The 72,089-nt window shown below is 33.7% G+C and overlaps 4 protein-coding genes across 6 annotated transcripts; 3 read left to right on the plus strand and 1 right to left on the minus strand.

The window, feature by feature from the left end:
* Nucleotides 1–2,490: 2,490 nt before the first annotated feature.
* Nucleotides 2,491–8,525, minus strand: LOC128156943 (uncharacterized). 2 transcript variants are annotated; one of them, XM_052819284.1, is made up of 6 exons: nucleotides 8,429–8,525; nucleotides 5,966–6,214; nucleotides 5,707–5,787; nucleotides 4,579–4,701; nucleotides 4,381–4,499; nucleotides 2,491–4,296 (listed from the first exon to the last, which is right to left on the minus strand). In XM_052819284.1, exons 2-6 carry the CDS (start codon nucleotides 6,212–6,214, stop codon nucleotides 3,477–3,479), a joined length of 1,392 nt encoding a protein of 463 aa, XP_052675244.1. In that variant the 5' UTR covers nucleotides 8,429–8,525; the 3' UTR covers nucleotides 2,491–3,476. The 2 variants fall into 2 exon arrangements, with proteins under 2 accessions (XP_052675244.1, XP_052675243.1); XM_052819283.1 differs by lacking the exon at nucleotides 8,429–8,525 and adding an exon at nucleotides 7,069–7,209.
* Nucleotides 8,526–12,729: 4,204 nt separating this feature from the next.
* Nucleotides 12,730–31,165, plus strand: LOC128156946 (uncharacterized). Of its 2 annotated transcripts, XM_052819285.1 has the most exons (7): nucleotides 12,770–12,834; nucleotides 13,287–13,333; nucleotides 27,154–27,405; nucleotides 27,651–27,731; nucleotides 29,509–29,631; nucleotides 29,785–29,906; nucleotides 30,112–31,165. In XM_052819285.1, exons 3-7 carry the CDS (start codon nucleotides 27,157–27,159, stop codon nucleotides 30,905–30,907), a joined length of 1,371 nt encoding a protein of 456 aa, XP_052675245.1. In that variant the 5' UTR covers nucleotides 12,770–12,834; nucleotides 13,287–13,333; nucleotides 27,154–27,156; the 3' UTR covers nucleotides 30,908–31,165. The 2 variants fall into 2 exon arrangements, with proteins under 2 accessions (XP_052675246.1, XP_052675245.1); XM_052819286.1 differs by lacking the exon at nucleotides 13,287–13,333 and having other exon boundaries at nucleotides 12,730–12,834.
* A 24,385-nt stretch (nucleotides 31,166–55,550) lies between these two features.
* Nucleotides 55,551–62,304, plus strand: LOC128156947 (coadhesin-like). Its single transcript, XM_052819287.1, has 12 exons — nucleotides 55,551–55,633; nucleotides 56,267–56,340; nucleotides 57,063–57,296; nucleotides 57,593–57,772; nucleotides 57,958–58,134; nucleotides 58,264–58,434; nucleotides 58,587–58,757; nucleotides 59,009–59,179; nucleotides 59,295–59,465; nucleotides 59,562–59,758; nucleotides 60,424–60,586; nucleotides 61,844–62,304. Exons 2-12 carry the CDS (start codon nucleotides 56,274–56,276, stop codon nucleotides 61,906–61,908), a joined length of 1,767 nt encoding a protein of 588 aa, XP_052675247.1. The 5' UTR covers nucleotides 55,551–55,633; nucleotides 56,267–56,273; the 3' UTR covers nucleotides 61,909–62,304.
* Nucleotides 62,305–62,326: 22 nt separating this feature from the next.
* LOC128191285 (uncharacterized) lies at nucleotides 62,327–68,539 on the plus strand. Its single transcript, XM_052863369.1, has 4 exons — nucleotides 62,327–62,335; nucleotides 67,068–67,238; nucleotides 67,367–67,537; nucleotides 68,174–68,539. Exons 1-4 carry the CDS (start codon nucleotides 62,327–62,329, stop codon nucleotides 68,354–68,356), a joined length of 534 nt encoding a protein of 177 aa, XP_052719329.1. The 3' UTR covers nucleotides 68,357–68,539.
* Nucleotides 68,540–72,089: the final 3,550 nt, after the last annotated feature.

Below are 72,089 nucleotides of genomic sequence, written 5' to 3' on the forward strand. Positions count from 1 at the left end.
CTTAATTATGACGAGAAACTTGTTAGAATAAAATATATAGTAGAACAATGGAGCAAACGACACTTACAATTGGAAGGTTAACACTGGTTAAGTCTTTTTCAATTTCTCAATTAAACCATTTATCTGTAGCTCTACCAAACCCTAAGAGTAATGCATTAAAAGCAATAAACAATATTCTATTTGATTTTGTTTTCAATTTAAAATGTGATAAAATTAAAAGATAAGTATGTACTCAAAAGTATGAACATGGTTGGTCAAGGATGGTTGATATAAATTCCTATATTATAGGATTAAAGTCTACTTGGATTAGGGGATTAATTAAGGATAGTAATTCAAAATGGAAAACACTGCTGGAGAATACTATTAATATAGAAAAACCATAAATACAAGTTCAGATTATATTTTGCAAATGCAAGAATTTTTAAGAAATGATTTTTAGAAGGAAGTTACCATAGCTTTTACAGAAATCAAAGATAACTCGAAAGTAAAATTTTGGCAGGATTAATGTTGCCAGCCATGTTGGAACAATAATAAATTTAAGATGGGAAATCAGTCCTTTTTTAAAAATAAATCTTGATATGTTAAAGGAAAAAGATGTGTAATTGACTTGTTTGATGAAAATGAAAACCTTTTAGATTTTGAAATGTTAAAAAGAAAATTTGATATTCAAATGAATAATATAACATATTTGGGAGAAAGAAAAGCTGTAGTCTCAGATTTAAGAAAATACAACTTCATTAAAAAAATAAAGTTTTCAAACCTTTTATACCATTTGATATTAAAACGTTTGTATGAAAGCTGACATGAATTCATAAATACGCATTATTTCCCTTTTATCCCCGACCAGCGCCATATTAGTTGTCGATTTCTATTGTTCTGCTCATCGCTACACACCCCCTATATAAGGCCGGATGCACTATTCATGCTTCACCGCATTCGGGTATTTCATTCACCCGAACACGTTACCTTGGACGAAAAGACTTGTGGAAATGCGTTTTGAACAAAATAATATGACAACCCCTGCACTGGCAAGGAATATCCAATGAACGACGAAACAAGACAAACAGAAATACAGGCACAAATACTTAAAAAATCCTCGATAATTGTAGACCATTTTCCGGTGTTGTTATAACATTGCACATGCGCAACCACACACTGTGGCAGATCGAGCAATGTCAATGATCGATGGATTTTTTTGTAGAAACCGATGGAAACGATGTTACCATGTTACTTTCTTGGATTAACTAACATTTATTTACTGTGTTGGATGTAGTGCCGCCGGAATTTTCAAGAAGATGCATACATTATGCTCTTTTGTATTTTATTGATTGCTGTTTCCTTTATTTTTTACTACAAATATTTTACTATAAAATATAGTTCATGCATTTTGAAGTCCGTGTAACCTGAATGCCTCGATCGGAAAGCAACCGACCGTAACCTTTTCGACCGGTATATATACCCCAGTGTCAGTAGAGGAGCGATCAAAACTGATATGGCGACCAAACGCTTTTATGAGTTCATGTCAGCTTTAACAAAGATGTTCAAAACCAAAGTATTTTCTGTTAAATGAGACAAATGTAACACCAGCGGGAAAGGAAAAAAGGAGTAAACATTTTGTTATTACCAAGGGTACAACATTTACTAGCATAATTTGTTAGAGTTTGCAAATGTAAAGGAACTAGAATAGACTTTAATAATAAAGCTTTTTTGTGACTTAGATGATGTGACGTCAGAAGTGTTCAATATTGTACTCATCATGATTAAAAAAATATACACATACAGGATTAGATGTCGGAAAAAGCCATTAACAGTTAATGCCCATGTGAATGATTTAAAACAGTTATATAAAGTATTCTAATTCTGTGCAAAAGAAAGAAGTGAGATGGATAAGTTCAATGCAGACTGGGAAATTTGGACCTCTGTTATTAACTCACTCTAGAGTGCTCTCTCTCTCTCTCTCTCTCTCTCTCTCTCTCAATAAAAAATGTGCTCTTATATGCTATTTGATTTTTTTCTTAGTAAATGTTCATTATCATACAGTTGTTGATTGTGGTAGAGGGCAACAGTTGGTCTGTAGGACCGGCTCGCAAACTGTTTCCCAAGGCCAAGGGCCGCGGACAACAGTTTGCGAGCCGGTCCGACAGATCAACTGTTTCCCTCTACCCCAATCAACAACTGTTTTGTTATACCCCTTCTAATCAATAACACGTTTTTGCGGAATGTGACCTCACCGGTCATCAATCTTTTTTAACAGTCGATTTTAACAGTTCCAATCTAACAGTTCCAGTCCAACAGTCAAAATGCTGGACATTTTTCGTATAGAGTTATATAGTAACTGTTTTACAGGTGTATAACAAATACGCAATGTTGATGCAAACTGTTAAACATGCTTTGCATCCTTGAAAATGTGTGATGTATGCAGAAGCAGTTGGCTGATTCATATGTTTGTATCATAAAATTTGAATAATAATGAAAAAAAAATAATTATAATAAATAAAGAAACGAATTGACTTATTTTATTTATACAACATTTGTCATATCTTAACTTCTATGTATTCTCTAAATAGGCTCATAGTAAATATATTCAATCTTTACGTAATCATTCAATATTATTTCATTGCATGTATATATTTTAATGCAAACTATCTCAAACTTGGATCCGCCAAAGCGCGTCCGCCACCTTACTCTCACTTTTGCTATTTTGGACTTGTTAATCGAAAATGAAAGTAGGTTTTTTATTAATTTCACAATAATAACTTATCAGCTAAAATTCAATTATACCTTACAGACATGATAACGCATGTGATGAAATACCAAAGGTGTAAGCAAGTACTCTGGTGCAGGCATTTTGTAGTTTATTTGAAAATGTCTTAATTTATAAGTAAAGATATGAAATACTATTTGACAGGGTTTTCTGTCCGACTAGTTTAATCAAAAAGCCTAATAGGATTTTATGTGGGATAAATAACCGAATATTAAATCCCTTTTGGATGGAACTATTTAGATCAAATTTCAAATCAAAAACTATCTAAAATGTTCATTTTTCTTTTCAAAAACCACACAGTTTTGTAGTAAACTTATAATGCTTCCTTGTTTGGAAAAAGGTACGCAACCCCAGAAAAAATGTCCATTTTTGAGTTGTCGGTCCCTCTGTTCAAACACAATGTTTGAAAATGGTATTGTACTTTAGAATTCTGCAGTGCACTCGTCAATATACTTGGCAACAACGGAAATCCATTTTGAATACTCCAAACTATTTCTGAAGCGCGTCAAAAGTATTTCGAACATTTAAATTAATCTCAATAGCTGTTATGTCTACATGTTATCTTATATTAAAAGTATTTAATCCCTCCATATTCTCAAAAATCTATCATATTTGCTTTGTGCCAGTGGTGATGTATAAAGCGGTAAAGCATGCATGCCTTTATTTATATATACATTGGAAACACACAATCATCCAATCATTAAACTTGGATTCAATCAATTAAACAAATTTTTCTAACTAAGGTAGGAGGAACAACATCTCGTCCAAATGTTTCATCAAGCTTTCTCTTAAATCTCCAGACGCTTTGTTTAAAGGATACTGGTACATGTGCTCCACTTCGCAAGTAAGACATTGTTTTAACGTAAAACCACTCTCCACCATATAATTGGAACCCATTTCCCATTTCTATTAACTTCTTACAGTTTTTGTTTATATCATCTTCCCTTAAAAGCCAATACAATCTAACAACGTGTTTTGGAAACCGCTGATTATTGGTACCGTTTAGATTCAAAGACCTTAGAACATCCTTCTCGCACTTTGTTAAGTGTTTTAAATTAGCTTCAATGGTGTATTTGTCATAAATTTCTTGTAGAACAACATTTTTGAACTTTTGTTTGACATCATTTGCCAGTTTTGATACCGTTTTATTTGGATGGTCAATGATACTGGAAAGTAACGAAAATGGGATCCATTTAACATCGTAATCTTTTTCATCTCTTGAAAGTTTATCATCAAGTTCTTTCAAATCAGAAACGATGCTATCCGTTTTAAGCCGATCTATAAATGGTGACTTTATACATGCCTCTCTATAATCAATCCTTTTTAAAGCCTCATATTCATCGCTGTCCTCTGGAAAGTCTGAACAAACTGTATGTGTATCCCATTTTTCGTTTATGGAATCAATAATTTGATTCACTATAATGAACTTTCGTTTAAATTTATGTTTTCTGACTTCATCGTCGATGTAATACTTGATTGTTTCTGATACCCGTTCTTGAAATTTTCCATGTAGTCCACTTTTCCAGATGAATCTGAAAACATTGCAAAACATTTCTTTACAGTAAATGTTTGTCAAGTCTGTTATCAAAATATGTTTTTGAACCTTCTTTACTTACTGTTTTTGTTTCTCAAAGACCGGTATCAGAGCTTTGACGTCACCTTCTGCAACAGACTTCATTTCGTCTGTTAAAGGACGTTTTGCCCAAAACTCACCGTCTGTTTTACTGTACTGTATCTACAAGAAAAAATGTATTATATATTAGAAACGCGTTTCAACAAATATTGGTTTATTGTTACCATAAGAAATTATAAACCTTGAGCTGTTCTTTGTAATCTGACACTTTTTTGCTAGACGAATATTTTTGGCAGAGTCCAAGTAAATCCAATGATGAAACAAGCAAGCGTCCGTTATGCTCTTCTAAGACAGTATCAGCAACCTATGTAGAAAACAAAAAAAACTGAGTATATATAGTATAAAATATTTTGCATGGTTTTCACCAAGGAATGTTTTGAAATGAATGGTTCCCAAACCCTTTAGCAATGTTTTGCATATAGAATGGATGAACGCAATACCAATTATCTTGTGTGGCATGTTTTCGTCTGCTTTTGTACATAATATTAAATTAACGACATGAATAAAGATTCATTCGTATGTTTTACAAAATGACATTTGTAGCACAGTTATAATTAGTTTAAACATACGTTCTCAGTTTTATACTCCTTGGTTGATCGCGATATCATCATAGCATTTAAAATATGATATACAATGAAGCGCATTGAAGTGGTAAAAATGTTTGTTTAAAGGGAGTATTCTAAACTTTGTATCGAACGTCAATTGTTACATAAGACACACCCATTTCTTTTGAAACGAGGAAAACAGTATTCGGCACAATGCTTTCGGAACCGACCCTCTTCTAAACAACACAAGCAGGAATTTTACAAAGGCCCATTATACACAAAAACAAAAACTTTCTTTCTTTTCTTTTTCTCTTTCTTTCCAACTATGTTCAGAAACAGTGCTATTGTTCAAAATAAGAATATTTTTAGTAACTTTGTGTTTTGAACTGTTGTTGTTGAGGAGAATGGAATATGCGCGGGGCATGGAAAACATATACGGAGAAAATATAATTATAAATAATTATATAATAAATGGACGTGTCCTATGTAACAATTGACGTTCGATACAAAGTTTAGAATATTCCATTCAAACGAACATTTTTACCACTTCAATGCACTTCATTGTAGTAAACATCTTTGTGAATGTATTGTCAATCTTTGAAACCAGTGGATCATAATTACTCGCATTTCAAATATGAATCATTTTCCTAAAAATGAAGTAACTGGCCCGATAGCAAAGATTGCCATTTGTCCGAGCTATATTTTAATAAAATTTGATTTATTTTAATCAACTGTCATGGAGTTTTTTCGTTATATACTGGTACCTGTGTGTCAAAAACGTTCTGGAGAGTTACTCCGAACTGGTGATATAAAGCAGCGCTGTCGTAGGAGCATGCATGTATCACCTACCAGTGAATAATGAGAAAAACTGATCATAAAAATCATAAAACAAAAAGAAACATCATTTGCTTTAATATGACTATAGAAATGTAACAACAACATAGTTAATAAATCTGAAGTAAATATATTTTCTCTACAAACAATTATATTGATTCCATATTTTAAAAATGTACAATTACCTACCTTTAAAATTTCATTGGATTCCAGCACTATTTTTAGGTGCCCTTCAGAAAACAGTTCTCGGTTTTCTTGTACATCAAACAGGTACACGTCACCGCTGTAGGTACAAATTTGTAGGAGAGTCATTGGACCTTCGACCCCAAGGGCAATCCCTTCACAATCTACCGCCAAGACTGACTCACTTGACAAGATGGAGACAACATGGCGACATCGACTTGTTTCAACGATAATTTCAACCGCTTGATTTGCCATCTTCATGTACCAAAAATATATTGATAGATAATTCAAACTAAATGAAAATCGTATGCATTGTATTTATTAAACATGATGATAATGGGTTTTTTTTCTAAAGATGATCCCGATATGAAGTCCCTGTAGATTTTACCTAATGTCATAATGAAGATTGCATGTATTGAAAGTATTTGGATTTCATAAAATAAAACATTCTGAGATAATTATTTATGTAATTAAATCCAATCAAAGCAAATTTGAATTGGTAAAGCAATATTTTACGCTTGTATCTGTCTCATAAAATTCATTTAGGCAGCAATATTTTTGGTAAAAAAGAGAAATGTTTAGAAGGTTACAATATCTTGCAATTTGGAACAATGGACAAAATAACCGTGTAATTTGCAAAAAAATTACTATAATTATTTACTTTAACTATAACTTTCGCTTTCACTTTAGTTTCGAGGTAAAAAAAGAACTTTCGTTTTGTAATTGTACGTTTTGTTTAACATTATGAAGCGAACCTACAATCTGAATGATAATAATGAGTAATGATAATAATAATAATAATATATCACATATAATAATGCAAATAACGATAATACGAAATATTTTTCATCAAACAATGGTTGGAACTAAAATATTTTAACATTTTACAAGTTTGGGTGAAATAAAAAGTACATGTTATTAATTATAATCCATATATAATTCAAGATTTAAATATCAAAAATTTTTAATTATAATTTGAATTGTATTTTTAAGATACGTAAACTGAATAATTTTGTAAATATTAATGTTCATGTTTGAAAATTACAACACCCCACTTCTTTTTTTAAAAAATAAGGAAAACTTCAAAAAAGAAGAATAAAAAAACTTACAACTTGATTCATTTAATGCGAATATCCATGTATCTAGACTTACTGACACTTGAGATAGAGTTGATTAAAAAAAGAGATAAGAAATAGCATTATCATTTTATTTATATATAACCCAGATCTAGTGATCATTGCTATAATGCATCAAATATCTACGTCGCGTGCTAGCATATGGATAAAGTCCACTAATAATCTGTTACTCATGTACTCATGTAAGGGCACATGCCATACTGCTTGAAAAAAACCCAGCTTGCGTTATATTGGTTTCCAAATATAATTACCTGATTTCGTTTCATTACCATTGTATTCTTTCTTAACTTGTTATATCTTAAGATACAGTGAATCCCTGGGACTAACATGGCGTTAAAAAACTACTTTTATCTATAATTGATTTCCGTATGAAGTGGCTATAACTTATGTAGTTTACTTGACGTATGGCCATCACCTCCATCTTTCGATACATAATACAATGTATGTAAACAAAACAAGTCATGGTATATGTTGCTACCAGCGTGACTTTAATTGTTACATAACACTGTAACATATTGCGTAAAATTATGTAAAATAACGTTACGTAATACTACAATTAAAATTTAATTGAATTATGTCACAATTCTGCATTTGATCTTAATATGATGTAATTATAATTAATCTTTGAATATACAACTATGAATTTTATTGATTGGCTGTATTGAGAAACGGAAATTGAAAATTGGTTACGTAATATCGTTAAACAAATTTCTTGTGGTCTGAAAACGCCATGTACATCTACAATAAAATACATGCATGAAAAAAAAAGAAAAAGAAAAATGAAAAAAAAAAACCCATTCAACACTGGAAAGGTGGGTGGGAAGTGGTGGATTTTTAAAGAAATAATCAGAAGGAACAGAATCAGTATACAAAGGTGTTACCCGTGCGGCGTCCTGAAAGAAAGTGAATTAGCGTCGCTAGAATTCCCGCGTTTAATTTCATTGGTCAAATGATGACACTAACATAGAGCACTCTCTACTTTTTGATAATATACATTAAAAAGTGCGATAACTCGTAAGGCGAAAAATTGTAAAATCAATATATATAAAGTTTTTAAGTAAACTTAAAATTCCTTTATTTTACTGAAGTGTAAAGGAAAGAAATACTTGTGATAGTAATACCATGTGTTCCGGCCAAAAATATAAACAACTACATTTGTTAGCTTTCTGAACATTGCAAGGAATTGGTTATTCAATCTATCAAATCATAAAATAAATAATAAATAAATTGTTAGCATTATATGTTGCTTAAAGCCCTTTTCACAATTGACGCACGTGCACTTTAGAATACTTTGCATTCGGAATTCTTTGGCTTCGCACGAGCAATCACTTACGTTGCACGAGCTCTCACATTCGTTGCATGCGCTTTTGTGGTCCCATCAAGTCTCCTTTAAGCCCCTTTCACAATTGGTGCACGAGCAGAAGCGACCAAATATTCGTGCGACCGAAAAAATGAGATATGAATTCTTAATTCTTGCCAAAATAAAGTATAAATAATATAAATATAAATAAAGTATTCGTACGAATTTTGCACGATCTAAGCGAGCGTTGTGCGATGTAAACGCATTGAATCTTGCGATATATCTTGCGTCTGTATTCGACTGTTTTCAAATGAAGGCAACTGTTGAAAGATAATAAGATAGGAACGCGCGAGGGACTAGGTGATCGGACGATTGAACGTGCGCAAATGTGATTGGACGTTCGATTATGCGTTCCATGGTACGAATGATCGTGCGAGTCAGAGGGGGTATATACACCGCCCATATTCAGTAGACATAGTTGAAAGCGAGAAAAATACAGATTTGCAGCAGCATTTATTATTAGGCCCTATCCCTCAATATGATTATTCTATTATATCTGATTGGTCTAGAAAGTCACGTGACAGGGCAATGTCATAAGAATGAACAAGCCGATATGAGCATAAGGTGTACACAAATATATCAATAAATCAAAAATATTTAATCATTATGATTCTCTTTATATCTCAGAACCAACTTAACTATCTATGATTTGTGAAAGAAAAAATAGACAGTAATTACACAGAAAATCAAACAATCACGACGTTAATGTTGCGACTGTTGAAAAGTCAAACATTATTAGAAATCAACGTATTTTGTGTATTCATACGTTGCTTTGTATAATAATACGTTTGTTGCATTAATGTTCAGGGAATATGAAGATTTATTCACCAGAAAAAACAAATTTTTTATCGGGCAAAGCCCTCCGGAAATATGATTTTTCTTGAGAAAATAAATCGTCATACATGTATTTCCCTCACCATCATGGAATAAATGTATATTGTAAATTCTGTTCTTAAACAGAGAATATATGAAACAGGGTATATATATTAGTAGCAAAGCATGGCATATTGAGGCTGATAATTCGTGCAATGATAGCAAAACGTTGCAAGATAACATGAGACACTTTGAGCAACAGTCTCACGGTCGCAAAACAGACGAATAAACACCAGCGATTTATCTTACGATCTTTATAAATCGTGTAACACTCTTACGAGTACACAAAACGTTGTAAAACGATCGTACTAATGTTCGTGCGTTGCACCGCAATGGTTTGTATCGTAGATATGAATCGTAAACTGTTGCCAAAATAATCGCATTTGAAAAAAGTATTCGATTGAACGATTGAACGTGCGCCAATGCGGTTGGACGTGCTATTAGGCGTTCCATGGCACGAATGTTCGTGCAAGTCAGAGGGGGTCATATATATACCGCCCATTTCCGATATTCTTCAGTAGACATAGTTGAAAGCGAGAGAACATGCTGCCTAAGAAGAAACAGAGATGCAGCAGCATTTATTATTATACCTCAATATGTTTATTCTATTTTATTTGATTGGTCTAGAAAGTCACATGGCAGGGAGATTTCATAGGGATGAACAAGCCGATATGAGCATATGATGTAGACAAGTATGGTTAAATCAAAAATATTTAATCATTATGATTCTCTATATATCACAAAACCAACTTAACTATCAATGAAATCAGGAATAAAATGTGAGACAGTAACAGAGGAAATCAAACAATCAAACAATTTTAAGAAATCAACGTATTTTGTATAATCATATGTTGTTCGTTTATTGCATTAACCTAATGTTCAGGGAATATCAAGTTAAATTACCCCCGAAAAAATAAATTTCCCTAGGGCGATGCCCTGGGGGAAATATGATTTTTCTTAAGAAAATAAATTTTCATATTTCCCTCACCATCATGCAATAAACGTATGTTGTTGAATAGTGGTCTGAAACAGAGATGCTTATACAGGGTATATATATACTAGTGGCAAAGCATGGCATATTACTGATAAGTCGTGCAATGATAGTAAAACGTTGCAAGATAACATGAGACATGTTAGCAACAGTCTCATGGTCGCACCTACACGCATTAAAATCTGCGATTCATATAACGACCTTTAAAAATCGTGCATCACTCTTACACAAAACGTTGTAAAACGTTCGTACTAATGATTATGCGTTGCACTGCGATGATTTGGATCGCATTTGGTTGCGTCTGAATAGTGTGCATGTCCACTATTTTGAGGAGACTTGACGCGACCACTAAAACGCATGCAACGTATGCGAGAGCTCTAGCAACGTATGAGAGAGATCGTGCGAATCTAAAAAATTCCGGTCGCAAAGTGTTGTAAAGTGCTCGTGCGCCAATTGTAAAAGGGGCTTAAGGCCCCTTTTACAAATGGTATACGGACAGAAGCGAAAAAGAATTCGTGCAACCGAAAAAATCAAATATGGTGTGGAGACTTTTGCCAAATAATCGCATTTGAAAAAGTACTCGAAGCGACCGTTGTGCGATGTAAATGCATTAAATCTTGCGATATATCTTGCGTCTATATGCAACTGTTGTACAATAAAAGCGAGTGTTGTAAGATAATGCGATAGGATCGCACGAAAGATCAGATGATCTGACGATTGCAATTGGACGAGCGGCGCTCGTCCGGTCATGCGTTTCATAGTACTAATGCTCGTACGAGTCAAATGAGGTATATACGCCGCTCTTTTTTTAACGCTAAAGAATCACTAGAAATAGTTGAATGCACGAGAAGATACAGCCCAAGAAGATGACAAAAGCAACAGCTAAAATCAAGGTCATTTTTGGCATGAAACAGATATACTCATACAATGTATACATTAGAAAGTATTTGCTCTTGTTTTATTTTCGCCCATTTTTGTCAACAGATAAAGACATGGAGAATTTTAATGTCTTATATTATTTTTTTTAACCACAACACTGTTGGGGCAATTTCAAAACGATGCAAAACTGAAAGTAGAAGAGTAAATAACACGGGGCGAAAATAACACTATATCCAGTGAATACAAGTGGCAAAGAATGGAAACTAAAACCGATAAATCTTGCAATGATAGTAAAACGATATATAGATTATAAAGATTGCATGAGGTATGTTGAGCAACAGTCTCATGGTCGCACAACACACGCAAAACAGCTGCAATTTATCTTACGATCTTTAAAAATCGCGCATCGCTCTTGCGAGTACACGAAACATTATGAAACATCTATACTAATGTTTGTGCATTGCATCGCAAGATTTTGGATGCGTGTCTGAACAGTGTGCATGTCCACAATTTTTAGGAGACTTGATGAGTCAACAGAAGCGCATGCAATGAGTGCGAGAGCTCCAGCGACGTATTCGATAGCTCGTCCGAAGCTAAGAAATTTCGATCTCAAAGTGTTGTAAAGTGTTTGTGCGCCAATCGTAACGGGGCCTAAAATGAAAGAAATGCATTCTATTTAGATGCGACTGATCCACATTCTATAATACTGAACTGTTTTGGACAAAGATACAAAATAGAAGGCCCTACATCGCTACGACATTCCCTATCTCTACTCTCAAGCAATGTCATCCATACAAACATTTCCCAGTTGTACTGCTTTTTATGTTTTAAATTACTGCCATACTTACACACATAAAATAAATCAATATGACAAAAAATAGAAAAATCAATCCAATATTGAGATTTATATGAATGAAATAAATAGAATGCTATTGAATTGTGAAGTGGATCTTGATGCTGGAAAATGTTGGTACATTTATATCATAATTAAAATAAGATTAAGATTGACTCATTATTCACTGTAAATTGTATACACAAACATAAGGCACATAGGCCAATCACCGCAGTTTTTTTCAGCCTTTATTAAGATAAAAAAAATCATAAAATAAAATAAAACCAACATGTACCCCAATCTTCCATTCTTTAGGAAATTTTAAGTTTTGCTGAGTGGGTTTCGTTAACAGTACATTTATGGTACATTGCATGTCTGTCCCTTTGAAAACGATGATATGTGCCTATGCACAGAAACTTAGCATCAACGGAACTGAATCTCCCATGGATGTCGGTCGGGTGTTGGTAAAATGCGAAACGGACTGGAAAATCCTAATAAAACAAATACTTTACAAATATTTCAAAAACGATTTAACATGCCTGGACGCATCTGCGTACGGTTTTTTAACTTTTCAAATATTATTCTATTCATATTGCTCAGCATTCATTTGCACATACGCTTTTCCCTGTTGTATTAATTAAACATCACCTCCCTTAGAACTCTGTGAGTACACGAGTCCATTTAATGCAATTGATTTTTCAAAAATTGGATTCTTGGTAATACCTAATCTATAAATAAGTTATAAGAACCTGTTTTCTGGAATTGCGCATTGGCAAGGATATCAAGATTCGTTAGTTTTACTAAGTGAGTTTTGTTAATTTCATATCTATGGAATGTCTGCTTCTTTGATAACGTTGTTATGTGCCAATATATATACAAACTTAGCACCAGAAGACCTGCATCTCTTTTGGGTGTAGGTCAGGTGTTAGTAAAATGCAGAGGGGAGTGGAAAAACTGATTGAACAATATTAAACAAAATATTTTTAAAAATATAATGTATATGTATGATAACATATCTGAACACACTTACGTACTAGCATTTAACTTGCAAAACATTATCCTTTACAAATTCCTTGGCATTTATTTACATATACGCTTTTCCCTGCAGTCTTAATACAATTTGATGTCTTTTGGAACTCCGTTTGTTCACAATTCCACTAACTGTATTCGATTTTCGAAAATTGGATTCTCGGAAATACCTTTTCGATATATATGTTATAAAAACATTCTTCGGAATTGCGCATTTAATTTTGTAGGATATCTGTATTCGTTAAGATATGAGGTTCAGGTTAAAGTGATTAAGGTAAGTGTGTACATGTAGGACCTGAATTCAAATCTAATATTCTTGCGCTGTTTAGACAAGCAATTCTCAGTACATAAAAAAAATGTGGGTCTTTTTAAAAAACAAGTTCGTTTTCTTTCTATGTAGGCAAGTATTCCAAGATATATCAACAGGGATTGTGTTGTGTTATCATTTACATGTCCTTATCAATTTATTTCGATAATAAACATTTGTGTAAATGTACGGCTGACATATTACAAATTTTCTTGAAACTAAATTAATTTCAGGCGTCCCGCTACGCTCACCATGTTTTAAAGAAAATTATGTACAAAGGGACGATTTTAGGTTGTTGTTTCTTTTTTTTTCAAGTCTAATTTAAATAATGTCTTAAAACGAAGATCTTTTGTGCCCCCACCGCCTCACGGTTCACTAATGTGTATTTAAGCATCTAAGCATATTTAAAAAAACAACAAAAAAACATCAATTTGAATAAATTGATTGTGAATATTATTTGAAAGAAGTATGTACGTGTCCATGTATTAAATAATTATTATTACTTATTAGGTTAGTTACTGACTCACTACGGAAATATATTGGGTTGATCAATCTCATAGATGGCGAGGCGAAGCCGAGCCTTCTATGAGATTGATCAACCCAATATATTTCCGTAGTGAGTCAGTAACTAACCTAATAAGTGTTTTGTTTTCTCGAGGACTATCAAGCGACATATTTATTCACAAATAGCGATGATCTACGCAAAGCCATGTACAAGATGCCTTACATCTCGTCCAACTTAACTCATTTTATTTAAACTCTTCAAAATTTTCAATCTCACCTTTCAAATACTCTTTCAAAATCTTTGCTTCACCCATGTTTACTAACAATGTTTTGTTGCTATTCAATTTTAAATGTTTTCTTCCTTTCCTCTGCAGAGATTTGAACAAATTTCGACGCTGCTATTTTGTTCGGCTCCAGACAAAACAATGTGACGTCAATATTCTAAGGGCAACTACTCTAATTTTAAAGAATTTCAAAGGGCAACTACTCCAAATACTTTAAGAACTTACGGCATGCAGTTTATGTATAAAATACTATGAAATGTCGAAATGAGTAAGCGAAGCGTCGACCAATGACGGCCATATTGCCTAATATTATTTCTCACAGAACAAATATAGAGATATATGAGGCAATCACGTGCTATGTTTAAACCAATGAAAATGTGACATTTCAGTCCAAGGGAAAACAAATAAAGATATGGTATCTAATAACCCCTTCACGGTAACTGCGGTACTGCTCTTTTGCAGGGCAAAATGACATGGTTTGGTGAAATATGACGTAACGTCAATTGTTTCATTTACGTCATTTAATTATCTACCTACTGAAATTTCGGCAAAGTATATCATTTTGCCCTGCAAGAGAGCAGTGCCGCAGTTATCGTGAAGGGGTCTAAATGTTTTATCAAACAGGTAGCTAAAGAACCGAAATTTTCTCAGGTTTTAAAAGTTCACTGCTTCAAAACGTTGGCTAGCATTTGAGGTTTTTTGACTGAACTTAAAAATGTCGACTGTAACAAATGTTAATTTCTCGTTTGTAAACATGCCGAAATAAAAAAGACAGAGGAGTTCCGCAAGGGTTGTGATACGGATCCATATCAGCTCTTAAGGGCTGATAACCTGTTTCAGCCCTTGAGGCCGATACGAGTTTTGTGATATCATCTGTATCACATATGCAAAAAAAACTGCATTAATTACTTAGTATGTACTAATTATCAATATATATATTACATTACTTGTGTACATGCATACATGTATTTGTGCAAATTGTTCATAATACTGTTGGATTTTGAAGTTAATCTTTGTAATAATTATACCCGCACTTTCTAAAGAAAGTTCGGGTATATTGTTGTTACCCTGTTCCGTCCGTCCGTCCGTCCGTCCGTCCGTCCGTCCGTCTGTCACGTTTTACTTTCTCAAACTGCTCTTACATCTTATAAACCAGCAAACTGAACTCTTGGAGTTTGATTTGGGGTATCATGTTGTTTTGTAAAAAAGTTTCAAAAATTCTCTGTTAGTCCTGGGGGTCAAATAATTGGTAAAAAATGACGTTTTTTCACAAAAAACCTTCTTCCTCGAACTCCTCCTACATTTTCAAAAGTACACAAATCATCTTTTGGAATATGTTTTAGGGTATCCTATAGATGCGCAATAAGGTTTCGGAATTTTCAATTTTGTCCTGGGGGTCATTTAATGGCTAAAAAATGACGTTTTTTTTACCAAAAAAAACTGGTTTAAAAACCGTCATTTTTTTTAAGCAGTAGCCAAATGATCTTCTAGAATATGATTGGGGGTGTCATATTGAGGCATGATCAGGTTCCAGAATTTTTTTTTAATTAAGGGGATCAGTGGGCAACAAAAAATGACGTTTTTTGGCAAAAAAAATATGGTTCCCAGAACTCCTCTTACAACTTTTGGAGTAGCTACATCATCTCTTGGGATATAATTGGGGCTGTCCTATAGATGTGCAATAAGGTTTTAAAAATTTAAATTTCATCCTGGGAGTCAAATAGTAGCAGAAAATTGACGTTTATCACTAAAAAATCAAACATTGATCCAAGAGCTCCTCTTATGATTTAATGGATAGACAATCATATCTTGGGATATGATAGGGACTGTTCTATAGATGTGCAGTAAGGTTTTCAAAATTTAAATTTCATCCAGGGAGTCAAAATGTAGCAGAAAAATTGACGTTTATCACTTAAAAAAAAACATAGATCCTAGAACTCCTTTTATGATTTAATGGATAGACACATCATATCTTGGGATATGAAAGGAACTGTTCCATAGATGTGCATTACGGTTTTGAAAAATTAAATTTAACCCTGAGGCCCATTACCTACCGGTACATACCTTTTGATGCCCTTTAAGGATCAAGAATATATATGGTTAAGGGGTGGGGATCTCAACCGTTTTCGAGATATTCGTGCACTTCCTGTTCAAGGGGGGTCATGACAACCCCCGGGGCCCATGACCTACATACCGTTTGATGCCCCTTGACACAAGGTACAAGAATATATATGGTTTAAGGGTGGGGATCTCAACTGTTTTGAAGATATTAAGGGACTTGCTGTTTGAGGGCATCAGGACAACCCACAGGGCCCATGACCTACATAACATTTGATGCCCCTTGACATCAGAAACATGAATATATATGGTTTAGGGGTCATGATTATAACAGTTTCTGAGATATATGGTAATTTCAAATTCCTGGGGAGTGGGGATGACCCCAGGGATCAGATCTAATAAACCCTATATATTGCCAGTAACAGCCAATATATGATTATGAAAACCCTATATTATTATCTTTGTCCGTTTTCAAGTTACCATTTACAATAGAGTCTATGATTCTTTCTACAAGGTTCAATGTTAGACCCCACACCCTTTTGACAATCATCTGTTTTGTAATACTTCCTATGTATATATACATGTACATGTATTAGTTTGTGTTTTGTTCTATACTATTCATGTTCATGACTGTAGTATGGCTTAGTCTTATTTTAAATTACATTAAAAAATTGTCAAATATATGACTTGGAACCCCCACTCCCAAACAAACTCAAATATAAACTGTTGTCTCTCTCCCCCCCCCCCCCCTTCCTTGTCGAATAATCTATTAAAATCAAAATATAATTTGGGTGTCTAAAAACTTTTATAAACTGGTAAAAAATGTTATTCTTAAAAAAAATTACATTACACCTTGCATAATTGACAAATGATCTATTGAGATACGATCATACGAGGTCATATTTCTACCTTGGGATCAATAAGTAGTATTCATTGACAAGTTAAAATTAATTAATAACAATAAATGATTCAAATTATAAACGTTTATACTCCACATTCATCCCCCCCCCAATCTAACCTGCTTATAAAGATTCAGTCTTCTTAATACATTCTTACATGTGTACAGTAGCAAATTTTAAATCATTTCTTGATTGCTTTTTCTCTCGTGATTCACATTAACATTTTGGAAATTGCTTAATTCAATTTTTAAGATTTATAAACAAAATGTTATATGCATCACTGCCATGTGTATTCACCTATTTGGGGCAATTGTAAAGTCTCCTAAACAAAGCAGTGACATCATTAGGCTAGGAATTACCCACATGGATCAAACACTACTGTATAACATATGAATAAGATAAAATACATTATTATTTCTAGTTCTAAAATGTCAGGGTGTCTCCAAGGGGGCATAATCTTACAATACAATTTTACGCGCAATGACACAAAGAGCAAAAATAAACTAGAGCCGAGCTCGTTGCAAAGCAACGAGTAGGTCTTCCGTCGCAACTTCGTGTCGCGAAAGGATTGTCAATCAGTCTGATTAAAACACCTCCTTCTCCGGACACTTGTTAGAGCCTGACAGACCCTGTATTGATAAAATGTCATCTTTACACGACCAATTCTTCTTACCAATTAGAGCTTTAGAAAATTAATTGGAACTCTTCAAATGGAGACAAAAAATTAATTCATGCCTGTTTTTTATGTAACCTCTAGATTGAGTATTGCACCACTCATTAAACAGATAAAGGCATATCTTTGCTAAGTAGGTGTTTATTTAGATTGTATGCAAATGTGGAGGTCAAGTGGAGATCTGTTATTGATACAAGTCTATCAGAACCTGGCGAGTGTAAGGAGAAGGGAAATGGTTTTTAATGATACTGGATTATCAATATGATAATAGTAAGTTCAAGAAATCGAGACGAGACTCGATTTCAAAGTATTATTTTCATACCAGGCAAGTTCTTCGTTTAACTTACTTCAAGTTTAGGATAACTTTAAAAAGTACATCATTCATGTACATTGATATAATATTAATTTAATTATAATAAAAGAGTGGATGTGGCGGTGGGGAAAATGACCCAAAAATCAATTTTCTAAGCGTTAACTTAAGGGAAATTTTGGTTGAGAGAAAGGGGGGCATTGCTCCCACTGGACCATCTAAAAGGTACTGTTAGCAAGCTCACAAATGATATCCCCGCTAAGAAAGAAGTCTTTTACTCACGTATTTCTCTATTAGAGAATAATGGATGGTTCTTTTTCTTTAGTGAGTCAGACAAGGCAGGGTATATTTACAGGTCACAAGTAATCTTTATGTCAAACTCTAGCTTTTACTCATTTCCATTAATACAAGATATGACACATGTTTCATATGACTTTGAACTTGCGCAACTGACCCTGGGTCAAGTTCATGACACATCATCGGTCATCAGGAATCTTTACATGAAAAAGAAACTCCCAATGTTTCTCCTTAAATGACTTAGGGACAAATCATTACACACCCTCAGGTCATAAGCAATCTTTGTGTGAAGTAAGAAATTCCAAAGTGGACCGGAAACAAATTTTGCACTTTTCCTGCCAGTGACCTTTACTTTGTCCAAATGACCTTGGGTTTAGGTCATGACGCTTCGTCAGGTAATGAGTAATATTTGTATGAAGTAAGAACACTTCCAATGTTTCTCAATCAGAAAGAAAATGACCGGACACGACGTACGGACGGACAAGGTGATTTGTATTTACCCCCCCCCCCCCAATTTATTTTCGTGGGGTATAAAAATCCTTTTCGCCCGTTTTGTGCGGCACAAAAAAGACCTTCATTTTTCAATTATTTCTATCATATCACATAACATATAAATATACATGTAAATGTTTGATTTGTATGCACATTTGAGTTCTTCTCATCATCGTCGGAAAGGATAAGAAATCCTTGGGGTCCAATAATGTCTTTTCATGGGCATTTGTCAATTTGCATCACTAAATGATTTCCAAGCGGTAAGCTATCAAAGCTTTTGAGATGTTACATGTAGATATTGAATTTCTATAGATTTAAATTTAAGGTTAGGAAAAACAACACTTTTTGATACAGTAAAACAAAAATCTAAAATAGCTTTATGTACTCGTACACATAAATAAGAAGATGTAGCGAAAGCTATAAAGACTTTATTTCTTCTGTTCTAGACTTTTTCAGAGTTAACAAGCTACAAAATAACAATCTTCCATTTTGACAAGCTAGATTAAAAATAAAATATTCAGCTGAGTTTTAGGTCACTTAATTTGCATCACAACCTCATTCTACACAACTTCAATGATTTTTTTTATCAATGTGCATATAACAATAAGTAAACTCCCCAAGAACAAATATCTATCGCAATTAAATGCATACATTTTTGGGAGGCAGAAAAGTCGCTATATTATAGTCTGCAAGTCAATTGAACTACTACAATTATTTCAAAGAAAAAAGAAACTGTCGACACTTGCAGTACTCTGATGATTTAATGACGATCGACCGGATTTATTGCTTAATGTAGTCGTATATCATTCCTTCTAACCCTGAGAACAAATTTTATTTAATCTTTGACTTAAAACTTAACTTATAAAACCAGAGACATAAATAACTTATTAAGTTATTTATGTCTTTGATAATATATATTTTATTCTGTTTATAACTATAGAAGTTTAGCGTGTTCAACAGGTTAATTATTTAGCCACATTCTCAGTTTACGATATCGCACCTTTAATGTGAGGTTGATTGACATCGAATATTTAGACACTTATTGTTTAACAATTGACCGCTGCAGTGAAAGCATCCTTCCAAATGTTACTCAATTATTTATCAATTGCTGATCTGCAGCCCGGGGGCAATATTCTGAGCTATGTGCGCTGACGCGACACGAGATTTTCGGTCGCACGTAGAGCGGATTGACTTCGCATAGACTGACCGAATAAACACACGGGTGGGAAAGTGACATACATTGAGGAGAAAAATGTACACATGTTAAGTAGTCGCCAAAAATAGGTCTTCGCCACATTTTGAAAAAAAATAAAGCCCTTGCACTGTGATCATGAAACCGATAAAATCTAAACAAATCTTGTTTAAAAACTCATGTGAACATTCTAAAAATAATCACTAAATCCCTCAATTCTGGGCAATTCTTTTATCGTGTCAGCCTCTACCGCCAATCGCAACTTCTCGGGCCTTTCCGGCAAGCTCGGAAAAAACACTTCGAATATATTACCTAGGCGTCCATGACAACCCCCCCTTTTTATAAAACTTGATATAATTACAACACATTTTATTATCTGTTGAAGTGTGAGCTATACTTCATTAAAGGTATCAATATACACTAAAATATAACACAGAAACGACATACAAGACTTCTTGCCGATACTTATTTTAATGGGAAGCGACTCCATTTTGTATAAAATTCTAACATCCGGTGATGTTAATACATTCGAGGTGTTTTTCCAAACTTGCCGGAATGGCCAGAGAAGTTGCAATTGCCTCTACCGCATGTGTTAATTTGATATTTGATTTTTTTTATCCTGCCTTGAACGCTTGGAGACTGTTTCATTTTCTAAATTCGGCTAAATAATGCTTCCAATTTTGAGCGCTCTCTCTCTCTCTTTCTCTCTCTCTCATTTTATGTGCAACCTTATGAAGACGTCAACTACTTTCTACGATATCTGTAAAACCTCTCAGCAGTATTAGCGGAAATATTCGTGGGTAAATAAAAAAATCTTAAATTGAAACACAAGTCAATCTTACATGTGCCGGTCAAAATCTCGAATAAACAAATAGTTGGAGTCGTACAAAATATCAATAAACATGCACGTGTGATAAAGTACATGTAGAAGAACACGAAGCTACCGCGGATCACTTGTCCACTCGTGCGGGATCTCCTTGGCTACATGTATGTTCTAGGGGTGATCATCATTTTAAGGTGTAATCGTTGTGGTTTTTCGTTGTCTATCTATAACATTATTAGTACATGTATAGTTTTTAGAACATTTTAGAATTACAAATTCACTATTGATTTATGTTTGATGATGTTTCTGGTTTGGAATAATATCGCTTTTATCCATTCAATTCTTGTGTATTAGATAACCGCTGACCGCTAGGTAGTCCAGCCTCGACCTTGGCGATCGATTTTCTCGGCCTCGGGCGAGATGGGTTATGTAATGACGCACACAACTAAGAATTTAGGTCGATTTGAAATGCTTGCAGTAAAATGACTCAAATCTATTTCATGGAAGTTATTTTTTTTTTTTAATCTAGTTTATGTATTTCACTAGATAAGAAAAAGAACGTTTATATTTTCTCGTTTTTGTTTTTCTTAACGGTTGTCCACTAAAGGACCTAAACAGAGGTGACTCCAAAAAAAGGTTGTAAGAAAAACATGTTCACGTATACTTTTTAGACACTTTTTCAAATGAATCAAAGCATCCCGTATATGCTGGTACACTTTCAGCTGTTTATTTATGTACGTTATGCGCACGAAGACGATTTGCTTACTTGCCAAATGAATACAGATACATGTTAACAAGACAAGCTTTTTACACTCATATTACGCATTACCGGTACAAAATAATTTTGTAACGACATTGATAACACAATAATGAACAACTTTTCTATCGACAGCTATAGCGAAATATTAACCATTTTTAAGTTATAAAGCGAAGACTTTTAAGGGCTCTAGACCCCTTATTTAAGGAGCCAGCCCTTTTTCAATGGTGTCAAGTGCAAGCCCTTAATATTTTGCACATATTTTGTTCTATATGTGTTTAGAGAAAATTTTAAACTAAAGAGCTATATAACAAAAACACAACCAAAAATCAGCATTTTTTGAAACACAAATTCAAATTAATTTTTTGAAACTTTAAAGGAGGAAAATTGTAAAAACAAAACTCGGAGGACAACGTTCAAACTCTCTATTTTTAAGATTTGTGACTTTGTAACACATGCTGTGAGCGGTTTCAGAGCCTTTGCGTGCACAAGAATGCCTATATTTTTGGGGAAAAGGGGAATAACTCGGTACCGGAAGTGTTGATTTCAACGATTTTCCTTAGATATTGAGAAATAGTAACTACCAATAAGCTCTGAAAATTTGAACTTTATAGGACAACAAACAAGCAAGATATTTGAGTTTTAAAAAACGTCTAGAAGAAAAAAAAGAATAAAAAGAATTACCAACAGAATCAGTACAAGGTCTTCCGTTGAAAACGGAAGACCTTAATTAAACGGTTTAGGGATGAGGATCTCAGATCTCAGAAGTTAACAAAATATACAGTGTATCATATAATTTCCTATTTCATAAAGGGGGGGGGGGGTTAAAGACAACACCTGGGGGTCATTAATGTACTTTACACCAGTTGATGCATCATAATGACTTTAGAAGATATTTTGTATTTTCCTGTTTCGTGGGGTCAGAACAGTCCCATAAGGTCATGACCTACATTGTATTTGATGCATTATAATACATTAAGAAAGAAATACTCCTTCCTTCCTATTATTACTCATATAAAAAATATAAGTGTCTACACTTACTTACATATGAAATACACAAATTTAATAAGAAATTGTTTATACAGGGTCAATATGGGGTCAACTCAACAGTGCATGCAGTCTGACAAATGAAAAAAATAACTTTTGCAACTAAAATGACAGAAATTTTACAAATGCGATAGGATAGGTAACGATGATAAGCTTATTTAAATATTAAAAGATGATGATACAGTATGCTGTCAAAGGGAGATTACATTTAGAAAGTGAAAGTAGAACTTATATACATGTGTATGTATGCTGGCAGGAATCCCATGCTGGCATCTTATTATATTGTGCTACTGCTACTACATGTATTATGCTTACCTAAATTGGTCAACATCATAATGATAATCCAATTAAAACACAATAATGAATTCCTTTAGCTGATCTTAACTACCGTAATCCTTTTCTGCATACGGAAAACACAGACATGTATGTATGGGTGTTGCTAAAACGCGGAACGGAAAACGGAACGGAATGGAAAATATCATCACGTTTATCCCTTAAAAAGGGTATAGACTGGCCAGAAACGATTTACTTTGTATCTTTTATTTATATCTAATGAATGATTATCAACATGTTGCTATCTTATTAATATTCATATGAATGTCTATCAATTATAGCATTGTATTCATTCGGCTTTAGTTGAGTACGAAACGGAAAAATCAAATGTATTCGAATTGTGAAACATTAACATGATTAAACGAGCAAATTAGCTATAACTTTTTACTTATTTCTCTCATATGGTATTGCTGGCATATTAGCGTAACGTACGCAGTTAGTGAAAGCGTTTTATGCGTGTTTTGAGTATTTTTATATTATTTTCAAATATGATGTACATGTATATACTTACATCAAAATTGAATTTTCGGTGTTCTAGACGATCTTTTATCATACAGACAATACAGTATCATTGAGATGGAAGAAAAAAACTGTAGGACTGACGACATTAAAAAATTAAAATACAGTAAACATTAAAATACCCGGTATTTTGTGAAACTAGTACCCGGTAATTTGTGAAACTAGTATTTTTAGCAATGCAATTTTGTTTACGTTTGCATTACAAAGCATGCAGTTGTTTATTCCAGCAGCTATATACATATGATCCGAATAGAGAGCTCTAGACGTTGCCTGGTTTGATTTTCCGATTATATATTGGGACTATAGTCTGTCGATCCCAAAATATTCATGCAGCACATTTGGACGATTTATAATGGAAAATGTTGACATCTTTTCTCCATTTGGAAGTCACTCAGAAGACCTTGCACAATTTTTCAACACCATCATCCGGGTCTGTTAAAATGCAAAACCCCGTAGACTTCTTTATTTTTAGCCGTGTATTTATACCAGCTGATAAGCTAGAGAGGACGTTTTAAAGAAAGAATAATGAGAATGTTTAATGCTTCTAAAAGAGAATCGCTTGAACCCTGAGGTATATATAAATATACAGCAAAAAGTGAATCGAGGATATTTTGGGACAGAATATAGTGGTCAATGCATGTACTGTTAATTTTGAGGAAATAAATATTCTTGAATAAATAATCTAATATTGCTAATCTTTCAAAAAAAATTAAAAAGGTACATAAAGTATATCGTTTTAGCATACTTAACAAATCTATGAGGTAAATAACATTAGATAAGATTTTCCGTTTTCCTTCCGTTCCGTTTTCCGTTCCGCGTTTTAGCAACACCCATGTATGTATACACGTGAACCCATCTAATCGAAGAGCTGGGTAAAACTAGTACCCTCTAATGAGACTTGCAAACCTGTGTTGTGTACGTAACTTCAGACAAAGATCAGTCATTTGTAACATGCATGTATTTTTATGACCTATTCTTCAAATCCACTTGCACTATTTTATTAGGTAAATAACAGCTTTAAGGTGGTGCAGGACACCTGCATATTGTGATGTACATGTATACTTCCTATTGAGATAAACAATAAAGTATGTTGACTATTGATTAAATATTTACCCCCCCCCCCCCAAATAATGTTACCTAACATTGAAGCGCAATGGGTTAGAGCGTTTACATGTCTGTAAGAGCATTGGGGTCCAAGGTGTATTTTTGGTAATTTACGAATTTTCATGGGGAGGGGGGGGGGGTCTTGACCCCTCACTCCCACCCCTTCTCTAAATCTGTGCATACGATGATGTTCATGTAGGCACACAGAAGCAAATCTAAAACCGGCAACCGCCACAGGGAGGGGGCATAATTTAATTTTTAATTTTGTTTGTAATAATTATATAGACCATTATACTTCCTATGACATAAAATGTTAAGATTATTGATTAACTGAAAATTCACTGCAAACAGTTCTACCCCAAATTGCACATAAAGTGCTGCTCATGTCACGATGTGTATTATCATATGGGCAGGGATCTCATCCTTCAGTTATGAAAATTATAATTTTTAAATGTATTACCGGAGTTTGCATGTAGCCTTCATTTTTAATTAAACTGGTATAAAACAGTGTTATTTAGGGGCAAACACATGGTGCGGGTATTACTGTCTAATGACAGCATCTAGTTTTGTTTTAAAATCACAATGTGTTGTGTTTCTTTCTTTTCATTTTTTGGTTGTTGATTTATTTTTGCTTTGAAAGAGAATTTTGTTTCTGACATTTGGTTTTTAAAATAACCTTAATTTCGATAACCTTACTCATGCCTTTTGCCGAGAAGATGTTGCATATACAAATCCCCATGATCCCCACGGGAAATCAAACGTTTGATGTCTTCAAACACATGCAAATTCAGACCTTTTTATATCATGGCCCTCAGTCGTTAATATTTTAGTTAACTAGTTAACAATTAAATGCATTTAAAAGGGGAATACGCTTTAGATGTCGATAGAGTTTTTTTTAAATAGGCTAGATTCCTTGATCCGTTCTAGTAGATTTCCCATTCAGTCAGAGATCAGCTGGAGATGATCAAAACCTTGTTTTTAATATTCGATAGTTTATCGATCATTTCTAGTGACATTAAAATTAAGAAAATATGTAAAAGTATTGATTTAAGTAAAGACAGTCTATACATGAAACATAACTATACACAAGAGATTACCATAAATATTTTTCAATTGAGTTATAATAATTAATAACTAGGTTTTTTTTTTGGTTTTTTTTTTTTTTAGATTTTTAGTAGAAATTGATTCTACTAGAATCCGGGATTCCATTATGAAATATTTGTTACCGAAAAAAGTTAACTTATTTTTACTTCATTTTTAACACCCACACAGTGCAGCTTTATCTTAGTTTTCATAATGTGAATGCTTAGGCGATCACTATGTTAAAACAAGATACAATGTATACCTGTGCGTTGTCTCTTACCAGCATTTTCATTGTTGTTGACTTTTTATGTTATCATCTGCCTGGCACTTAAGAGCTACTGATCAATTTTCTGCTAAACTTGCTACAGTGCATTCTTGTTTGGTACTACATGTAGCTGCAGATCTGTAGCTCCCGGTCTGAAAAATTTGGATGAACGACCTGGGAGCTACATGTACAGTGCCTCCCATAGTAAAAAAAACCCCTGAAATTTACAGCGCACAAAACAATTGCGCTTGTTTTGGACTGATTTACCTTATTTTCAAACTTATTTTGTGAAAACAATTAACACCATTAAATTCCTTGTTCAATTTACTACTGATATGGGTACTTTACTTGCCTCAACTTTCTCTTAAACACGCTTACCGATCTCGGAAATTGAAGTATGTTAAATTCACGCCAAGCTCGAGAGTCGCCATTTTTAAATGTAAACAAACTGCACCACTTTACTTTACAGGGCTGGTGATGGAGTTTAAAAGAATATCAGAGGCAAGTAAAGTGATGATGTCTGTAGTAAAATGTCCTAGGAATTTTTTGAAAATTTAATACTTGTATAGAATATGTTCGGAAATTAGGTTAATCAGTCCAAAACCAGCGAATTTTTTGTGCACCGTATATTGCAGTTTTTTACTATGGGAAGCACTGTAGCTCCCAGGTCGTCCATCCGAATTTTTTCAGACCGGGAACTACAGACCTGCAGCTAGTTTGGTACACAACAATAGTTTGTTTTAGGAAAGGAAAAAGAGAAAAAAGGTGGATTGCTTAAAATATCTCATTTTCATAACGTTTTTGAAACGTTTGGTGTTATGTGTAGTTTTCAAATAAACTGTGTATGGTGGATTTGCACTGAAAACAAGACTAGATAACAAATATGTAAATAAGAAAATAAAAGATGTATTTTTTAAACAAAAATCACACAAATCGGTGTTCCTTTGTTTTTTGCAGAGAACGGGGAGCGGATTGTACCGAAAACAATGGCAGTGATAAGAATACGATGAAATACTATGACTAAAGCAATAATACAGAGCAATAAATCAAAAATGATTTAAATGTTTTAATTGTTCACATTATTTATGACTTATAAAAAGATTCTACGGTACATGTACACCTGGTTTAATCTCTCTCTTTCTTAAAGGCCATGGCATGCAAGTTACCAGAAGTTATTGAAAATACTGCTCGATGCAGACAGGTTGTGGGAATCCTGGAAGGTGAGCAGGTTTTGGCCGTAGACTGTGAGGGGGTCTCACTTGGAGTAGATGGCCCCTTGACTTTGGTACAGGTCGGCAATTATTCAGGAGAGGTTTATTTGTTCGACATACTTAAAAACAAAGACCTGCTAGGCCGGGGGAGACTTGGAACTCTTTTAGAGTCAGGCAATATCGTCAAAGTAAGAATCATATTTGTTACACAATGGCTGTAGATTTTCAATTGCAAAAATGCGATAGATAAAGTTTTCAACTATTTATAACATATATGTAGCTTTAATGTATACGTTTTCTGCATGTTTACTGTAAACTAAGGTGTTCATCAAGCACATTTAGTTTTCTTTAATCATTTTCTTTGTTTCATTTTACCAAAAGGTGGATCGTTTATCATGTTCTTGCACATTTGTGATGATATTTCATATTTTAGGTAATGCAGTCTTGCTCCAACGACAGTGCTGCATTTTATCATCAATTTAATTTGACTCTCAAGAATGTTTTTGATACACAGGTAGAGTATTTAAAGATAATGAACTTTAGAGCTATGATATGTCACAAGATAATATTTTCGTCATTTCAACGTTTCAAATAAAAATTAACATTTCTGTCTACAAAGTACAAAATTGATGATCGGAACAAATATCCAAGATTATGCATCACCTGTTATTAACCCGAGAAACTCGGGAAGGAAAAAAATCATACAAAGACTTATGATAAGAATTCTAACATCTTTTCTTCATTTGAAAGAACTGCGAACGGTAGTGTTGTCCAGCCGCCTAACTAAAAGTCATATTTTGATTATTGTCTAAATAAATTTTTTTTTATTAATAATGTAAACATTTATGTATATTTTCATCAAATATATGTTTAAGTCAAACAAAGAGAGATGACTTTGCATATGGGGTGAAATTAGCTCATTTCATAAAAGAAACTAACGGAAAAACGGAATTTAAAAGATATTCTTTCTCCCAGTGAAACAAAAATCCTTTTTGAGTGTTTTATGTATGGTTATTTAGCATATTCATACCAAAGGGCTTCTTGTTTCATGGAGAGGAGGGGGCATATGTCTAAAGATCAAAATATTATCTAAAAAAGCATTTTGCTTTGTAACGATTATAAAATAATAATAATAAAAACCTTAAGATAAGTTAATAGAAAAATTTACTTTAATATCTAACGTAAACATGTGACTATTGGTTTATTTTGCACATCGGACGATAATTAATATTTCCTTACCCATAGAGACCGATTTCAAAGAGAAATATTTTAACCCCCCTCCCCCCGTAAGCAAACGTTCGTTTAAAAAATGATTATTTGACTACAAATTAAATTAGATTTTGATATAAACGAATTAGAAAAAGATTATACTTCGATCAAATATAAAAATATAATTTGTTAACCTTGCTTGCCTCCCAACAATACATTATTTGAATTTATTGGATAAACATTAGAATAATCGATTTGTAGTGATGTTATAGACAAAGACACCGGAAATGTACATTTTGTAAATATTTTCTTTTTCACAGCCACAGATAACAACGTAGATATTAGTTAAAGAGATTATTGATTCATTTTACGTCATTTAATTCAGCTTTTTTTATATAGTTTTGTTGTCTTTCTAATTGGTGGAATACTTCATTGCTTCAAAATTGTACTTTGTATTTGTCCTTAAAGTTACTTTAATCTGGTCCAAGACATGAAAGGTGCACATTGCCTTGGTTTTTCTTTTTGCTTCATATATACCTCATGATACCAAAAGTATGAAAATATTCCAATATTTCTACTTTGAAACACTCCATCTTAATTGCCAGGTTTACATGGCCAAAATGAAAACTCTATAGGAATTTTTCATTGCAAACGAAAAAAAAGAACCCCGGATAAAACGTTGGTGAAATTTGCAAGGTGTGGCCAAGTAAGAACTGCGAACGCTAACGCCCGTTTCCCTCTTACTTTTACATCCAAATATTTCGGAATTACTGTCAGATATTCAAAACAAAGTTCGTACATTTGCTTAAAATTACAGAAACGTTAATAAGTAATTGGGAATCATTCTGTAAAAATTATGAGATGATTATTTCGGCTGCTATGTAAACAAAATATTATAAAGGTTTTCGGGCTTTATTGAATTTGATCACACCCCAACCAAAATTATCACCTCATATATGTAATATTCAGATCCTCATTCCTTAAAATAATGAAGTTTACAGATGAGTTGAAAAGCAAACAGCAGTTCATTTGCCTTATAAATCCATATAAAATCTTATTTTATCATCTTTCACATTTGCTAGTGTGCAAATCTTCTGATTCAAGAGCACAAAGGACGTAGATTAGCACCCCCTCTCAAACTTGCTGTCATTTGTGAAGAATACGGAGGAAAGAGGTTTTCAACTGAACTCAAGGATGGCATAAAGGTACGCGAAGAAGTTAAGATATCTAAATTACTGTATGCACTTTTCGATCCTATTATATTTGCAATTTAATGACCTACATGTATATGTTTGACTTGAAAACATTTTGCTGAAAGATTGCATATACATATATCTTTGATTTTCACCATTTGACAGACCGAATGGATGAAAGTGACTGGCGATATTTGGGCCAAACGGCCAATGACGGAAGAAATGATATCATATGCGGCGGGTGACGTCACAGCCATTGTACCGGAAGTTTATGAAAACCAGAAAAGGTATTGATCGGGTAATGATCAAAGATAACTTATTATATGATTAACAAGTACTATTTTTTCCACCTCATTCCTCATTGATACTTATATATGAATAATCAATAAATTCATTGTCAAGATTGTTTAGTGCGTTACGCTGATTAACGACATTATTAACCATTTATCAAGAATGTAAATTGTGAAGAAAAAAATAATTCTGTATTTGAAGGTATCTCGAGGATAACAATTTATTGGCAAAGTTTGAAGAGAGAGTTGAAGAAGAAATCTTTTACTATATTGACCATAGCTTCAAACAAAAAAGGAGAGACAGAGTCGATGCCAATGTTAAAGATAGTATAAGAAATATAGATGCTACGTACTCAAGCAACGCCAGCATAATTGATTTCAATGAAGATGGCGACGAATACCGCGCTCTGAAGCGAATACACTTCAGGGAAGCCGCTGATGTGTCAGTTCTTATTGATCGTTTGAAAACCGAGCTTGTCAAGAAAGACTTAACTGATCTTTTGGAAAAGCTTGAACAAGAGGGTGAAGACTTCGTTCTAATGAGATCAAAAGTCCATCTCTTCGACTACGAAAAGCATCCAGATAAGCTTATTGCAGACACCGCAAAGATTGTCAATAGAAAATTAAATGACATCGCCTTAAAGGATGTGCGTACCAAGTATGATATGCAATCCAAGCTTGTTATCTTGAGTCAAATTGAGAAGGAAGCCCTTCGCTCGATGAGACCAAGTGGATTCGATGATCCAGATTTTCCACAGGTTACTCTTCGTCTTTACTGGTTGCTAATGGAGGAAGATTTGCAAAAGAAATTTGACGAATTTAAAGAAACTCAAAGAAGTTTTAAGATGGGAGAAGGTTACTACAAGAAAATGAAGTTTTATATTGCAAGAAGAACAAGAGTACCCGAAAGCCTAAAACGAAAGGCACGGATGTTCAAAAATGAATTAGATCGGACATTTGGACGTGATGTTGTTCCGTCTGGAAATGCTGGTGTCTAAACAAATGCATGTCTTTTCTTTAATGATGGATCACATTTAATATTTTCTTTTTTGGTTTATTTAACAATTCTTTACACCTTTCCCCCTTTTAAAACTGTTATATTTTATATGCTTTGGATTGTAAATACTAGACTTAGTATACCCCTAGAGCGTTTCTCATCGCGTTTTTTTTATTTGTGAAACTCAAAATTTACTAATTTTTATTTGTGGTGGATCTGATAGTTGTAATTTCATTACAATTAATTAAAGCTATCAATCTTTCAACATTTTCGTTGTCTTTTCCAAGACCCTGACAAAGGGTGACTGCAGAGCAGTTATTTTGAAGAAACATTCTGGTTGACTGGTCGTATCGCTAAAATTTCTTAAACGCATGTTTATTACACACACACACACACACACACACACACACACACACACACACACACACACACACACACACACACACACATATATATATATATATATATATATATATATATATATATATATATATATATATATAAACACCTAAGAAATAAGGCCTACCTTTACATCTATGTCTCACTTCCTACCAAATCGGATATATTTTACGTCTGTTTTGTTTTTGACATTTACTTATAATTTCATCTTTCTCTTGATATCTTTCCTGAAAACATCCGACTAATACTACATGTAATTTAAAAAAATGTACGAGTATTGGTATAATTGTAGCGGCACTAAAGGTGACCATATAAGTCGTAGATTGTTAACATTCAACTCTTAAAGTATCGTAATATAATTATAATTTAATTTGGGTAAAAAAGCGCAATCCAGCTTCAGCTCCTTTGATTTTGTTAATCTTAAAACTTAAGGTCTGCACTGAACCTCTATGGTTTGTAACTGCGTTCACTGTTCTGTATTGTGTCCAGTAGTACACCTCTTATGAAATTATTTCATACTGAAAAAAGGTAAATTATGCACTTAATTTTTTGGTATAGTCGTACTTCGAAAAATTATGCGCAAAATTTGGTCTAATCTAGTGGTTATTGTTACACTCAAGGTCCTCCTTTAAAGCTTGAATTTGAAATGGAACTACGCAATAATATTTTTTGAAAACCATGTTGATAGCCATTAAGCGAATTTAGATTCAGCCAAATATGACAGTCAGCGTAGATAGTTTAAAGCTGAACACTACGCGTAAATAGGCACTGTCTGCCATTTTTCTTTTTTATCACCGCTATCCCAACCTCTATATAAGCATCATACTTTTGAACGGTTTAAAAAAATTCGCTGCAGACGTCTCACCAGTGTGGACGTAAATCATCTCAGTGTTAATCGGTCGCAATAAAATCATAGTCTGTCCTTAGATATTTAGTGCACATTTGGGTAACCACATTTACATATTTGCTTCTTAGTTAACGTGGTGACTTATTGCTTAGATTGAAGATAATACATAGATTATAGTAACGTATATTACATCATCAAGGAAATCAGAATAAACTGGAAAAACAACTGACTAATTTTTAATATCTTTGCCAACATATAAAACATTCTAATCTCCTCAAGTAAAATATTTAAAAAGTATTGCAATGATATGGCAATTGATATTTATCATATTACACGTCAAAATTCAATTGCATATTTGATCAACCCTGTAAGCTCGTTAACTTACAATCATAGTAACGATAGTATTATCGAAGTTCTGTGGTGACACCCGCAAGGGTTGGAATCAGAGTTGTTAACCAAAGAACACTGTACCTATGAGTTTATTACCAAATAAGAATGAAAGGATGCTAAAGCCTTGATTTCATTTAATATCACCTGAACATTAATTATAGCACACTATTTTCTACATTTGCATCAAAACAAAAATAACAACAAAAATGTTTCAAAACTTCTTTCTAAATTGTTACTGAAGTTCCAGTTTGATCCACCTGTACGAATGCATATAGCTAAAACACAATAACTTTTCCTTCAGGTCATATCTTATAGAGTGTTGCTTAAATGGCAAGACAGTTACCAGAGGTAATTGAAGATGTTGGCCGATGTAAACAGGTGGTTGGTGTGTTGGAACGGGAGCGGGTTTTGGCCGTAGACTGTGAGGGGGTCTCACTTGGAGTAGATGGTCCCTTGACTTTGGTACAGGTCGGCAATTACTCAAGAGAGGTTTATTTGTTCGGCATACTTCGAAACAAAGACTTGTTAAGCCAGGGGAGACTTGGAACCCTTTTGGAGTCACCCAATATCATAAAAGTAAGAACTCTTTTAGCTTTTTTCTCTCAAAATTTAATCAGTAATATTAACATACACTTTACTGATTACCTTTGGTCTACTTCATTCGTATTCAAATGGGGTGACCTCCTCATTAAATGTCAAAGCTTTAACAAATTAGACACTGGTGGGCCAATGTTCACTAGTGATATCCCCGTTCTGATGTGCAAATAGATACCTCCATTGACAGGCAGACACTCATACAGACACACAAGGGTAAAACATTATACCCCAATAGCCTTAGAGCGAGGGTATCTATAAAGACTTTACTTATCAACTTAATTAGCATTTATTTAGCGAGTTTGGTATAAGTATAAAAAAATGATTTAAGATATCTTTCACAAACAAACCAAAATTGTCCTGCATGACAGTACACACGTGGATACTATTTTTCAGCGAGTTTGTCTCTTCGCTTAAATTTGTTCTGTGTGGAAACATGTTATAACTGTTATTGTTTAGTATTTATTTTTGTATTTAAGTAAAACAGTCGTGTTCCAACGACAGTGCTGCACTGTACCACCAATTCAAAGTAACGCTTAAGAATGTCTTTGACACACAGGTATTTTTTTTTTCAAATTGATATAACTGTTGACTACCCATCCTGTAGAAAAAAAATTTGGAAAAACAAGTATTTATTGCTTTTGACTTTAGGCGAAAATTATACTATACTATTGATTTTTTTGGCATGCCTTGCCTTCAAAAATAGTGTGTATGCTATTTGTCAATGATGAGTAGTCAACAAAACTATTTAAGAGTAGCATGCTGTTACGTTTCAGTAATCGTTTTGTTAGCTCACCTGAGCTGAAAGCTCAAGTGAGCTATTCGGATCACATTTTGTCCGTCATCTGTCTGTCCGTCCGTCTGTCTGTCTGTCCGTCTGTAAACTTTTTACATTTAGAACTTCTTCTCTAAAACCGCTATGCTAATTTCAATTTCAATTTGGCACAAAGCATCCTTATGGTAAGGCGAATATAAATTGCAGAAATGAAAGACCTATCCTAATTCAAAGCGGAAAAAACCTCAGAACTGTAGAAAAAGGGGGGTGCATTTTTAAAAATCTTCTTCTTAAGAACTACTGAGTCAAATTCAACGTAGTTTAGCATAAATTATCCTAATGGGAAGGACAATATAAATTGCAAAAATTAAGGGCTAATTCTGTTTCAAATTTGAGTAATTTACGAAAATAATAATTAGACAGAGAGAATGGGGGTCAATCAGTTTAACTTCGGGTTCGGTATTCCATATCTCAAAAACCTCTTTGAAGCGTATGAGAAATGGGTCAATCTGACAAAGATGAATTTGGTTGTTGTGGAACAGTTTGCTTGCGTAAGGAATATTTGAAACATGCAAGATACATTAATGCCGATTTTGTGAAGTAAATTGAGATTAAATATTCCAATGCGTTGACATTCTCACCTTTGACGGTGGTTTTAGTTTGTTTTGATTTTCGTTTCGTTTTCATGAGTTACGGTTTGTAACTTAGGGGAACTATCGCCTGTACTTTTTAATTTTTACGTATCAATCAAATATAGACATCGGAAAATAAGACAGCTGACTGTTACTTGCGAAAAATAAGATACATTAACAGGTACGGTACTTTAGCAACTAAGATACAAATTCTAATGGTAATACGGTATGGTCTTTGCTTGATAGTTGATTACTGCAATGTGTTTTAGGCTAGATGTCAGTGTTTTCTCTAGTCCATTCAGTCTAAACGGAGATTAATTTTGCTGATGGAAATACTAAGTGTGTGTACATGTAGCAGAGACATAAATAATTGTTAGCTCACTTGAGGTGAAATATACAGAGAAATATCTTTCAAAATATTCTATTCAAAAATCAATTGGCCAGAAAAGCTGTAACTTGTGTGGAAGCATCCTCAAGTAGTGTAGATTCAAGCTTGTCCAAAACCAAGATCCCCAGGGGGTACGGTGGGGCCCCAATTTTAAATACAAATGTATAGAGAAAAATCATTAAAAATCTTCTTCTCAAAAACCAGTTAACCAGAAAAGCTGTAACTTGTGTGGAAGCATCTTCAGGTAGTGTAGATTCAAATTTTTTCAAATCATGATCCCCGGGGGTAAGGTGGGGCCACAATGGGGGGGGGGTCGAAATTTTTACATAAGAATACATAGAGGAAAATCTTCTCAACGAAAACCAGTAGGCCAGAAAAGCTATAACTTGTTTGGAAGCATCCTCAGGTAGTGTAGATTCAAATTTTTTCAAACCATGACTCCGGGGGTAGGGTGCGGCCACAGTGGGTGGGTCGAATTTTACATAGAAATACATAGCGAAAAATCTTTTAAAAATTTTCCTTTCAAATACCAATTGGCCAGAAAAGCTGTAACTTGTGTGGATGCATCTTCAGGTAGTGTTGATTCATTCTAGTTTGTTCAACTATGTTTTCAGGGGGTAGGGTGGGGCCACCATGGGGAGGGGGGGGGTCAAATTATGTTTGTGTGTGTAATTTAGTACGATCTCTACATAGTGGTTGATTAATGCAACATGTTCTATTAAGATGCTCAGCAATTTCAATCTAAACGGAGATTATTCTCGCTGCTAGAAATATATAACAAAAGTATATATGTGATGAAAAATAAATTGAGTTTTTTCTTTGTTTTAGTGCAGTTTTCTCTTGTTTTAATGTTTACAGATTCCTATAATTTTACGAACCTGAGAGTCAAGCTTCGAGTTATAAGCAAAATACAGAGCTTTGCGCACAATGCTACTATATGTTTGTACACAAAGCTGAGGTCATGCTTTAGTTTGATTATATTTTAAATGCAGCTATGCTGAATAGGAGATACCAAATTGAAAAATCTTAAGTTGAATGTAATAAACTCATGTGAACAAAAACATGACTCGAACCAAGCTATATACATGTATATTGCTTATAATTCTACGATTGACGCTGAAATTTTGGTTGATCTATAGAAATGTATTGCTAAAAGGATGATATGCTGTAACTACTTTCCGGTGCCCCTTCTTCAACGATGAATTGCCTAAAATCTACACAAATTTTTGATAGTTTTTCAAACACTAGTAAATGAAAACGACGCCTTTTAAACAGTTTCCATAGTCCTGACACATTATTGTTATTATGAGAATAAAAGCATTATCAGTGTTCTAAAAAAAATTTTTGCAACGGAAAATCATCTTTGTTTGTACACATTTGTTGTTTTTTTTAAATAAAGATAAAAATAATGGATGGGCCTTGGTACACTAGTCTAAGAGCGACATGCCTGCAAATACATTAATTTGAATTATAGCTCTTTAACATATGTGACAACATTTTTCAGTTAAGTTTATTCTTCAATCAAGTGAGTAAGGATATGAAACGTCATACGAAATGAATTCATGCCTAGAGGCCCATTGGGCCTCTTGTGTTAGAATTATGACAACATTAATGATTCAGTATTTAAAAATAAGTTAAAATCGTTAATGATACTGATTTTTTTTCTTCGAGAAATCGTGTCTCTCGTGTAACGAGCAGGTTGGTTGATATGTCGACATTAACACACCTTTATGCATAATATCAATATACTAAATAAATATATGAAAGTGACAATTGTTGTAAAAGGACATCTTGACTTGATTTGATTTGGATTGTTTGCGTGGCGCTTGATCGAATCTAGGTCCCCGAAAAGCTTTTAGAGCTGTTTAGAGTTGTTTGGGGGTTTCTTTTTAGAAAGGTAGGCGGGGGAAGGTTTGAACAACCCATATTATTCCTACTCGTCTTCTTCTTACTTCTAGGAAAAGGTGAAAATAATGGAGGCGGTTAAAGCTTCGAAAAAAAAAAGTAATTTAATAATTAATCTGTAAAAATCGCACGAAATAGCTCATTTTAATTAAATCCAATAATGCTATACATCAGGTGGGGAAAAAAGGACAACGATTTAGGCACATTTAAAAACTTCACAAAGGATAAACCATTTCGATGAATGCTGTCAAATGTGTGTAATTATGTATTGTTACATTACGTGTATTAATTATGTTATTTATTACATGTAATGAAGTTTAAACAACAGCCTTTGATTTCTTAAATAATGCCCATATCTGTTATGTGTTCTAGGTGATCAAGGTTTCAGGTTTTCGTCTTTCTGAATTGTTATAATACGAATATTCATGTTGCAGCCTCTAATGATACCATCCCCTCTTTATGGAGATGATTTGTAAAGTTGAACATAATGAAACAATATATTTTAAAATTCTTTGATAGTAGTAACACTGGTTTTCATTAATCTTTTGATTACTATTACTAAGTAAAGAATACAAGATATTAAATGCTTCGCATTTTGATGGGGAAATCTGATAATTTGGTTGATTGCATTTTGGTTTGTTAGTTTTGTTTTTTCGTTGAAGGGACTGGTCAAAAGCATACGAGGGTTGTTCGGAAATTATTGAGACATTTACTCTTATTTTACTTAGGGAAAAAGATAAATCCTTGAAATTTCACCAAAACGTACACCAGGATAGAGTTTATTAATGTAAAAATATTATTGTCCATAGCATGATTGGATCATTCCTGGTAAGCTGACCAAATTGCCATCGCCCAGTGACCTGGCGCAACTGCAAACTTATCGCAACGTCATTTTGACGCTTCTTATTGATCCTATGTTTTAAAAACCTAACAAACAAAGGGAAATTAGAATTAATTCTTGATTTCTCATCTTTTCTTTACATTTCAAGATGTCAGCATTCGCATATTCCTTCCATTTTTGATTTTGTGAAGAAAAAAAAATCGGGTCATTTCTAATTGAAAGTCAAATTACTGTGAAATGTCTCCTACAGTGATTCTGTGTACATATTTTAGAACTGTTTACATCAGTTAGTATGTAAAAAGTTCTTGATATTTGGTCACTTTGTCTGAATTCTAACTAAACAATTAGTGAAAAAAGACGATAAACTGAAGTTCTTTATCCCTTGCCATCGTATAGTTTTTGTTAAAGCAGTTAGGTGGTATTAAAAGTTCTTTTTCCGAAATTTCCATTAATTTGATGTATATTCGCTGCGCCGCCTTGACGTCAAATACTGTCGTTTTCAAATGCCTATTGCTTGGTAAATATATCTGTACCATATCCGTATTTCAACTCAAACACTCGTGAAACTTGATAAAAAGTTAGTCACAATAAATTGCAAAATGAACAAATATATTCTGATTTCTTTTAGTATAAGCTGTAAGTTTGCGGACACTAAGATAGACGATGTTTTAGTTTTCTTATTATCCGAGTTTATGCTTGCGCCGGGTACCCCACCACCACCGATTTGTTAATCTACCGTTGTAAACAAAATATTAAACATTTTTTAAATATTACTTTTTTTTAATTATTTGTTAAGGTTTCTTCAACGTTCATACCAATTTTCACCATAATACGTCACTTAGAAATGGAAATATCCGTGTTGTCTCAATAATTTCCGAACAACCCTCGTATAATCTGGAGGAAGGTGGTGAACTATGGAGGGTAATCGTGTTCAAAAATCCAGACATCCGAATATGCAATCGTGTTGATGTGTGAGCCTGAGTATGAATGAGTGTAATTTTGATCGTATAACCTAAAAAAAAACTCGGGCATAAACACGTGTAAGATTTGACTCAAAATGCTGTTTGTTATTTACATGTAACCTGCTACTATAATACACACTTTCCATCTGTAATCCCTGCATTTGTACTTCCGTTTTCTGAAATATCACGGCTGACATGTTACAAATTGACAAATGTAAAGTCTGCAAGTTAATCTTTTAAAAAAGATTGGTGAGCTAGCGCTGTAGCAATCATAAAACACAGAAGCAGATTTCTAAAACATTGGTTTAAATTTCTGAATCGATTTATTAACAATAGGAAGGCACAGTGGTGTACTGGAATTGTACTGGAGTGGGGTCTCAATTTGAAATTGTGAATCTAGAGTGGGCTACACATCGGCAATGACTAAGTTATTGTCTGTGCCTTAATCATAATGTATCTCCTGTAATTTCAATTTCGAGTTGAATTTTGTTTAGGAACCATTTGTACTGTTTTGTAGCAATCGTATCTTCTCGGGCCTTTCCGGCAAGCACGGAAAACATATCCGAAGTTGTCTTCCGAACTTGAAGGAATTTAAGATAAAGCTAGCTACATGTTATTTATTATAATATCAATATTGAAAAGAATTTTGCATTATAAGACCGAAGCTACTGTTACTTTTTGACATTAACGATAAAACACAAAACTTCACGTGAAGATGATAAAACGAAACTAAAATGGTACAGTTTATCTACAGTAGTACAGTATTCCCAGCGCTCGAGAGCGCTAGCAGCAAGTTTAGCTTTTTTTAAAAAGCTTACCGTCTTTAAAACAAACCCTAAACAGCACTTAGTTATCAAAGACAGTTTAACTCTTTTTTATATAAATGTCACCTTCCTCTACATAGCATGGCGAGTGGATTTATCCAAACATTTTTGTGTCACGTGTCTTTTAAGCCTGCGTGTCTAAAATCGAGAGCTGCGTACCCGAGCTTGTAAGTTGAGATCGACTATAGGGTGAAAGAGATCATAGGTAGGGTCGTAGACTCGTATTATTTTGATAAAATCAAAGTTATACCACTGCATTTATCTATCTAAGGTGCAAATAACTTTACCGATATTAGGCATACCGCATCAATTTTTTTCTTACATTTTTGTATAGATATTTGAATAAACAATTCTAAAAGAAAAACAAATAATTTCAATAGATATTATAGAATGTTACTTTCAACTAGTTGGACCTGAAAACCAAAGGCTGAATTTCATTCATAGCAATGTGTATCGCTTTTTCGTTATCTCACTTTTTAAGATTTGAAATCTACGAAATTTGTTAAGTCGTACGTGAAAAAGATCATCAGAAAATTATCTCCCTTGCGCCGAACAGTATTTCAACCAATGAAATAAATGTAAATGTTTACATCATGTATTTTCAACCAATCACAAAGGAAAGGAAGTGCACAACCCGGATACTGTAAATTATTTCAACTCTTTTTACCGTCTTCCAAGGAAGACGGTAACAAGTTTGTCGAATTTTGACATGACCATATATGGAAACAGTGACGTCACTGATAGAAAAAGGCTAGCTGCAGGTAAAGGCATGCCGTAATCGCCGGAATAGAGACGGATCAAATAAAAAAATATTAGGTAGGCCTATAATCATATTATCTCTTGATAACAACATTTCTTAGAAAGTATTATTTTTCGGAAAATTAAATTATGAGATTGGTGTACATTTTATCAAGAGAAGGTATAAAAGATGCAAGTGAAGAATTCGATCGGCTTCAGATATCTTCTTAGAACTGAAAAAAATTCATTTCATGACTTTGTTTGAATACACATGTATAAAGATATATACGCATTTTTATTAGAGTACATGCTCAAATTTGTTCAAGTATAAGCCTCGGCTGAATTAAGAAAATATCTCCAAAAGCATCCCTATCGCTATCACAAAGTTGGGACAACATTTTTCCGCGAAAATTACCAAATCTTTGCAGTTCGTTTATTCTAACTAATTAAAAAAAGAACAAAGTTAAGCTGTCAATGTGACAGCAAACCGGTTTTCTTTTGTGTGAACAGTATCCATAATTCATTTGTCAATCATGAATTGATAAACACTACCTATCCAAAGAAATGGGTTACTCTATATGCAATGTTTTTGTCCAAAAATAACTAAATTTATCAGCTGATATTTTTTCATAAATTATCAGAAATCAAAATCCTAGCAGTTTGCATACCTCTGATATATGTATAATTGATCTGCAAAAGAACAACTTCCTATCTTGAAAACTGTTCGAGAAGTATCGGTACAATAAGGGTACCTTTTTGACAGCCTCTCGCCCGCCCGCCCTTTTTACTACTTCAATAACCGGAAACCCGGTTTAAAATTCTCTCTCAAAATTCTTAGAATTCAGAAGCAATATAGTTACATGGGACCTCAAGGCGGTCTTCGAACCCCATGCCGCTCAAAATATAGAAAATTTCTTGATCCGTCTCATTTCTAGAAAAGAGTTCGCATTAACTTATATTCCAGTTTAAATTACATGTCAAATTTTTTAGAGAAATAAGATATTAGGCATTTCCTTTTATAATACTAAGAGAATTATATTACGGAAATTAGCGCATTCGTCACATCGGCAACGATTTTTTTTTATAAATAAACCTCTTCTTGTTTGGTCACGTTTCAATCATACCTCAAATTCTTTTCTAAAAACAATACCGGTATTTCGGTTGAAAAGGTGTCTTTCATTAAAAGCTTATTGCAACAGTTTAGCTAAATATTATGTTTATTTTTCGTCTATTTCGGCGATTACGGCATGCCTTTTCCTGCAACAAGGCAGTTGCCATATAATTTAAGGTCATGTCAAAATTCGACAAACTTGTAGACTTTACATTCATGTCAGATGCAGGCACGTAGCATCAAGGGGGGGGGGGGGGGCTGCCCCCCCCCCCACTTTTTCTCGCAGCAACTAATTTTTTTTAAATTTACACATAAAAAATAGAATTATCATGGAGTTGCCCCCCCCCCCCCCCACTGTTTTGGGAGCATGTAAAAAAAATGATATGAAAATAAGGAAATTTGGATTGACATTGAAGGTATATACTCCGCCAGTGGGATAAGGCAGTCGTTGAATATCAAATAGGTTTGATAACCTTATGCACAGGTTTAGGGAAGTCGTAAAATAGAACGAATACAGCTAGCGCGTCTGCTTTCATTGATAAATGAGAAGATGATGTAAAAGGGGTAAGACCACCGGCGTCTGTAATCGTCTTCTTTTATAGTATAGAATATTCATGAGTCCTGTTTATCCCATAAAAGCAAAAATATGATTTATCACGTTTCCTGCAAGAATATTAGATAATCGAGCAACAATTATGAAAGGAACAAAATTCAAAATCTATCAATACTTTCATCCGGCCAAGGCCATTCTAACATACATATCTAATATCGGATCCTCATTTTTTACACAGGATGTGACTAGTTCTATTACAGCCCAATTCATTTTTATGGGTCATGGTCACAATTCGAAGGTTCTTTACGTCAAATTTTACTATCATTTTTATCACTGTCCTAAATTTTATTTCTTTATTATTTATTTCTTTTTGTTTGGGGGGGGGGGGGGGGTTGTTATTGTGTACAATGCTCAAGTAAGGCATTTTTAATATTTATTCAAAATTTGAGTGTCAGTAGTCGGGTTGTAAGCGAGATACAGAGCTAACAATATTTGATTTTGTAAACAAACTTTAGTAAATTTGAATGTTGAAAAAATTCAGGTTTACACCTTAAATAATTGTGTCAAATGCTGTCAGATCAGTTTTTTTATGTTCAAAACGAATTAGCAGCTAACAAAAACATGACACGAGTCTTTTAAATATAACAAAGAATAAGGAGCTGGAATCTTGCGTATAACTCCACGACTGACACTCAAAAGGATATAGCACCTTTTCCTATTATTTCACCTACAACTGTTTAAAAGAAAAGTACACTGTACCTATTACTAAACTAGATAACAGATACTTGTCGCAATAACTAGGTACTGGTTTTATAATGGTGTCTGTATCCACTGAATTGTCATAAATTCATGAAACCTGCATTACGAATATTTAGTGCAGCGTGTATATTTTGAACCGGGTTAACTTCCAGCAAAATAGAATGAATATAAGTATAAATACAGTTATATACTGTTATTGAAAACATCTTAATCTGCTTACATTGTGTATGATCATAATTAGAATCAAACAAGAGAATTTGAAAAAATATCCAACAGATTAGATACTTGTTATTTAAATTTGCTACTTTCTCATGCTTAGAGTGAAAATTGATAAAATACTACTTACTCTGTCACGTGATGGGTTAGAATCTAATGTCGATATCAAGGCTTCATAAAGAGGTAAATCGTTTTTAAAAGCAAGTTTAAAACGACATGAATAATTATTAATATCAGTTTATATTTTATAAATTGTTAGACAGAACAAAAATCAATTTCATCCAAATTTAAGGTACAGATTTTTACGTGTATATGTGTTTGATTTTAGTTCATTTTTACACAATATAATTTTGTTATTAATTCAACTTGCTTTTAGATTTTAATTGATTTAAAGGAGAATTATTTTTAACGACAAAGACGATTCGTTGAAATGTTTATTACAGATGTACCTATAAAGTATGCAATTAAAAGAGAGTTATTGTTCTTTTTCCTTTCGTTTGAATTGTGCATCGCATTTATAAAATTTTAATTAACATGTAAATTAAATGTATTATTCAGAGGATCCTAATAATCTAATCAGAATTGTTCACAATCTGTAAACTGCTTATGGTTCCGATTAGAATTTAATTATGGTTTGACAGAAAGTCGCACGTTCACATTCAACTTAATTTTTACATTTTCTTTGCATTTAATACCAAATATTCGGTTATTTTTTGTTTAGCCAAATCTTATACCATATTTGTTATATACTTCGAAGCAGTTTTCCTTAAATGATGCTTCTTTAAGCTGAGAGTCGTAAATTGAAATAGTAGAGAGTTAGAAGAAAAATACTAAGCACGTACATGTTGCCTGTTTTGAAATTCAGACTTAAAGGTGATGAAAGATATTAGCGATGACATCAGGAACTCCGTCATTGATTTAAAGGCGCGCTCTATGAGAGACAACCTAGTGTTTACTGAGATTCAGGAAGATGACAGGGATGATACAGAGGAGGTCCTACAAGCATTCCTCAAGAGAAAGTTTAAACTAGACTATGAAGTCCAATTTGAACGTGTCCATCGAGTTGGCAAGTACAATGAATTCAGTGAGTACCCCCGAAATATAGTGGCGAAGTTCACTTACTTTAAAGACCGGGAATTTATTCGAACCAGCGCCCCAAAAAAACTACGAGGAACACGTTTCTATGTGAACGAACAATTTCCACCCGAAATCGAACAAAAAAGAAAGAAATTGTACCCTGTTATGAGGCAGGCGAAGAAAGAAAACAAACGGACAAAGCCTGTGAGGGATGTTCTATACATCAATGGAGAGATGTACATCCCACCCACAGAGTCCACCCTAAAACCGCGCGGAGCTTGGGGACAGAATCCAACCGTAACCCCCACCGTAGAAAGACAGACAAACCCTTTGAAGAGGCAACGGCAGGGTTCAACACCCGATCGCGGATAGGAGTACGTGGAGGCTCGGACCGATTCCGAACTGCGAGTGTTATCATTAAACGTTTGTGGTGTTAAAAACAAACTCAATTACGATGAATTTGCAAATTTGATTAATAAACATGATATCGTGGGACTGACCGAAACGAAAACTGACGACACCAACAAAATAGAGATACCCGGATTTGTCACATTTATGAAAAACAGGAAGAAACTAACGAAAACCCGCTCCGGTGGCATTATGCTAGTTGTTAAAGATGATTTTGTTAAATATGTAAAAATCATAAATACAGATTGTAAATATGTTCTTTGGTTTAAGTTAAGCAAAGTGTTATTGAATACTAAAGATGATTTACTATTTGATGTTATTTATATTCCACCGGAGGGCAGCAAATATTCCTCCTTAGACTGTTTTTCTGATATTGAACAAGAGCTGTTGTCCATTACAAAGGATAAAGAAAATATTTGTTTGTTTGGTGATTTTAATGCTAGAGTTGGTCATTAACCCGATTTTTATACACCCGATAATTATTTAATGCATGTAAATGACTGTGAAGATATTTTTCTATCTGATATTGCTACTCGGTCTCTGGTATTTGAAAAATGCAGTGTAGCATTAGAAAGAACTGCACAGGATCATACTGTCAACAATTACGGTTACAAGTTGATTGAACTTTGTAAAAACAATGATATGTATATAGTAAATGGTCGTATGTATAATGATAAGAACATTGGTAGATTAACATGCAAAAACAGTAGTACCGTTGATTATGTCCTAGCTAGTACATATACATTTGAATTTATACGAGAGTTTGCTGTCCTTGATTTCTGTAATTTGTACTCTGATGTTCACAACCCAATATCGTTTTCATTTTCTCTTTGTAAAAACTTGTCAACAAACGAGTGTATAGGTGAAAACCAACCAACTGTAAAATTATGGTCAGCAGACAAAGCACAAGATTTCTGTTAGAATATTGATACTTCAGCGGTAGACGCTATTCAGTTAGACTTTGAAGAAATGTCTGTTTGTGTTAATAATGTATGTAAAACAAATGTTACTACTATAACTACAAAAATTTGTAATGTTTTCCACAAAGCAGCAAGCGATACATTCGGAAATTACAATATGGGATGCAACAAATTTTCAGGAAAAAAAGTCGAATAATAAACCATGGTTCAACAAAGAATGTAGAAAAGCAAGGAAAAATTTTCATTTGGCAAAGAAAAATCATAATAACTGCAAGTCCGAGGAAAATTTAAGTCATCTTAAGTCTCAAAGCAAAAACTATAAGCGGGTTATGGACGAGTGTATAAAAAATTACAGGAAAAGCATCACCGAAAAAATAAAGAATGTGCGTACTACAAATACCAAAGAGTACTGGAAAATTTTAAATTCAACATGTAAAGACAAAAAGTGTGCTGTTGATATTAATGATTATTTAAATTTTATAAAGGGTATTAGTGAAACTGAAGATGAGTCGCTTGCTGTAGAAAATGATGACTACTTTTTAAATGTCGCTTATGAAAATGTTGATGATTTTCTTAACTGTGAAATAGATGACGGTGAAATACTGGCTGCGGTTAAAAATTTAAAAAACAACAAAGCAGCAGGTTTTGACAGAGTGTTGAACGAACATATTTGTTCTACTATTGCTGTTTTTTTTACCAGTGTACAAAAAATTATTTAATGTTATTTTTGATAGTGGTATTGTTCCAGACGAGTGGTTAATTGGAATTGTAAAGCCTATTTATAAAAACAAAGGGGACCCTACGAAACCTGAAAATTATCGTCCTATAACTTTATTAAGTTGTCTTGGTAAACTTTTTACATCTATTTTAAGCACACGGCTGGAAGCATATGCAAATGAGATTAATATAATAAGTGAGAGCCAAACTGGTTTCCGAAAAGGCTATTCTACCCTAGATCATGCGTTAACTTTGCAGTTTTTATCAGAAACTCTTATGAAACAGAAAAAGAAATTATTTTGTGCCTTCATCGATTTTAAACAAGCATTTGACACTATTTGGAGAAGTGGATTATGGTACAAAATGTCAAAAAATGGTAATAGTGGAAAATGTTATGTTTATATTAAAAATATGTACCAGGGTATTAAATCTCTTATTAGTATGGATGGTACCACATCTGATTTTATAAACTGTAATGTTGGAGTTCGCCAAGGCGAAAACCTATCACCATTTTTGTTTTCATTGTATATCAGTGATTTGGAGAATTTCTTATTAGACAAAAACATTGAAGGTCTCAAGAGTATTTCTGATGCTATAGAAAATGAATTATTTATGTATATGAAACTGTTTATCCTTTTTTATGCTGATGATACTGTAATTATGACTGAGACTGCCGAAGACCTCCAAAATGCACTGAATGAATTTTATGTATATTGTAGTCAATGGAAGTTACAAGTCAATACTGACAAAACAAAAATTTTGATTTTTTCAAAAGGCCCTCTACCGAAAAATGTGTTTTATTACAATAAGGTTGCTATAGAAAATGTCAAAGATTTTAAATACCAGGGTATAATCTTTTCCAGAACAGGATCATTTGCTAAAGCTAAAAAACATTTGTGTGAACAGGCACAGAAAGCAATGTACAGTGTTATTAGAAAAATAAGACAATTTAATTTACCTGTCGATTGTCAGTTTGACTTATTTGATAAAATTGTAGTCCCAGTGTTATTGTATGGGTGCGAAATTTGGGGTTACGAAAATATAGAAGTTATTGAACGTGTACATTTAAAATTTTTAAAATATGTTTTTAACTTAAAAAGTAGTACACCATCCTATATGGTTTATGGAGAAACAGGTCGTTTCCCTTTATGTATCAATGTATATACCAGAATGATTTCCTACTGGTCAAAGTTATTTACAAACTCTGAAAGCAAAATTGTATCTGTTTTATATAAGTTTTTGGTCTTGCAATATCAAAGGGGAAATATGTCAAACTCTTCGATTGTAGGTGTTAAAAATATTTTAGATATGTGTGGTTTTTCAAATATTTGGTATGAACAAAATATTGTAAATGTAAAGTGGATTTCTACAATTGTAAAACAAAGGTTACAAGACCAATATATCCAAAAATGGTCTAGTGACATTAATGACTCGTCAAAAGGGCAAATTTACAAGATTTTTAAGAAAAATTTTAATTATGAAAATTACATTAATATATTGCCACCTAGGCTCAGAAAGGTTTTTATGAAATTTAGAACCCAAAATCACCATCTCCCAGTGGAGACTGGGAGATGGTACAATACTCATTTAAACCAAAGAGTGTGTAAACTGTGTAATTCTGGTCAATTTGCCGACGAATTTCATTATATTCGGGAATGTAAAGAACTATTGACATTTAGACGTAAATACCTTGATGATAAATACTGGTCAGCGCCAAATACTATTAAGTTTTGTGAACTTATGTCTTGTTCAAATGCTACAAACCTGAAAAAATTATGTTATTTTATTATCAAAATATACGGTCTGATATAATAGTCTGTCCTCCATTATTATACTTTTTCCTATCTTCATTGTATATATTGTATATTTATGCTTATTTATTATTTATTTACTACTTATCTATTCATTTATACAATGTACCTCTGACTTTTAAACTGTATATAATGATTGACCTCATGTACCATTTCATGGTGTGAGCGAAATAAACTGAATTGAACTGAATTGAATTGAATGTCTTGACATAGAAAAAAAACCCAAACCAAAAACACAATCGCCAGAGCCACATTACCGGTCTTCAAAAAATTGATTGGGGGGGGGGGGGTGGATATCGCTTTAAATTTTGAAGTACATGTTACAATTCACTGTGGTTTAAACACTGTTGTCTTTTACTAATCAACAATTTTTTTATTGTCAATGAGTCCATGACACATGCCATCGGATTAAAGAAGAATTTGATAGCTTAACTTACATGTTATTAAATCAATATATTCAAAAATATAATTTTAGTTAATTTGAAAACAAGTTTCCTTCACGACACTGTTACAAAGCGGGATGGACATTCTTGTTAATATGCATTCTTCAAATGCAAAGGCATGTCAGAAGAAAAAAATGTTTGATTCCAAAATAGGAAGGGGATTTCCTAATGATTTCTTCCAGAATACAGTGCCGGTGGAATTAGGTCAGTTATAATAAATCAACATTTGACATTTTTAAAAAAAGATTATCTCATACTGAACATCTTTCAACCAATCAAAAAGTATTGTTCTCTTTTTATATGTATTTAGACCTCTAACATTAAGAGAATAAAGTTTCAAAGCAGAGTTGTCCATGAACTGTTAGGTACTGAGGGATGCTTACTTACTTATCCGGCACCGCTTTTGTCGTTTTTCTTGCGGCCTTTTTTCAGATCTTTCAGGAAGTCCTCAATATTGGACTGACCCTCATTTGTTGCTCCTCTACGCGGGAGGGAAGAACTTCGGAGTTTTCTGGTAAGTTTGGAAGCAATTCGTTGGTAGATCTTCCCAAGTTTGTTTTCGCCGGGCCACATTTTATGGTCAGTGTGCAAAGTAGCGTCGACATCCAATCCAGTGCCCCACTGCATGTCGAATGTCCCTTCAGCGGAGAGGGTACTGCTGTTAGAGTTCTCCAATTTGGCTCTCACTTTTTGGATTTAATCAACCTTCGCACTTACGATTTCCTCCATACCCGTCTCCTTCTCCTTGTGCCATCCCTGCGGATCCTTTACAGTGTGTCCTATCCTCTTGGCGTCCAAGGCTGTGTCTGCCTCTCTCACCTTCTTGGCCGCTTCAAGGTCACCGGCGCGAATTGCTTTGGTCATTTGATACACATGCTCTGCAGATTTGTGCTTCTCGCCAAACACGTTGAGATGACATGGATAGAAGTTGGATAGCGGATGAGACTTTCCTTGAAAAGCTATCACATCGCCAGAGTTGGTGGGATCGACATAGTGTTTACACTCGGATGATCCTGGAGCATGTCCCGTTTCTCTGCAGACTCTACATTTCCTGTCATTCTTACACTGATGTTTACGATGTCCAGTCTCCCAGCAGTTGAAGCACTGCATTGCTGTATCATTCAATGCCTGAATTTGATGATATATTCGGCATTTCAGTTTAGCACACACCGCATTTCGTGGAAGGGATTTTCCATTGAGAAGCGGAGCAATATATAGAAATCTATATCCATTCAGGACATTGGTCATACGATGTGTGATGGGATGTCTTATGTTTTCATATTTCATTTCACTTTTTCTGTTGATTTCAAATTTGTCTAGCATTTCAAACACAGCGCTGTCGTCTACGGACAGTGGCAATCCACATATTGTCACTTTGAGCACTTTGTCTCCCGGACCAGTAGCTCAAGTTGAATAGGGGTTCGAATCATAAACCTGAACGGAATGATATGTTTCTAAATACAAACCCCTCTACTACAAGCAATAATCTGGATTCTCTGGTTTTCAAGTAAACTTTCCATAAATCCCGCTCCAGTTGGATACAGTGTATATTGTCCCCAACCTTTAGATGCAGGGATTCATACATTTCAAAATCATTCATTTTGTTCGATCTATCCAGTTGAATTTCCGAATGTTTTATATACACAGGTTTTATCATTGCATGTTGCACACCAGTGCCTTCATTGTTTTTCATTGTTCCCATTTCTACCGTTACAGAAACGTGAACACAGATCACCTTAGATTAAGCCCACAGTATATATACACAGTATATAACATTTGACAATTTTGATAATTGTTTGATAAATAAAAAATAAACTTTTAGGCTTTTCCCTTCTTAAAGTAGACGCCATATATTGTGCGCGTAGATGACATAGCCGTGTGGTCTGGTTAGAGAGTCAAGGTGCTGTGGCCTAGGGTTAAAAGGGGTGGATGGTTGTAGCATTTTTTACTATCAATTTATGTAATATGTGGTGAAACATCAGGTTTCAACCGGAATTCGAACCGAGGGCATTTGGCGTACCATGCCTGCGCTCTAACCACACTGTTCGTTTGGAACCCGATATATTCTTGACTGACAGTAACACACCTGTCAACCCGGAGACACTAATCTCCTTAAGATAAATATGTAAGAAAATATTCATAATTAAAAGCTAAAATTTATTATTTTTTATGTTTGAAATAAGGAAAACTTAGGAGAGCTTACAAAATCATTTCTAAATTTTTGTAGTATATCTCATTCTTACATACATAAAAGGATTTTTGGAGGTATATGTAATTGCAAGGATAAGAGAGAATTGTAAACTATATTTACTTGTACCAAGATTGCAGTCTGGATTAAATGATAAAAACTTAAGAATCCTGTCCGTTACCGGAGGAAAACGGACACGAAAGACACTTTTACAAATACTGTCCCACCTCTCCATAAAATACCCAAAATTAAGTAATTTAACTTGTATGCATTCGATAAAGTAATCGTGTACGCATTCATTTTTTTTTCGGAAAATAAGAAAAAAATTATTCATGAATGTGTTGCCTGTTCTTGATGGTTCAATAAAAAGCTCAACTTTCAGGCTAGCCTCGACCATCCGCATTAATCCGTCTCAATAACTTTTTATTTGAATATGATTAAACTACAGTGTCCTTGTGTTATTTTGTAATACTCTGAATCTGAGTGCACTACAATATACTTGTATACTTTTTGTATCTCTCTGAATTAAAGTGTACTATAATATACTTCTGTATCTTTTAAAATTACTCTAATAAAATGATAAAGATATTTTCGGTTGGGGCGTGATCAAATCCAATAAAGCCCGAAGGGCTTTATGATAGATTTGATCACGACCCGACCGAAATTATCACCTCATAATATTCAAAGAATGATTCCTTATTACTTATATTTATATAATTTTAAGCAATCGTACGATTAATTATTTAAATGAAAATAAGCAAACCCCGCTGGCGCCTCAGTTTGGCGTCATTTGTATTATGGGTTATACAGTACAAAATCGATACATAGTGTTATCACAGGCAAAGCCACTGGAATATGTAAATATATAAATTTAAACATTGTGGATTGGAGTGTATTCGTTATTACACGATGAAGTTTACCATTTTTATAACTATTGAAAAGTACCATGAAATCAAATTAATATGTGACCCATTTTATCTGAGTATTATTGTCATTTAAGTAGACGCTTAAAAGGAAGAAAATGTTCCTATAAAAACACTGAACACGTTTGGTTTCCCAATGAGGTAAAGTATCTAAAAAAAAAGTAAGTAAGTACTGTAAACACTACAAACACCTCTTATCCTTAAACATATTGATCTAAAATAAAAAGTAAGACAAAAATCTGCATTATAAAAAAAAACTCTTATTAAGGTCTTCCGTTTCCAACGGAAGACCTTGTACTGATTCTGTTGGAAATTCTTCATTATTATTTTTCTTCTTCTTTTTCTTCTAGACGTTTCTTTAAACTGTAATATCTCGCTTGTTTGTCATTAGATTTTATTCAAATTTTCAGGGTTTATTGGAAATGACAATAGCTTATTATAGCACAAAATTTTGTGAAATCGCTACTTCCGGTTTTGAGTTATTCCCCTTTGAATATTTTTTTAGTGGGTCTCGTGTACCTGCAAAGGCTCCGAGTTGATCCGTAGCAAGTAGTTTTAATTTACAAATCTTTAATGTAGACATCTTGAACGTTGTCCTCCTAGTTTTACATGTTTCATTAACCCACGTTTACTTCTTAAAAAATTACATCGAAATTTATGTTTCAAAAAATGTTAAATTTTGCTTATATATTTGCTCAATAACTTTTTAGTTATAAATTTTTTCTAGTCACATATAGAACAAAAGTTGTGCAGAATATTAAGAGCTTTCATTTGATACTATAAAAAAGGGGCTAACCCCTAAAATGAGGGGTCTAGATCCCTTAAAAGTCTTTGCCTCATAACTCTAAAACGGTAAATTTTTCGATATGGGCGTCGCTGCAAAAAATGTTGTTTGTGACTTTATTGATCTTATCAAACTGTTTTTGTGTTCATGTTTTGCATAATATGAGGGTAAAAAGTAATACGTGTTGACCAGTTCTCGCGGCAATTTGGCCAAGTTAACGAAACTCTCCCTCGCCCGCGGCCGAGAATATCGGTCACCATGGTCGCGGCTGGGCTACCTAGCTGTCAGCGGTTATCTAATACACAAGAGTTGCGTCTCTCAAATATGAGTTTATTTAGCCGCAAACTCAAGAATTGTTTTAGTTTTGATTACACATAAAAGTTTATGGACTAAACGATTAGGTCTCAATTACGAAATCGTTCAGTTAATTAATAAAAGCAATGTCATTCTCAATCTAAAGCAATGTCAGACATAGATCAATTGTGGGTTTCAAGTTTAAAATAAAGAACTTCTATTTGATAGAATATGGTCATTATACTGCAAACTTTTAAAATCTTCCTGGGTACTGAGCTGTGCGTTGTACCTTTACGTAATCTATCCTTCGTCCACGGCCGAGGAGATCAGCCACGGCTGCATTACCTAGCGGTAAGCGGTTATCTAATACACAAGTTTCGTACACCGCGACGTACACTTAGATGAATATGAACGTGTTTGAGTTTATATAGCCGTAAATACAAGAACTGTTTATGTTATAAAAGTTTGTCCATCTAGTATTTATTTTATTAAAAATTTGAGTGTAAGTGAATATTAATGAACGATATTACTCCAAATTGAAAACATCGTCAGACATAAATTAATGGTTAGTTTGTATATCTAAAAATGTTTAACCCCCCCCCCCCCCCCACCCACACACACACAAATATTAAATGATGATCATCCCTCGCACATGGCCGAGGAGATCCAGCGCGAGTGGACAAGTGATGCGCGGTCGGTTCGTGTTCTTCTACATGTACCTTACCACGCTTTCATGTTTCATATTTTGCACGGACAGAACTATATTTTATTATGTTTTCAACTATTATAGGTTTAAGATGAAAAGATAAATTTATTTTACTTGTACAGTTGATTAAGCATTGATTTAATTATACGATAGCGTACAAGGTAGTTTAAAAATCAAATCAAATTATAATCAAAGTTCCATGTTACATGTTTGCGGTAGGTGCTAGCACGATAAAAGAATGTCCTGAATTGAGGCATTTGATGATTATTTAAAGAATATTCACACGAGTTTTAAACAACTTAAGATTAGGTTCTATCGGCCACATATTAATCACTCTGTAGTTTTTTCTACATGGTTGTTCGTTTCAGTGTGGAAGCGAACTCATTGCTGCGCCCCCCCCCCTCCTCCCGCCCCGCTGACAAGTGCTCGCGCTTGATTTTTTTTAAGTTGGCGAAAAGATATCCAGATCTGTCGAAAATCCTTTTGGGTGACTTCTCCTTATGTGTAACATTTTCTTCTCAACGTGTATCGTTTTCCCACCCGTTTGTTTATTCGGTCAGTCTGTGTTAATTCACGTGCGACCGAAAATCTTGTGTCGCTTCTCAGAACATATGTAATTGAGTAACAGTTGGAAGGGTGCTTTTATAAACAATAAGACTATTATTCGAAGTCAATCATCTTCACATTGAAGAAGTGAAATCGTAACCTGAGAATGTGGCTTATAAATTAACCTGTTAAACACGCTAAACTTCTATAGTTATGAACAGAATAATTCATAATGTATTATAATTAAAAGTTTGAAGTCAAAGGAAATTTTGTTCTTGGGAAATACGACTACATTATGCAATGCAGTCGATCGCCATAGAAATCATCAAAGTACTGCAAGTGTCGACAGATTTCTTATTTCTTTGAAAAACCATGATAATTCACTTGACTTGCAGACTATAATATAGCAACATATCTGCCTCCCAAAAATATATGCGCTTCTCACAATTACACTTAAGTGAGATAGATGTGCGTTATTGGGGATTTTATTTATTGCTAATTGTATGAAAATTGATTTAAAAAAAAACAACTTTTAATTGAAGTTGTGTATTATGAGGTTGTAATGCAACTTAATTTACTTACAAGGTTAGCTACAGCCAGTGGAATACTAATTTTAGCTGAACAATGAATACCCAATATATTAAAATACAAGATAAATAGTTCCAGAACTATAATACTATGCATGTGTATATGAAGGTTGCACCTTGATTTGTATGGCTGTAGGTGGGGATGTACATACAATGTATGACTGCACATACGGATTCCGGACCGTGGGTACAGACGATACCAATGATAGTCCTTTAATGCATCAATGTGCAGTTTGATCTAGAAACTGGCCAGTTTCATAACTTCTTCGAATTTCTCTAACACGGACTGTCTAATTCCTTCCCAGAATTCCAATTTACGCAAGCGCATTTGAAGTTTTTTTTCAATCTAATTAGTCAACCCACCGACACAAAAATTAAAGATTTTGCATATTATTACATTGTTGAGAGAAGTAATATTCATTTCTGTAAATCACGTTACATAGCGGTGTCTCTATGAAACAGCACCATCTGGTGTAAAATTTAGATGCTCGCTTTTGCATAAATTCTCCCGCTGATCTTTTTTTTTTTTTAGCTGATTATATATTATTTTGAATGTCCAAGTCTACTCGTATCATTAAATAATATCAGACGACACACATTTCCCTGCAGAAAAGTTCAGAGAAGCCATCAATTTTGACTAATTACTAAATTTTGTCAGCACGTAATAATTCTAAACTTGCATATAGTTTTCAAAAATTTAGAAAGATTTATATAAAGAAGTTATCCCATACAAAAGGTTACGTGTTTTGTAGGCGGGTTCGGTTAAAAAAAATACAAATCCTGATATGAATCATGAGTACATACTGTTTTTAACAATGCTTGCTACCCTTTGAAAATTTAAATCGCCATTAAACATCTCATTTTTAAAAGAATTTTTGAAACGATTACACAAACTGTGTTCGACAAATAGTTTTTCTTAAACATTTTCTTCCTTTCTTTTCCAAAACATCAATCACAACACGTTTTTATAACAAAAGCAGAACTGAAAGTTTAGTCATTATAATCGTTTGACACCATATCACATATATTTCCAACCCGCAGCAACAACGGAAGACCTACTCGTGGCTTTGCCACGAGCTCTGCTCTAGTTCAAACAATTATTGTATAATTGCCCTCAATTCAATATAATCCGTTACCTGCTGGTCATTTTTAAAAATCAATTTGACACTCATTATTCTATAAGTAATACTTTACTAAAACATTGATACCCAGAATTATCTGCCAATAAAAGGCATTGTCTGCAAAGATTTCACGAAATGTATATTTAACCACAACAAGACTTGACCTTAATTCCTCCGATTCCACTGATCTAGATATTAAAAGTAAAAGGCGCGTGGAATTTCACGACTAGTCAGATTAAACAGTATCAGGAACCTATAGCAAGTACAGGTATCGATCTTATTAATTGTTTAATCTGATTAATCTGATTTATAATGATTTCTTGAGCTAGAATATGTGTCACGGTTTATATATTATATCCAGGCTTTGCTAAGGTCATCCACGTAAAAAAAAAATTGGGGTGTAAATTGGAAATAACTGTAAAAGTCGATAAAAAAAATATAAATAAAAATGTTCTCCTTATTTAAACTGAAAATATCTTTCATTTACATTTCTAGATATTTTTCTTTCTTTTAAATATATATTTTTTAAGTGAACAAATATGCAAACAAAAAATTTGAGATGTATCTGTTTATATTTTTTCGATTTTTCAAACAATTTGTCTTCAATTAAAAGAAGACGCTTAATTATAATATTTTTGGCTTACATCATAAACTCGCTTTCTCATGAAGATATGTACTGGTCTAGTATACTTTAAACAAGTGTACTTTAATATAAAACAGTTTTCTTATCATTTAGAATTTTATTGTAGGCTTTTCGAGGTAATATGTTGGGGCGTGTCGATCAGATTTTTTTGTGTATGTTTCCTTTCTTTCTTTTTTTTTTTGGGGGGGGGGGGGTATAATTATATTATTTTGTTGTACAAGATTTGTGTTATAATTATATATTTATTATATGTTTTAGATCGACCATGGAGACATTTGCTTCCATAGCGGTGGTAGTTTCTTTATGGGTCTCGGGAGTTCTGGCTGGAAGCGGTAAATAATTATATAAGTCAATGATATATCCATACATTGCATCGCCAGCATTTTATCATTATATTATCGTTTAATTGAAGTATATCAATTAATGAAAATTTACGAAGATCCTTTCAATTTTTTTTTTAATATTCATTTATGTTATGCAAGTTTGAACGTTTCAATTAAACTTATAATAATTATTATATACTCAAAACACATGATGACGTCATTTGTGCTCATGGTACATGAAATAAGGAAATTGAACGTCGCAGGTTTTATAAGGAGAACATATATAAAGGGACAGATATACTAAATGTAAATATTTCCCTCTTCTTACGGAAACTTATAGCTAATTCATATCTCTATAAAACCGCCAGAAAGTGTATCGATTGGTCGAAACCAACAGCAACTAAGAATAATCACGGACTGCACGAAATAATTATGATGATGTCAGACTCAAATTCCCATAGGAGACGATTTGGCTGTTTCTTTTAGCTAACATACTGATGAACATTTTTAAAATTTGTTAAATAGAAAGATGTAAATATAAACAATAAAATGCTTTCTTGGACTCTAACGTAATCTATCGTAAGACTACCAAATAACTGTGATCGATGCGTTTAACAAGTGCGTGTATAAAAATGTTATTTGAATGCCAGAGCTCAATATGTGTAACATGAAAAATCAAAAGGTGCAAAAACCTTAATATGAACGCATATACATGAATGTCCTGATTTCAGGGAAGATTGCCGAGCATGCCTGTACGACGTTAAGTTGTGGTAGTAATCAGTTTCTCGACATCACGTACGCTTTTTACGGGATCCAGTATTGGTGCGACGCGTCAAACGAGGTAGGGATACTAGACAGCAGGTGCTACGGGAAGCAGTCCTGTCAGATCTGTGCCACCAACAGCTGGTATGGAGACCCGTGTCAAGGAACTTTCAAATATCTTTGGTACAACTATGACTGCAAAAGTAAGTTTTCTACCATGCTTGTGCAAATCGGCAGTGGGGAACAAGGCTATAAATAGCTTGGGGAGTAGTACATGTATTAGAGTTTACAAGAGCTCGAGGAATGTTATGATGTCATAGAGAACAATTTTTAAAAGTAGTTTCTTTGTTAATCTCCTGTAAACAACATGAAGATTGTCAGTTTTTCATTACAATACTAGTATACAAAATTAAAATACTTTGTTTTCATACATGTAATTGGTTCACAAATCTCTAGCTTACATGTAAATGTATTTGAATCACATATTTTCATTTGTCAGCTAATGCCGTGAACGGCAACTGGGGAGGGTGGGGCAGCTGGGGAAGTTGTACCAAGAGTTGTGCCAGCGGAACAAAGAGTCGGTCTCGCTCCTGTAACAACCCAGCGCCATCTGGTGGTGGATCGTCCTGCTCTGGTTCCTCTTCGAGTTCCACTTCCTGTAACACCCATAACTGCCCAAGTAAGTCTTTCAGTTTACTGTTTATTAAAAAATTAACATGCTAATTTTTTTTCATCCACTATATTAATGTTGGAAAATAATCAAATGTACATGTATATTTAAATGTATGTATCAATAGTATATTGACTTAAGCCATCTTCATAAAATTGTTCTTAAAAATACGATCGTTTTACATATTATGATAGTTAATGGAGGATACACTTCTTGGTCCGCGTGGGGGAGTTGTTCAAAGTCATGTGGAAGCGGAACGAAATCTCGATCCCGATCTTGTACAAACCCATCACCTGCATATGGTGGAAGCGATTGTAGTAGTCTCGGATCGTCAACCGGTTCTACCTCATGTAACACACACAATTGTCCAAGTGAGTTTTTGTTCATTATCATAATTATTAATAAGAAGCATATAATTTCTTCATAAAAATAATCTCTGTACCCAGTATTATAAAATTATTTAAGAGCAATATAATCAAAACTTGGCATTCTCGTTTTAGTACGCGGTAACTGGGCCGCTTGGGCAGCCTGGGGATCGTGCACGGTCACGTGCGGAGGTGGAACGAAGGCCAGGTCCCGCACGTGCACTAATCCTGCACCTCAGTACTCAGGCAATGATTGTGCCGGCTCTTCAACCTCTTCAACTAGCTGCAACACCCATAACTGTCCAAGTACGTTTTAAAGATATTCAGTTAGTTTATGATCACCCTGTGTCCTTATTGAATTAGTTACATGTATATAATAGCTTACTTCAATATTTACATATGTGTATTTAAAAAAAACTACTATTACGAATGATTGAAATGTAAGCTTCTTTTTACAGTTGATGGTAGTTGGGCGGCCTGGGGTAGCTGGGGAAGTTGTACAGTAACCTGTGGGGGTGGTATTCAGTCCAAGACACGCACATGTAGCAGCCCCGCCCCACAGTACGGGGGTGCTGACTGTCCCGACATGTCGACGTCTTCCCAAACATGTAACACCCATAATTGTCCAAGTGAGTTTCAAATTTCTTAAAATCCTTACTCGCAAGCTGGACAACGGCTCCTGCTTGGGGTTTATTTTACATGATAAATCTGTTTCTATTAAAAGTTTTTACATTAAATGTATTAAATATATAGAAACCAAATCCATCTTCTTGATATTTATAATCGGAAGGGACGATGGGGAAATACACCACACTTTTTGAGATTATGTTATCGTTTACTCATGTAAAAAATGCAACTTTATCAACTTCTCATAAAACAGTTGACGGTGTTTGGGCCACTTGGGGATCCTGGGGCACCTGCACAGTGACGTGCGGTGGAGGCTCACAGACACGGTCCCGCACGTGCACGAATCCGGCCCCACAGTATGGCGGTGCCGCCTGTCCAGGAAGTGACGGATCCTCACAAGATTGCAACACTCATCATTGTCCAAGTATGTTTAAATTTTCTTGAAATCATTTAGTAAGCTGTTCAACTTATCAAATAATAAACTTTTATTCTATTATAAAAAGCAGTTGTTAAATTTAATAATGACATTTTACATGAAGTTGATGGCGTGTGGACAACGTGGGGAAGTTGGGGGACGTGTACAGTAACATGTGGGGGAGGTACCCAGGACCGATTCCGCACGTGTTCGAATCCCGCTCCTCAATATGGCGGGGCCGACTGTTCCGGGGCCTCAAACAACACCCAAGACTGCAATACTCAAGTCTGCATCAGTAGGTTTTTCTATTCGACATATCCAAGGTGTGTTAAAAATGAAAATGTCTTTTTGTCATGTATGATCATGAATGCATGGTTTTCTGACATTGTAGTTGACGGCGCTTGGGGGGCTTGGACTTCTTGGGGTGGGTGTTCGACCACGTGTGGGGGAGGAAGACAGTCTAGAAGCAGAATCTGTGATAACCCTAGGCCAGAAAATGGCGGGAAAACGTGTTCAGGGTCGTCTGCAGATTTCCAGGACTGCAACACTGCGGCCTGTCCAACAGCTGCACCTGGACAATATTTACAGGTGAATCATGTGATATGTTTTAATTGATAATCAGCATACTAGCCACTTATCATAGTTTACAAGAGTTTGCTTTCCTTGTATAAAATAATAGATATTTGTAAAATGAAACAACTCTTTGCCAAGTAGAAAAGATACAACTATCATTTACTTAGCTTTAAAGTAAAAAACAAATTATGAAATGGTTTATTTTGGGTGTTGAAAACAATCCTTATGATGCACAAAATAAAATAAGTAATTGCAATTTATTGATATTGGTAAATCAGATTTATGTTTTATATATAATACATGTTCTGTTTTAGTCAGTTTCAATTATATTTTGTTCTTAAACTTTATACTTATTCGATTTTAAAGTATCAAACCGAATTTTAACTGTAAGTAAATGCATGCAAGAACGTAATGAAAATTGATAATTAAAAACTGAACTGACTTCTACATATATCTCTGTTTCCTGTAGTGAACAAAAGAATTAGACCAAACTTCTAAAACTTAGAACATCCTTTCCTACAAAGATGTAATTAATAATAACACAATGTGATTAAAAGTAATATTAAACACAAATTGAGATTACATTTTAATTGTGATTGAAATTTCATCTCATTATATGTGTTCAGCGATTGTGTCTACATGTATTTTGTATTTTACAAAGTGATATTGTATTGTAATAGTTATGTCCCTCTGGATATTTCACCTGTCAATCGGGCTCGATGTCCTGCATTCAAAACGAGTTCCAATGTGACTGCTCAGCGGACTGTGACGACGGAAGTGACGAAGATGCTACGTATGCCGGATGTACAAATACTCTTGAATGTTTGGCAAAGGCCGGCGCTGGTAGGTTGCACTAAAGGAAATTCATTACAAATCAACACTTAACATAAAAATTCCGACACATTTTTATTTTTAATGTTATTATTATCAACTTTTTTTCACATTAATAATGATAATGAAAAATACATGAAATAAACGCTTACATTCAAATAGGGTGAGTTAACCATACATCGGACACATAGGCCTACCTTATATCAGACAACTTTGGTTATTAATAAATATACAAATAAATGTGCATGTGCTCATGTGTTGTTTCATATATTCCTGAAATAGAACTAATGCACTTTTCAATATTAAGAATTAACAGTCACGTTGTCAAAGAAATAGCAATATAGGCATCGTAAAATGACGTCAAATACGCCATCATTGAAAATTTAATTACGAAGATTTTACACTGAAGCATTAAAATTGAATGTTTTGCATTTGATTGTGAATTAGTGAAAATGCGCTCTCTGCGTAAAATAATTAAAAAGAAGTAAGTTGTGAAACAAAATTTGATTAAAATAAGTCCAAGAAATTTGAACAATTACAGTAACTGTCAAGGTCATTTTTGCTCCATGTGTTCATTTCACCATGGATAGGACACAAATTAACCATGCATCGGACATGTTCAGTGCATGATTTCTTCTAATAATAAAGAGATCATGTGCCCATTCCTTGTGATATACTTTTAGGCTTTAGATGTGAGGTAAAATAAAAATTGAAAAAATAACTGATACAAACATTTTCCCCAGACCACTTAAAATTCGAGTTTTATGGACACAGCCTTTTTAGTCCAAAGTTCCTGTAGGAGCTGACACAATAAAGAACCCCTCATGATAAATATTTCTTTAAACAAAATTCCTATAAATCTGAATAGCTATTGAATAAATTTCTCTTTCCGAACCTTTGTATTTTTGCATTAAAACCAGAAAAGTTTGTCATTTTTTTTATCTCTAATGTATAGCTGTCCGATGCTTGGTAAATATTGTCTGATCCATGGTGAAATAGTTTAACACTTCATTAATTTGCTTTCACAATTGTTTCTCCAATAATTAAGCAAGGGGAAAACCTATAACTTTTAAAACAAGTTTTATTTATATTTGGACGATATTTGATGCGAGAACATGGGGAAAATCCAAACGTGTCGAATGCATGGTGAAATCACCCTATAATAATTATGCATTTTAAACCATTCATACTAAGCTTCAATTATCCAGAAAAAGTTATAAAAAAGCGGTATTGATAAATTGTTCTCAATATTTTTTTTCGTTATTTCAGGAACCAACGTTATCTCGCTGATTCTAATATGTTTGGCATTCTTCCTCCCTCTTGGAATGTTTTAAGACTTTTGATACAGATATCTCTCCTGTGAATCGATGTGTACTATGTATTATTATCTATTATTTGGTATAGTTTCTCTTTTCTTTAAACTTCACTAATTAATTGCCGTTGAAAATTAGTACAAATAACAAAATGCTAGTTTAGCGGATTGAAAATCATATTTATTATAATGACATGACGAAAGCTACAAGTTTACTGGCTTCAAATTTGATTTTTTTTTTCATGCATGTATGTACATTTAATATGGGTCATTTTTTTCTTTTGATTTACAAAAACTTTTAGCATGTTTAGTACGATTAACCTGCTACTTGTACGGTCCTGTTCTATCAATACTACGCATTTTATGTTGTTTTTTTCAGTCCATTTTACGCCTGAAATAAAAAATCATTTAAAATAAATTGAGTGGTTTTTCTTGAAATGATGATAAAAGTGAGTGAGTTTCTATATACAAGATCCATGTTATATTTTGTTTTCAACGAAGAAACAGTCATATATACAAAAATATGCCTGCCTGGTGAACTATTGCTGAAGCTACCGGTATACGTGTATATACAATTGTTTCTACCGCTTGCGTTTTGGTAACAAAATAATGGATTATCATAAGACTTAGTGTAGATTTAGATCACAAATATGCAAGTAATTAAAACTCGTACATATTGCACATCAAGCAGTCCAAACTCGTTGGGACATCACCTGTAATAGAAAACAAGTTAATCATGACTTTTCTTGGCAATGTTTCAATAGTTGTATATTTATGTAGTGAAATTAACCCTTAAATAAACGAAGGCTTCATCATTAAGGTCAATTTGACTTTACCCGTTTTACCTACAAGCACTCGCTGAGCATTTTAATCCAAATATAATAGATAGTCGGATTAACCCATAAGAACACAATTTAAGTAGATTATAACGTTTAAAGCTGAACTGAAAAGAAAATATGTCAGTTTAAGTAGTCCACGAGCAAAGTCAAGGCGTTTGATTCGGAAAATGTCAAATATATATAATTCACTCAGCTTTGGTAAGCTGCACGTCCCAAGTTCTTATTTTCTGATTTTCTACTAAACACGACAAATGCACAAACTGATATTTGCGTAGAAAATTTGAAATGTGTTTTTAAAACACTGTACGACGCAGGACACGCGCCACAAGTGGGTCAATAATTTTGTTGTATAATGGTTCTATGTGCACCTAAATATATAATGTCCTTTAATTAAATATCATATTGAATGGATTCGTGTTAATATTCTTTAAAATACCGTAATCTTTGGTACCAATAACTTAACGCAATATATAGTTGATTTGTTGAATTATTTAACGATTTATTCAGGACACGATCAGGTAATAAAAAGTGAATACTAATATATCATTGCATATTTTTCCCTTTTAAATAGAAAAAGTAACATTTAAAACTATTTTATTTTATTTTTAGCTCACCTGAGCTGAAAGCTCAAGTGAGCTATTCTGATCACAGTTTGTCCGTCGTCCGTCTGTCTGTCTGTCCGTCTGTCTGTCTGTAAATTTTTTACATTTTGAACTTCTTCTCTAAAAACGCTTATCCAATTTCAACCAAATTTAGCACAAAGCATCCTTATGGGAGGGCGAATATAAATTGCAGAAATACAAGTCCGATCTGTATTCAAAGCGGAGAAAACCTTGAAACTGTAGAAAAAGGGGGGTGCATTTTTAAAAATCTTCTTCTCAAGAACTACTGAGTTCAATTCAACGTAGTTTAGCATAAATTATCCTTATGAGAAGGAAAATATAAATTGCAAAAAATAAGGGCTAATTCTGTTTCAAATCTGAGTTATTACGAAAATAATAATAAAGGAAATGCGTGTTTCAATCAGTTTAATAGCTTCGGGTTCGGTATCCGGTAAAATGGGTAGGCAAGACTTGGCCTGGGCAAAACAAAAGATTGGCAGTTATTAATCTGCCAATCTTATTAAAATTTCAGGATAATTGATGGACCTGTATATTTGTATTCGCTGTAAATATTGCTGCAAAATAATGCATATTTGGAATTACCGATCTGCCCCGGCTTTTATTTTGCCACGGCCCGGGTTAGCATACCCATTTTACCAAGACTCGTATTCCATACTTCTAAAACGAGGTTCTTTGTTTAAAGCAGCCATGTATACGAAAAAGGGTCGATCTGACTATGATGAATTTGCTTGTTGTGCAACAGTTCTCGTATGAAGGGAAATTTTTGAAACATGCAAAATATATTGGTGCCGATTTTGTGAAGTAAATTGAGGCTAAATATTTCAATGCGTTGACAGTTTCCACACATGACGTTGGTGTTAGCTTGTTCTGATTTTCGTTTCGTTTTCATTATTTATGCTTTGTAACCTGGGAACTATCGTCTGTATTTCGTGATTTTTACGTATCAAATCAAACAGAGACTTCGGTAAATCAAACAGTTAACTGTTTACCTGCGCAAATGAAGCAAAATCTGATGTATCAAAAATGTACTGAAATACAATTCACTCTACCGGTAATTTGGCATTATCTTTTGCGTAATGGTAGATTAATGCAATAGGTTTTGTTAAGATGCTCGGCATTTTCTCGAGTTAATTCAGTTTAAATAGAGTTTGATACCGCTGACGGAAATATGTAGGTATATATACAAAGTCATATATATATATATATATATATATATATATATATATATATATATATATATATATATATATATATGATTCATTTCGAAAAAAAAAATTGTTCTTTATTTGTTATAGTGCATATATAGTTGTTTACAATTTCTATTTACTAACCATATTTGAGTGTTAAGCTTCGAATTATAAGCAAGATACAGAGATCTGCTCACAATTCTATGTTTGTACACAGATCTTAAAAACTAAAGATTAAAAAAGTAAAAAAAATTGTCTATATTTTTAAAGAAAAGTCTGTTCTTCCAGAAACCAACTTTAACAACTTATTGTATTGTAAACTTAACCTTTTTTCGTCATTATTACTCCTACTGTACATGTGATCCTTGACTGTGTTTGTGTACATTTATATATACTGATTTTGAACCTCAAATACCAGTGAACTGGTCTTGAGTGAATAAAAGAATTGAAAATCTTAGGCCATTCTTTTTTTTCCATTTGAAATGCTGAATAGGAAATACCAAGTTAAAAAATAAACTCATGTGAACAAAATATGACTCAAACCTAGGCGAACTGTGAGCTCTGTATCTTGCTTATAATTCTACGATTGACGTTGAACATTAGAAATTCTATATGAATTGGAGTATGTTAAATAATTGTACAAACAAAATAAAAGAATGATATTCTGTATATACCTACTCTCTGGGGCCCCCTCTTTATACAATAAATAATGTGAAATCTACATCAATTTTGATAGTTTTTTCAGACACGAGAAAATAAAAATGACATCTTTAAAACAGTTTCCATAGTTCTGACACATTTCTGTTGCGGGGATAAAGTAATTATTGCTATTCCTAAGAAAATATCACAGCGGAAAATTATCCTGGTTTGTACGCGAGGTAAATAACAGTCAATTAATTTATAATAGAAAAGACAAATTAAATTTTTGAATGTTTTTAATTTGAGAAATTGAGCACATTGAGGTACAATTTTCTTTTTCACATCTATACATGTAGGATTTTTTAAATAAAAAACAATAACTATTATTTTTTTGTTGAAAATACAATAACTAATAAGTAGTTGGTGAAAAAAATGTACCTATATGCTCTCATATATTTTGATCGCTTTACAAAGTGGGGAGGGGGGGGGGGGGGCAGAACGAAAATATAGGGAATTGGAAGTTAACAACTTAACAGTGTACCCCTACCAAATGTTTAGTTTTATATCTTGCGTGGGATTTTCTTATTCTGGTAAAAAATAGTATTTCATGAAGGTACAATGTCAAAAATTACGTGTATGCAAAAAGAAGTGTAAAATTACTTTACAATATTTATTTTTTGTTATTTTTACCGAGGGACCATATGGCACAATATCTTTTGAAAGCCAATTGTTGCTCAGGTGAGCGATGTGGCCCCATGGCCTCTTGTTACAAATTGTATTGGGTTTGGAACGTAAACCTTCAAATGGTATTTTTTTCTAACAATGTTTATAAAAAATACACTTCTTTGATATCTTTATTAAATTGTATTTTGATGATACCGATATAGGATGTAGATTTTAATATTAACTATGAGAAACCAACAAAATTCAAAATAATTAATAACCCAATTCCCTTGTGAAAAATGGAAATGAAATGATGATCGTTTGCTAGATATATAACCTAGATTAGTTATTATCATAAATATTACGATTAATTTATGATCTGTAACGTTAAATATGATAGATTAGTATGGGTTTATTTTTTATCTATTTATTATATTCGTGTTTATTTATTTTTTTATGTTAAATGTATTATACCCGTATTTATTTATTTTTTATGTTTATTTGAAATTACATACATTTGTTTGAGGCAACACCTCCGAAGAGGCCCTCATTATATACCTCACCTGGGGTGCCAGGGGTCCCCTGGATCGGTAATTAAATAAGAAAAAAAATGAAATATATACATATATTTTTACAAAATAAAGTTAATAAAATAAAGTAATATAATTAAAATCATATTAGATATTACATTTATATACATGTAACTTAACAGTGCGAATTCATCATTTTTTTTATGTAAAGATTTATTGAAAAAATATATATATGTAAACATTTCAAAGTCATAATTTATCTGCAATTTACGAATATGATAGGATTTGACAATTATGATTATAGAAAATATAAAAAGCAAAATATAGTGCGATACGTATTTATGTTTATAGACATATTTGAACAAAAGATATTCCCCTTAGAGAGAGAGAGAGAGAGAGAGAGAGAGAGAGAGAGAGAGAGAGAGAGAGAGAGAGAGAGAGAGAGAGAGAGAGAGATTGTTTTCGAACATCATAATTATGGGCGACATTAAAAATAATAAACATTCCAGTCCGACCTACATGATATACTTTTGATACTCAGGGATCTGTCTTTCGGCAAATTAAGTAAATGTAATAAATGATCAGTTTGTATATGCATTAATTGCATGCTGAACATTGTTTCCCGAAAATTTTTTAAATTGATACATGTAACAACTGTATATTTTATTTCTTTTTTCTTTGGTTTTAATGGGTCGAGCAGTCAACGGCAACTGGGGAGGGTGGGGCAGCTGGGGAAGTTGTACCAAGCGTTGTGCCAGCGGAACAAAGAGTCGGTCTCGCTCCTGTAACAACCCAGCGCCATCTGGTGGTGGATCGCACTGCTCTGGTTCCTCTTCAAGTTCCACTTCCTGTAACACCCATTATTGCCCAAGTATGATTTGGTGATTTGAACTTAAGTAATGAATAATTATCAAAACAGTATTTGCTCATTTCATTTTATCAAGTTATACATGTTCTTTTTACATTCACAACAATAATAAAGTTTACAATATTTAAAAGTTCACGGAAGCTTCACAGCCTGGTCTTCTTGGGGAAGTTGTTCGAAAACGTGTGCCAGTGGGACAAAATCTCGATCCCGATCTTGTACGAACCCTAGTCCAGCATACGGAGGAAACGGTTGTAGTGGATCAACAACTAGCTCTACTTCCTGTAACACTCACAACTGTCCGAGTAGGTGAAATTTGCATAACTTGAATTAGTATTAAAAATCTAATTCAAAAAATACATATACATTGAATTATACCTGTTTAATATTTTCCGATAACATGAATTTTGAGTGTTAGTTTAACTATTTCTTTTATTTCACTCATAGTAATACAATGTAAAGTATTTAATACAATGATAAATTCAATATGAGTTTTTATTTAGTCTTTTGTCATTCAGCTAGACTAGGCATATGCCATGAAGTCTTGTGCTCTTGTTTCTGTGCTAAAAGGTATACTTTTACCTGCCATGCCATCCTTAAAATAATGTTTGTTTGGAATTGCTGCCTGGAGGTTTTAGACCCAGGAGGCATGGAGGGAATTATTTCTTCCTTTTTTTTTTAACTTGAAGTTCAGCTAATTAAATATTGGTATATAATAAAAATATCTACGTATATATTGTTTTTATTTTGCTAAGAAAATATTTTCAGGCTGGCGGGGGGGGGGGGGGGGGGGTATTTCAATGAGGCGGGAGGCAACTCCAAACAAACAATAACTTTCTTGCAGAGAAATGGAGCAATCACTTTCGTTCCGTGAACTTTTTGAACATCGGAACCTATTTGTTTTATAGATCATTTCATGACTTACATGTAAATGATTTCAGTACATGGTAATTGGGCCGCCTGGGCATCCTGTGGATCATGCACGGTCACGTGCGGTGGTGGCACGAAGACCAGGTCCCGTACGTGCACTAATCCCGCTCCTCAGTACTCAGGAAATAATTGTGCTGGATCTTCATCTTCTTCAACCACCTGTAATACACACCATTCTCCAAGTATGTTTTTAGCTCACCTGAGCTGAAAGCTCAAGTAAGCTTTTCTGATCACATTTTGTCTGTCGTCCGTCTGCCCGTCCGTCTGTCTGTCTGTCCGTAAACTTTTCACATTTTCAACATCTTGTCAAGAACTACTGCGCCAATTTGAACCAAACTTGGCACAAATCATTTTTAGGCAAAGGGGATTCAAAGTTGTGAAAATTAAGGCCACACCCTTTTTCAAGGGGAGATAATTACAAATTAATGAAACAATTTGAGAAAATTTCAAAAATCTTCTTCTCAAGAACCATTAAGCAAGGAAAGCTGAAATTTGTGTGGTAGCATTTTCAGGTAGTGTAGATTCAAAGTCGTGCAAATCAAGACCCCCGGGGGTAGGGTGGGGCCACAATGGGGGGTTGAAGTTTTACATAGGAATTATATATAGAGTAAATTTTTAAAATTCTTCTTCTAAAAAACTAATCAGCCAGGAAAGCTGAAACTTGTGTGGAAGCATCCTCAGGTAGTGTAGATTCAAAGTTGTAAAAATCATGACACCCAGGGGTAGGGTGGGCCACAATAGAGGGTCGAAGTTTTACATAGGAATATATCGAGTAAATTTTAAAAATCTTCTTCTCAGAAACTAATCAGCCAAGAAAGTTGAAACTTGTGTGGTAGCATCCTCAGGTAGTGTAGATTTAAAGTTGTGAAACTTTTGATCCCTGGGGGTAGGGTGGGGCCACATTGGGGGGGGGGGGGTGGGTGTTAAAGATTTACATAGGAATATATAGAGTAAATCTTAAAAATCTTCTTCTCAGAAACTAATCAGCCAGATGATCCTTTATAATTGTTAAGACTTTGGCCCCAGGACAATTCTTTGGCCTCACAAGGAGGTTCAGAGTTTGATGTAGCTTTATATCCCATATACATGTATAAACAATCGTTAAGGATCTTTTTGAGAACTGCATTACTCAACATGTGATATGACTATAAAATCAACCTGTTAGAAAAGGGACTAATGATTATAAACATAAGAATATCCAGGGGGAAAAATGAATTTTATTTATACAGGATCTACATGTATTATTGTACATTGTCCAAATAGTCTGTATTATGACTCCATTAAGCTGATTTTATCATACCTATTGTTCCTCAGTTGAGCGATGTGGCCCATGGGCCTCTTGTTTTATTTTAACCATGATATTAATTTCAAAGATCGTTAATCCAACATGTTGTACATGAAAAATTTTTACATAGCCTCCTTCTGTAAAGTAAACACTACGTTTTTTACATGTAATTGTTTATTGAATTCTGGATATTACAAATTCATTATCTTCAAAGCACACTGTATATTAAGGGATAAACTTACAGCTTTTCTTACGGAATCTACATTTAAATTATAAGAACAGATTGAGACACAACAGCCATGACATTTTCTTTTAGTATATCTGCAGGACGCTTAGAATTATACATTGCTTATAATATATTAAGTTTTACATTATATTATTGAAATGACAAAGAAAATAATGTTATCTCTCCCCTCCATCCGTCATAACAGTTACATAACATTTGTGGATATCGTCCTATTATGTCCTTTTAAGATATACAGATCATATTCGGGGTCGCCACAAATGATGACATATGAACACAAATTAGGAATGGTTCTTTTACCAATAAAATTTCTAAATTCAAGTTTTCATGCATCATTTATACGTGTCGTTTGCATTGAGCTGAATTTATCTCGATAAGACAATTTATATAGATAAATCAAGTTCCAGTATCTCTTTTTGTGTGTCAACCTGCAAAATGTAGAGTTTTGGTTCTTATCTTTAAATAGGTCAAAATATGTGTTTCACTTCCCCTCCCCTGTATCTTTTGCCATGTGAATTTATGTGAATAATGTTTATAAAATGATTATAATTAGATTACGTATATATGTGATCTGGAAGAGTTGAATCCTATATTTAGGGTTGGTAGAAAATCACTTGTTATTAATGCATTATTCATATTGTTATAAATTGTTACCGTGTTTACAGAACAGAGGAAATTCGAAATCATATTATGTTATACGTTTACAGCCTATGTGTTTGTTTTTATAAGGCTATTTGTGTACTTACGGGGTTGTAATATCAATATCTATTTGTATCTTTATCCTCTTGTTTCTGCAGTTCCTCTTTATTGAGTATTTCACTTGTTTTTCTTGCACATGGTTGCATTTCTGTTTTGCTGTTCCGAAGTTGACCTCTACTTCCGGGTCAAACTTCCTATTTTAGATTCACCCTCATAAATATTCATACCCTGTGAATTTCATTGAAATTGACATCGTAAGTAAACAAAATTGTATTTTTATATTGATACTTGGTATGTTGAATGAAAAGTAGTGTTTTAAAAATTTAACTTTAATTGTTTGTGATTTTTATTTATAGAACTATGTTATTTGGGATGTATTCCGTTTACTGTTAACAAAATCTGTCTTTAGTAGACGAATTTTAGAAGTGATAGGGTTTAACGGATATGAACGGGGTATATATAGCGCGAATCCGTAAATTTCGTTAGTCTGCAATTTTGGGGGTTTTAAAGATGTAAGTAATTTATTCTATTGGAAATTTAATTGGGTTTAAGAGATTAGGTTTTGATCACATATTTCTATAATTTGGAAATCGGATCAATTAATTTATAGTTAATTAGTGAATTATAATTAATTTAGGTCATATTTTCAGATTAATATCTGAATCAGATCTTATAAACTTCTTTTGTGGGAATTTTTTCAGTGTTTATATTTAAATCATATAGGTAATTTTAGTTAGGCCTAAGTCACATATTCAGAATTTTTCTGAATCAGACTATTTAAACATTAAAGTTGTTGTGAATTTATGAGGGTATTTCAGTGAATAAAAAGGGCAGAAATTTGATTAATGTTGTTTTGAGGAGGCTATCTATTTATTTATTTTCTGTCTTGTAGAAATAGTTGGTGTATCAATAAATTGTGAAACTTTACAGCAGACTCTTTATTTTATTTACTTATATTTGGGTTTGGTACTTGCCAGTAAAAGTACCTGGTGTCAGAAGAACAAATCAAACCAAAGTGTAGCGTTAGCACGTTACATAATTTTGGTACATAATAAGGATCCAGTGAAACGGACTCACAGATACAATGTATGAGACAAGAGCATACAAGAGAAGGGTAAACACTTTTGAGACAGGTGACAATTTAGAGTCAAGTGATGTAGACCCTCAAATGGATGGGTAGTCAGCTGATGAGGTATTGGTAAAACGAAATACAGGAAACAGTCCAAAGATGGTAATGACAGGAACAAGAGATACAGCATGTACATCAGACAATAATGGTCTACCTACTCAACAACCCTCCTTCATTGGGAACTCAAATACATGTAAGGTAGGCTCAAACTCCCACAGAGGGGCAAAAGCAGAGACATACTATAGTAGTCAAGACGAGGTAAGATTCGTAGTTCCATCTGTAAGGAACATCCCTACCTCTACTCGTGTAAGATCTCCACTTGACAGTTCACGACCACCATTCTATCGAGCAGAGTCAGAGAATGACGAGACAGCTGTTGGAAGACACATGGAAAAAGCAGGGATTTTAGGTACTTTCAAAGCTCTCATTGAGGAAGTGACGACCACAATGACAGAGATGAGGTCAATGGTACAAAAGATGAATGGAAAAATTAGTACCAATAAGAAACCACATGATAAATTACTTACTGGTTCTACCCATCATATCGTACTACAAACTCAAGAGTAAAGC

This window comes from Crassostrea angulata, chromosome 7 (genome assembly GCF_025612915.1).
Source record: "Crassostrea angulata isolate pt1a10 chromosome 7, ASM2561291v2, whole genome shotgun sequence".
NCBI classification, from domain to species: Eukaryota; Metazoa; Mollusca; class Bivalvia; order Ostreida; family Ostreidae; genus Magallana; species Magallana angulata.

Excerpts from the sequence above, each read along its gene's own strand:
- LOC128156943 (XM_052819283.1), bottom strand. Across the intron at positions 5,788-5,965 it reads AATCCAATGAAATTTTAAAG|GTGATACATGCATGCTCCTA; the intron begins GTAGGTAATTGT and ends ATTCACTGGTAG. Across the intron at positions 4,500-4,578 it reads ATTACAAAGAACAGCTCAAG|ATACAGTACAGTAAAACAGA; the intron begins GTTTATAATTTC and ends TTTTTCTTGTAG.
- LOC128156946 (XM_052819286.1), top strand. The coding sequence starts at position 27,157 with ATGGCATGCAAGTTACCAGAAGTTATTGAAAATACTGCTCGATGCAGA. Across the intron at positions 27,406-27,650 it reads AGTCAGGCAATATCGTCAAA|GTAATGCAGTCTTGCTCCAA; the intron begins GTAAGAATCATA and ends TTCATATTTTAG. Across the intron at positions 27,732-29,508 it reads AGAATGTTTTTGATACACAG|TGTGCAAATCTTCTGATTCA; the intron begins GTAGAGTATTTA and ends CACATTTGCTAG.
- LOC128156947 (XM_052819287.1), top strand. The coding sequence starts at position 56,274 with ATGGAGACATTTGCTTCCATAGCGGTGGTAGTTTCTTTATGGGTCTCG. Across the intron at positions 58,135-58,263 it reads TAACACACACAATTGTCCAA|TACGCGGTAACTGGGCCGCT; the intron begins GTGAGTTTTTGT and ends TTCTCGTTTTAG. Across the intron at positions 58,758-59,008 it reads TAACACCCATAATTGTCCAA|TTGACGGTGTTTGGGCCACT; the intron begins GTGAGTTTCAAA and ends CTCATAAAACAG.
- LOC128191285 (XM_052863369.1), top strand. Across the intron at positions 67,239-67,366 it reads TAACACCCATTATTGCCCAA|TTCACGGAAGCTTCACAGCC; the intron begins GTATGATTTGGT and ends AATATTTAAAAG. Across the intron at positions 67,538-68,173 it reads TAACACTCACAACTGTCCGA|TACATGGTAATTGGGCCGCC; the intron begins GTAGGTGAAATT and ends AAATGATTTCAG.